Source organism: Aplidium turbinatum, chromosome 4 (assembly GCF_918807975.1).
Source record: "Aplidium turbinatum chromosome 4, kaAplTurb1.1, whole genome shotgun sequence".
Lineage (NCBI taxonomy): Eukaryota > Metazoa > Chordata > Ascidiacea > Aplousobranchia > Polyclinidae > Aplidium > Aplidium turbinatum.
Window position 1 is genome coordinate 28,302,137 of NC_137475.1, and position 72,089 is coordinate 28,374,225.

At 37.0% G+C, this 72,089-nt stretch overlaps 3 protein-coding genes across 5 annotated transcripts; 2 read left to right on the forward strand and 1 right to left on the reverse strand.

The window, feature by feature from the left end:
* Positions 1-1,951: 1,951 nt before the first annotated feature.
* On the forward strand, positions 1,952-11,243 carry LOC145768162 (zinc finger TRAF-type-containing protein 1-like). Its single transcript, XM_082579635.1, has 7 exons — positions 1,952-2,139; positions 2,663-2,773; positions 3,626-3,804; positions 4,156-4,294; positions 5,234-5,389; positions 5,981-6,070; positions 8,687-11,243. The coding sequence occupies exons 1-7, from the start codon at positions 1,987-1,989 to the stop codon at positions 8,888-8,890; spliced, it is 1,032 nt and encodes a 343-aa protein (XP_082435761.1). The 5' UTR covers positions 1,952-1,986; the 3' UTR covers positions 8,891-11,243.
* An 8,308-nt stretch (positions 11,244-19,551) lies between these two features.
* LOC145769337 (uncharacterized) lies at positions 19,552-27,035 on the forward strand. 2 transcript variants are annotated; one of them, XM_082580947.1, is made up of 3 exons: positions 19,552-19,748; positions 22,180-22,356; positions 26,308-27,035. In XM_082580947.1, the coding sequence occupies exons 1-3, from the start codon at positions 19,580-19,582 to the stop codon at positions 26,334-26,336; spliced, it is 375 nt and encodes a 124-aa protein (XP_082437073.1). In that variant the 5' UTR covers positions 19,552-19,579; the 3' UTR covers positions 26,337-27,035. The 2 variants fall into 2 exon arrangements, with proteins under 2 accessions (XP_082437073.1, XP_082437072.1); XM_082580946.1 differs by lacking the exon at positions 26,308-27,035 and adding an exon at positions 22,718-23,458.
* Positions 27,036-45,203: 18,168 nt separating this feature from the next.
* On the reverse strand, positions 45,204-70,988 carry LOC145768674 (dynein regulatory complex subunit 11-like). Of its 2 annotated transcripts, none has more exons than XM_082580236.1 (22): positions 70,850-70,988; positions 68,427-68,517; positions 67,950-68,036; positions 67,629-67,778; positions 66,547-66,666; positions 66,028-66,219; positions 65,602-65,673; positions 64,924-64,986; positions 64,284-64,429; positions 63,826-63,910; positions 61,195-61,341; positions 60,209-60,284; positions 59,749-59,897; positions 59,000-59,056; positions 58,757-58,891; positions 58,290-58,419; positions 57,778-57,977; positions 57,033-57,181; positions 56,050-56,162; positions 55,700-55,848; positions 55,220-55,309; positions 45,204-45,857 (listed from the first exon to the last, which is right to left on the reverse strand). In XM_082580236.1, the coding sequence occupies exons 1-22, from the start codon at positions 70,858-70,860 to the stop codon at positions 45,744-45,746; spliced, it is 2,526 nt and encodes an 841-aa protein (XP_082436362.1). In that variant the 5' UTR covers positions 70,861-70,988; the 3' UTR covers positions 45,204-45,743. The 2 variants fall into 2 exon arrangements, with proteins under 2 accessions (XP_082436362.1, XP_082436361.1); XM_082580235.1 differs by lacking the exon at positions 45,204-45,857 and adding an exon at positions 53,338-54,184.
* Between the last annotated feature and the right edge of the window lie 1,101 nt (positions 70,989-72,089).

Genomic DNA, 72,089 nt, shown 5'->3' on the forward strand with positions numbered 1-72,089 from the left:
TTGCAAGATAATGGTTCACTGTTGCATATTTTGTAGAGGTATTTGTTCGAGATAAGACTGTTTGGCCAAGTATGACTAGTTATGACACGTAAATGTCTTCGATGACAGACATCCAATCTTTCAAGACTTGCTTTGGTAACAGACCAGCTATTGCAGTTGTAGATCATAATTGGGATGCAGCACGCGCTGTACAATCTTAGTCGCAACTGCAATGGGATTCTCGATCTCTTGCCCCATAGTTTCCAGTATGATCTGAAAGCGACATTGCCTAACTTGCAGCGAGATTTGACATCGGCAGTGCTGCACAATGATGATCCCAAAAGTTTATGTGTACGCCATTTTCGTTTCCTCGAATCGGTAGGCTATCAGCATCAGTTTCATTTGTGTCTGCAAGAAATATGTGGGTGAATTCAGTTTTAGTCTCATACATGAAAAGATTGTAGTTTTTCAGGTTCTTTGTAGCAATAGGTTGTAGCATGTCAAGTGGCTGTCTTTCCTCATCCAGAAACTCAACATCGTCTGCATACTCCATTTTCAAAGGCATGTAGGTGTCAGATAAAATCTGCTGGTCCCTCTTTACTCTAAATTTTAGCTCTTTAAAATCAGTTTGTAGAAATTGTCTTGATGGTGTGACCCATGGTTGCTAATGCGATAAATCTTTAAAAATACAGTTTTTGGTGTGTATAGAAACAATGATATTATTCAGAAGCACTCTGTATATCATAAACACAAGATATGTGGTCTGTGGAACATTTCTTATATCCATATGCAGCTAGAGTTTGTTTCAATTCAAAGAACCGATATTTGAATCTGATTTTTGGATTTCTTCAGCTGAGCGATTGATGAAGTTTTGAAATCCCCATTTTTGTTGCAGCATTGAAAATGTCACAAGCTGTAATTTGACATCATGCTCTGCTTCGTCATTTACCATGGAAAAAGCTGGTAACCACCTTTTTTGTAGCTTGAAATCCAGCATTGATTGGCCAATCCATAACAGAAGTTCTAAACATCTGGAGTCTATTTTCATAAGATGAAAAAACGATTACCTCTTCAACAATAAATTCAGCGTTTTCAGAAAGTTTAAAAATAGTGGTCTACTGTATGTTGAAGGGCCACATTATTTTTTTAAAGGGTCATTCCATGCCAAACGTCCTGAAAATCATAAAGATCCCAGTTTGACCCTATTCGATTTTGCTCAAACTTGGTCAAAATGTTATTTGGCATGATTTAGCCATGTACATTGCAAATTTTAGCTCAGTATCTATTACAGTTTTGGAAATATGATGCTTTAAAGTTTTAGGTATCCCCTAGCTAGCTTTTGTCAACAGAGTTTTTTAATCATTCGACCTTTACTTAAAGTAGAACTCTGTTGCTAAACAATTTTAACATTGTAAGTTGATTTTTAAGATTTAATAAATGACTGTAAAAGACAATAGTGGCAGCATTGGCACTTAGTCTGTCTTTTGTATTCGTATGAACTTTTTAGCAAGGGCAAGTCATTCAGTAGAGCATTGAAGGAAGCAGGTTAATCCCTGATGTCTAATATTTACATTTTTGCAAATGCTGCTCTGTATTAAACTGACCAATTAGTCAACAGATTACTAAAACAAGAAATACTATGAGCTTTTTTGCACACCTTCGAACACCTACTTTACTTAGTACATATTACTAAACTAAGTGAAGATGGCCATGTGTTCCATAGAGATGAAATAAATTACCTACCTTGGATTTGTTAAGATTAGAAGAAATATACCAATACCACCCCAAAACTATTAATTTTTATTGGACTTGCTTGCAGCACTGCCAAAGTTGAAGTATATGATCTCAGGCAGATTGAGTCGTCAATACCAGTGACCAACTTTAAGAAAGGCTTATCACTTGTTGTTTGAATTAGATCTTTGTTTAATTAATTTTTAATAATGACATATTTTGTATTATTGCATTAAGTACATGCTATGTAAGCTTATGTAGGTGTTTTGTGAAACCATGAACAACGAAGATTTATTGCAAACAAGCAGTTTGTTTCATGAAGAAGAATGTGAAGACAATGCTCCACCTAACAAAAAGATCAAAGTCATTTCATCGCAAAATAAAACAGAAAAGCTAGAAGACAGATTGAATCATATTTTAAGTTGCAGTGTAAGATAAATTTTTATGTAACCTATTAATTTAGATGTTAGTGTAGAAAATCGACTATTTAGTAATAGATTCAACAAAAATAAATTTAATTTTCCGTTTTATATTATGCCAGTGTAATAATTATTATAGGTAGCTGTTATATGTGTAAAATATGATTTCTTTTTGTTATTGATGTACTGTTGAGTTTAACCAATTATTTACTTAGTTATATGCTACAATTCCAAGTATTTATACTTTTAAATGAAATCACATTCCACTTCACAAAGAAATCATTCAATTAATGTGTTACAACTATTTGATCTTGTTTGTCAATACTATTCTACTATTGTTTTATTATAACAAAAATGTATCAGGTGTTAGCCGATGGAGGTTTTAATTTCAAAATTGATGGTAAACCATTGCTGTGGTGTCTTGCACACTATAGATTTTCTTATGCTCAAGTTCCGAAAGCTCTAGAAGAGCTTCCTTATCCCATTACTAACATACCACCAGCTTAAGCTTCCAATTAATTTTGAAACTCCAGGTTTGTCTTGATCTTCCCACTTCAGCATGCATGCAGTGTTGCCATGGTCATCTGATGTGTATCGGCTGCTACCATCATCTTCTTGCTGATGCAAGGCTTAAAGATGAGCAGGTACTCTTACATTTATAAATACATACAGACCTTTATAAACAATATTTAGGCTATACTATTAATAATAAGCAAAAGTCTTTTTAGCAAAGCTAAAAAGACAAGCAGAGCGATTTACATCAACTACAGTTGCCATGTTGCCAAACCTTAACACTAACAGGCTGTTTCACCCTTATTGGGATCATCAGAAGGTTTTTATTCAAATAGAATCTATTTGAAAAAAGTTGTTTTGTGCTGAAAAATTCATGCTAGCATGAAAGGTATTATGTAACAGACATTTTGAATTCAATTATTTTCTGATTTTAAAGGTTTAAATTCTACAATTTCAGTTCCTACATATTTCCAAACAAAAGTGATACACTTGATTGAAATTACGGTTTACTTGATCATGTTAGAGATTAGTATTTTCGGAGAAACATTGTTATCAGTTTCTTTTGTTATCACTTACTTAAGTAAAAACTGGATTTTTGATTTTGATAAACATTTTCATTAACCACAATATTTATTGAATAATTTTTTTTATCAGACATGAAATTATATACTGCAGAATAAAACTATGCTCTATAAAGAAGGAAAGATCTGTCCTAAATGTATTGCTTTTTAATTAAGCATACTTTCAAATACTGTAAGACAGATTTTTACTTGATCATAAAATATACAAGATTTTTCAGCTTTTTTGATTTTTAAGTGTTCTTGTTTTGGTTCTTATCACACGATTGACGTTAGTCTTTAATACCAACATTAGTACAACTTACTACAACTCCTTACGACTTATTCAACAACAGCCTAAATGTGGTTAATATATGGTTTTATGTGTTTATTGAAACGAGACCAGTGTTGCTGTTACATTTGCAGGCGACTTGTCCCTCATGCCGCGTTGATATCAGCCGAGGATCATGCATTCGAAACCTTGCTGTGGAGAAAACCATATCTGAACTACCAGTGCAATGTTCTGCATGTTCAGAAACATTTCCACGAAACAGGATCTCCATGCATGAGTTGAACGACTGCGCTGAAAGAGTGGTGTTTTGCCGGTAGCCTGCATAATACCAAATACCAACTTATTCAACAGAGTTTATTGTATGTTTGATATCTTCAATAAGTTTTTGTACGAAAAAAAAACAAGTCAATTATTGTTTCCACAGAGGTTGTTTAACACAAATAATTTTTATGCCGAAAATGTAAACTAAGCAAACGTATTGGAAATGTTCAAATTTCAATGGATGCAACGGTTGGTCATCAAATGTTTTTATTCATTGAAAAATCTGGGTTTTGAATTCGGGTTGTACTCCGACATTGTACAACGGTCATAGTAACGTTTCACTAAACAAACAATATTGTACTTGGATTTTCTTACAAAAAGATTGTCCTTTCGCAATGTTCAGACTCAAGCAGTTAGGATGCCCGTGGTCAGGACCGGCTCATGAAATGGATGTCCATATAAAGAGTTGCCCTCACTCTTGCAAAAGCCCAACAGAACTCTTGCAATGCCTGGATTACATTAACATGCAACAAAAGGAACAGGTTTGTAAACTAGTGTCACCTCTCGAATACTTTCATTTCTAACCTATCTTCATCATCAGATTGAGTAAGAGAAATTGTAAAGAATTTGATCTTGACTGTCAGACAATGACATGTTTGTGAAACTTTGCATCAGCAAGGCTGCTGTTTCAATTGAATCACTCTGCTGATAAATGGGCAATACTTGGGGGTTGCTATTAAGGAACCGTAAAACTACTATCGTATTACTAATAATGATGGCTTCAGGCCTATGTAGATCTCTTATTAGATGATGCGTTTTGTGTTCATTCAAGCAACTATACCGTAAACTTATGTTTTAAATTCTTTTGCCTCGTTTCTTTGATCGCTTCTTTTATGTTTAATTTGTTACCTTTTTTTTTGTTGAGGGTGGCTGCTCGACTAGAAGACCTTCCAGGTCACTTCGCAGCCACCCGTTGGAGTATTTACACATTCTACGGTATCGTTTGTTTTATCTGACTTTGCTGAATATGTGTATTTATACTCGCAACAAAATAAATGTCAATCAATCAAACCGGAAGCGCTTTCAATCGTTATAACCGAGATCGTCGGTTGCATAGCCGAGTGGTGAGAGCGCTGGCTCGGCGTTCGAAAGGGCGCCTGTTCGACACCTGTCAAGAGCATGTGGCTGTGTCTTTGGCAAGACACTTAAAGGAATGCCCGAAGGTGAACACAAAGACTGGCTTCCTTGCCTTCCAGTCCACTTAATCTAAATCTTTAGCAACTGGCCGTAAAGTCTGGATACGACTAACCGAGATAAGATGTGTTATGCTTTCAGTTTATTTTATGAGGGAGAAAATTACCATACATGCTCTTGTCCGATATTTATCTCAAAAGTAGACAGAGTTAGTACTTAAAAGGTCATGTATTATTCATTTCATGAGTCTCAAATTAAAATAAAACTTTTTTGTTATTCTTACGCAGGTATCAGTTCTGCACAATGTTGTCTCGCTTTTGAGTTGCGAGCACATTTGCTATGTGGAGGTACAATTGAGACCTTACCGCACCGATGACTTTGTCACAAAGCTATTTTACGAGTCGAATCGATTTCATTTGCTTGGCCATACATGGGCCATAAAGGTTGAGTTTACAATTTTGTTCATAAATTTTAGATTTTTGTTGTTGTAAAGTATGTTCTTGGGACAAATAGAAAGCTGTTTTAGTCTCTAAGCTACACTACCGTATCACCCGACAGTTTATCGAAAATAGCTTTTTTCGACAATTTTCTTCTGAGTAAGTTTTATATAGCGGACTGTTGGAGGATTGACAACAAACGTCATGTAATACACTAAATCTCCTTTCAATTAGTTCTTTTGTTGGATAAAATCTCGTTCTATGAATTTTTACAGTGCCACACAGACTATTTGGGGTCATTGTGTGTTCAAGATTGTTCCAATTGTTCAAGATTGGTCAAATTTGTTCCACTTTGCTAAGTGCGTTGTGAGCAGTTGCAATGTGGAAAACACCTTTCAATCGAAGAGCGCAATTGTCACATCACCCTGACGTTTTATAGCATGGAAATCAAACGTTATAATGTTTTTTTTAGCTATCGATACTTTGATTAATTTAACTTTTTATACTCATTTTGTGTTTAGGAATTTCTTATTTAATCAAATATGTTAACATTTGTAAGTTTTCTGCGTTTCAATGCCAATTATCTGCACGAACTAGGCGTTTGTCTCAGCAGTAGAGCAACACCCTTCCAACCCTACCATGACTGCCGAGAGGAGACTGACTTACCAGATGTACCTCAAGTCTAAGGTAAAACTAAGATGTTCTGGTTCAACTGAACGCGTAGTTCGGTCCAATCACCACTCTATTGTAAAATATGTGCACTGATTATCTGGTTATGTTGTGTACTTCATCTAATCAAATAGCTCACTGAATTGCACTTTAGTGGTCGGAAAACTAAGTTTTTAAAACTTTTTGTTTATGGGCTAGTGGGTCGCTGGCTTTCGTCCAAACAGCTTTATGAAGCAGATATGTGTCGCGTGATAGTCTTACATTGTAGCCCACGTCCAACCGGGCCGTATTTGAGCAGTGACAAATTCACTTTTTAGTATACTTTATCCGTTTAATTGGGCCACCCACCTTCATGAGACCAAGTTGGCCTGGTCCCGATGATGCCGACTTGGCAAGATTTTCTGTTTTTTTTTAGGTGTTGTTTCAAAGCGAGTTGCTTTGGAAATTGGTCATTAGACCTACAATTTTGGTTTTACAAAGCAGTACTCACGCCCGGGAGCACACTCAGCCTTTTACGTGGATATCTTAGTATGATAATTTTTTAATCTTCGATAACCCGAAACTGCTGCTGGAAAATAACTTTGGTAATCACCTTTGATATAATCACTGCTCTTATATTCACAACAATCAATGAAGTAGTAATCCCGACCATTTTTGTGCTTTACAATATTTTTCAAACAGTTTTAATGTTCAAAGAAAATGAAGGGGTGTACCAGCAAACATCTATAGGATTGACCCATGATACTAGAGAAGGATCCACAGAAGATACAAACTGATATGAATGAATCAACAAGTGAATAAAAAAATAACAGTTAACCTCTCAAGTACATGTAGCTCCACACAAAGTGAAATTTCCATGCCTTTTGACTCTTTTTTATTTCTTTAAAAGTAATGTCTAAAAAGACATTATTGACCCAAAAAGAATGTCTAAAAATGCATTATGAAAAGTAACTAAGGACAAAGGCCAGTGTTTCGATCTTCCGATCTCTTCAGCGTAGTAAAGTGAAAGTGGAAAGTTGTCTTCAAGTGTTGGTTGAGATGATGATTTGAAACTTGAGTGATTGAGACTGGATTTAATTTTTAATTTCGGACTTCAGCGAAACGTAATTTTACCGCCTATTAGAAGGTGTGATTTTTTTGAAAGAATTTGTGCTAAGAAATGACAGGAATTTGTTAAAAATAAAAACTAGAAAAAAAGACAAGAATTTGCAACTGAGCTAGGACATAACAATCATCTGAGATGGATCTAAAATGCAAGAAATTAGATACTAGCGGCACATGTAAGTATTAAAATTCAAAGAAAATGAAGGGGTGTACCTGTAGGGGTGTACCAGTCTCACAACAATCACTCAAGTTTCAAATCATCATCTCAACCAACACTTGAAGATAACTTTCCACTTTCCTTTTACTACGCTGAAGAGATCGGAAGATCGAAACACTGGTCTTTGTCCGTAGTTACTTTTCATAGTGTCTTTTTAGACATTCTTTTTGGGTCAATAATGTCTTTTTAGACATTCTTCTTCTTCAACAGAATGATCATGTTTGATCAGCTGTGATCTCCCTTATGAACTGCCTCCATTTTGTTCTGTCTTTTGTTTTTATTAGTGTTTCCGACATGCTTTTTATTCCTGTAATTTGCTTGATATTGTCAAAATATTTCATTTTTTGTTGTCCTTTTGTTCGTTTGCCTTGCACCATCCCAGTCAACATTGAATTTTCCAACGAGTTGCTTCTTGCTATGTGTCCGAAATATCTCAATTTTCTGAGGTTAATGTTGTTAATCAAACTCCATTTATCGTTTATTTGTTGGGAAATAAATTCATTTGTTTTTCTTTCCATCCAGCTGATGCGTAATAGTCTTCTGTGACACCACGTTTCAAAACTTTTTAACTTTTTAATGTCACGTTTTTTGCATGTCCAAATTTCACATCCATATGTGGCAATTAGGAAAACGAGAGTTCGCAGCAATCTTAATTTTGTGTTTTTACTAATTGATCTCTGTTTCCACACCGTTGTAAGTGATGTCACAGCTGTTTTTGCCATAGCAATTCGCCTTCTAATTTCCGTGCTATCATCATAAATGTCAGTTATGACACTGCCAAGATAACAGAAATTACTTACACTTTCAACAACATTACCACCAATGTATAAGTTTGGACAAATTTCACCCTTTTACTTATGGCCATCACTTTTGTTTCTGTGGGATGCAATTGCAAACTATATTCTTCACTTCTTGACTTGATCCTATTCAAAAGTTCTTGCAGTTCCGTTACACTTCCACCGACCAACACTATGTTTTAGACATTACTTTTAAAGAAATAAAAAAGAGTCAAAAGGCATGGAAATTTCACTCTGTGTGGGGCTACATGTACTTGAGAGGTTAACTGTTATTTTTTTATTCACTAGTTTTAATGTTGTTTAGATATGTCCACTCAGTTACTGCTGTTTTTCGTTTTACTATTGACAATCCAGTTTGTTACAAATAAATTGAAGTTTTAAGTTAGATCATCAGGTGATCACCTCTATCAAGACCTGGAGGCAGGAGCCTAACTGCAGAAAAATATTTAAATAAAGACATCCATTTTAATGTGTTATTGATAATCTTTTTCATAAAGCTGCTGCAAACTTTCCTAGATATCTGAGCCTCTCGAAGTCGATTTCATGTTGCTCCGCGCTCCTTATGATGACGTCTACATCACCGCTAAACCGTCTTATACCAAGTTTACCAGTGACATAACAGAGTCTAAAGTTTATTCTCTTGAGGCCGGTGACGTCAATCGCATGTTGGGGGCAAAGGTCATCAATTTTCGCCTGTTCATGTTCCAGCACAAAAGATAGAAACGAAAAAGAAAAAGTTGCTTTCTTGCTAGACTTATCTTTAACAACTTATAAATACGTACAAACCTAGTTAACAAATCCGTTCTTTTACTTTGTTGTAGTGCCAGAGAAAACTTAACTCAGCCTTAGATGTAACCGCTTATACACTCTTCTATCTTGCCGGTAGGCTTGACGTGTAGATCGTGAATGTGATAGCCTAATTCTGAAAATTTGAAAGCGCTATCAACGACTAAAAGCAACGAACGACAATGCGGCAGTAGACACTCATCCGTAATGCAAAAGCTGAAAATTAGTAACGTGGTTACTAATACAGTATTTTGATTCAAAGTAGAAAAATGATTTAACTGGCCAAGAAATTCTGGACTAATCGAAAAACACACAAATTCTCAACGGCAAAATGACCATGTTCAGAGGCACCTATTTGAGATAGCCTTTGGTTGAAATTTATTTTTTGACTCCTACTGCACTAAATTGTGATAGAGTCATGTCCTCCTTGTCCACACAGATTAAACTACATGGCTACACAATCGAATCTAATGTTTGTTTCAGCAAGTTCAATTAATAGGTTCTTATTCAAATAGAAACGATTGGATAAATTAATACGGTGAGCATTGTATGAACGGTTGTCCGGATGGTGCTCTTCGTGATGATACAAATTGCAGAAATATTCGATTTCGTTACCATTAACCAAACTTTCCCACGTACTCATCATCATCCAAATTCGGTTTTGTTCCCACGAGTGGGGGTTGGCAGGTTCTTTCCTTGCAGCGATTGCCTGCACTCTATTCTCCATCTCATTCTATCCATCGCATCTTCTTCCTTCAGTCCGACTTCGTCTGCCTCGTTTTTTCTGTATTTTCGTATCTGCTAGGCTCACTGGAGTCATGATCATTATATTCAGCCTTGTGTAGTGGCAATATTGAAGTCAAAAGAACGGCATTGTTAACTTGGGTATAATATACTCTGTGTAATTTTGTGTCTTCTTTAAGTGATTGTTTTTCATGGTGTTTTGTGTTGTCTTTTGTAAATTTTGCTAGTTTCTTTTGAATGTACAATTTTTTATTGTTGCAGTGTTAAACGCTTTGCATGTTTGAATAGATTGGCTACCAGTCGAATGAATTTGTTGATTTTCAAAATCTCTGACAGCAAATCAACTGTTTTTACATTGATTCAACGTCTGCAGACGTTGAATCAATGTAAAAACGATTGAATTGCTGTCTGGGATGTAGATCTGAAATCATTGAAGTGCATTTCATACCTTCAATTTATTTACGTTGGTATTAAACACCATTTGACACACTGAGACGTTATTACGAGACGTACAGAGCTTTCAATATTTTAAAACCATGCGCTGCAAATATTTTATTATAAGTAGTATCAATGGATTTATATAATGAAATCTTACATCTGCTGTAAAATTTTTTTTGTTGTTTTTAGCTGCTGTTACCTTTTGCTTGATATTCCCTTTATCAAAGATGTCTTTTTGCATAGCATGCAGTGACTCCCAATGGCTGCACAGTCGTTGCAAGCTAAGATCTACTGTAAATGATGTATTTTTAAAAGTGCTATATACAGAAATCCTTTTAAACGTTTTTCTTACAACATTGTATTGCTTTTGCGCCTTTCTTAATTTGGCTCGTAAGTTATTTAAAAATGATTATATTTATTAAGGGCAAAACTTTTCTACTGTGTGAATTTAGTTTGCTAAAACTATTTTTTGTTTATTTTAGATGTTTGTGTTGTGGCATTTTTATGTTCATTTACTGTTTAACCTAACAAAATAGAACATTATTTCTTGCCAAATTGGAAACGGTTTGTCATTTGGCAAATCGTATTGGACCATATTTTAACGTAAGCTGATGCGTGTTTATATCGTTAAAGCACTATGTTATACAATGGCTTCATGTACCGTACAGTATTTGCCTCGTTTCCGTTATGTAGCTCAACAACACTTTGCATCCAGATAAAGAGAGTATTAAGTTTAGCAAGAAGTCTACAAGTCAGATTTTTTATTTTAAAGTTTATATAAATTAGGGGTCGGGAACGCATGGCTCTTTTGATAACGGCATCTGGCTCGCAGAGGAATCTAACCTTCGAAATTTCAAAGTGCGAAAGTTTTATCTTAATTTTTCATCACAATTTAGAGTTCAAAAATACGCTCAGAATGCACCAAATTAAATGTAGTTTTTCAAATTTTTCTTGGGGAGACCCTCCAACACCCCAGCCGTTTTTCTCGTGGTCAGCGAAGACGCGGCCCCAATTTTACAACACCAGTCGCTACTACATGTTATTTGTATTAAGTGTTAAAGCATTGTTTGTTTCTTACGGAAATACATTTTCAAATATGTCCTTTCATTGCTCTCTTGACGTACCAAAAACGTTTCCGACTTCTGGTATAAATGCAGAATCTCACATTGAAATTGACGATCTGGTTTTGGCGTAACACAGTTCTCCTCCTTATAGTTCGAAAGAAATACAACTTTCGGATGGAAAGCATCGTTTGATGTTCAAATAAATAACCAATGCTCATATGAACGCAACATTGTGAGCATTACTGCACTTAAAATGTGACACGTTTGCTCAAGCTCAACATAATAAAAAATAAATAAAATTATTCTGAAATTGATCATTACATTTCAACTGTCCATTCAGTAAAAGTTGCCGCTTTTACATCGTTTTAACGTTGAAAGACGTTAAACCTGTATTAAAAATTGCAAGTTCTGCTAGCTGAGTAGCCTGGCATAAGTTACTTGTAGCATGGCGAGTGGCGACCTTTCGACGAAGCTTGTGATGGAGTTTTCAAACCTTCTCGCTATTTGGCGAAAAGAGGTGTGGTGGATACACTTTGACTTTTTTAAATGACATCATTTGATATTTTATGTAGCATGTAGCCTAGGCTTATAAATTTTATAATTTAAATGAACTTATTTAAGCTGTGACGTTTAGCTGGCCTGCGTTTTTTGGTCTCAAGCTTATTATTTTGCTGTGGCATAGCTGACAAAGAAATCCACTCATGGCAAAACAAACAAAAATGAATCTGCATTGGTTAAGACACCTTTGGTAGGACTTGACTATGCCTTGGTAGAACACTTAGGCTACGCAAAAACATAAAATTTTTCAAATTATCAATTTTTCTCTAGCGATTTTCTGAAGGTTCATTCATGTTAGAACAATGCTGCCTAGTTTTTCAGTAAAAATTAAGGCATTTTTAGTGGTTTTATAACGAGTTAAAAAAAGGGCGTCCCTATAATAACGCTCATAGCAATTTTTATTGTTAATTGGTTACGGTATTGTAAAATGCAAATTTTTAACTTTTTTCAAATTTCAAACAAAGATTTTTCAGGCATTTTTTAACCAAACTCTGTCGAATTTTTAATACTACTAGATTATGCTATGACAAAGAGATCCTTATCACGATTTTTTTATAACACTACCCCAGCAATTTTTTGTTGATCACCGCGACAAAAATTTAGTAAAAAATGCGAAACATTTTTTCTTCTCGCAGTAACAGTACCGAAATATCTTTACTTGGAACTTTACTTTAGATGCTTAGAAACGATGTGTGAAAATTTTATTGATATTGAGTAAGATATCAGTGTTTAAAAAATGTTTGCTTTTCACCTACATTAATTTAGTAACCATCTTGATAATTTACTTTTAGGTTGAGAAATGCACGATTTTATTTTTGCATGTGTGTCTAATTACCTTCTAAAAATATCACACCAAAGGCAGGGGCGCCGGAACGATTTTTGACTGGGGGGGCAAGATTACGAAAAAAGGGCACTTTTGTTTACTAAAAGGCCAATTTTCTTCAAGTTTTAAGATAAGATATAGCGATAATGCTAATCTATCAGCTCACTATGTATTGAGTAATGATAGCCTACAAGTGTCCGGTATACAAAGAAGGCATCATGCCATGTTATAATGATGTAACCTACTGTCAAGCCTTAAAGCAGCCTGCGGCCAAGGCCGCTAAGTAGTGCTTGAATGACTGCCGGTGCTACCTCCTCAATCGGCCAAGTTTGGCCGCCGGTCTCTTCTAGCCAATTATTTAATTTCGCAATAGAATGATCGTGGATTAACTGTCGAAAATATGTAGTATCAAAGAGTGACGCAAAATTAGGTCAGCGCGTCATAATCGCCACTGTTGCATTGTGCGGGAATATTGTTTATTGATGGAATACATCCATCTGCGATCACCAGCGCTGTAAGTCTTGTTTGTAATTCTCGACGTTTATTATAGCAAAGTCTTAATCCGAAGTGCTAATTTACATCGGCTGGCAATATTGTCGTTTTTATGTCGATTCGATGTTGTCGGACATTGAATCGTTGTTAAAAAGGAGAACTAGGTTAGTTGACATCCCAGGGAAAAGCATTTTTTGATCAGATTTTGCAAAAATTATGCTTCTTTTAGTACCGGTAATGTCCTTCACATCATTGAAATACTTATTTTATTACCTTGCCGTCATCGTCAACACATGTCGAACGTTGTTTTTCGTTGCTAAAAAGAATTCTAGGGGAGTGGCGAACTTCTTTAAAATCAGCCACATTGGAGACACTCGTGCGAGTGTCGTTAGATGGTCCTGCTGTAGGCTACTGGCTACTGGATTACAATCTCGATAAAGCAGTTATTGCGTGGTGCAACGATTCTATTGTAGGACGTCGCCCAGGCCCAGACTTCAACAACGCGAAGTGATCATTTTAGCATCATTGTTGCAAGTTTAATTTTATTTACTTGTGCTATCGTTATTTTTATTTTGTATTTTAGCCTTCAAGCACGCAGATTTGGCCGCCGAGAAGGAGCTCCCGGTAGGCCACGATGGCTGCCGAAAAAAAAAACGAGTTTTAAGGCCTGTTACCTGTGTTGCAAAATTCTGTGACGTAAATATTATTTTAAGGCAAAATGAAAGATTATAATTAGGGTAAAAGCGAATAGCAGAAATTGTTATATTGCAAAATGTGCAGTAGCTTACATGACTTTAAAAGGGCACCATTGCCCCTCCATCTGCAGAAAAATTGAGGGCAGGGGGAGCATCCGCCCCCCCCCGCGCTTCCGGCGCCCCTGGCCAAAGGGTGACCACTGGATCCACACGAACTAACTTTTCCCTTTGTCGTAAGCCTTGATTAAAACCACTGGTCGGTTCTTATTTCTATGAAGTAGACTATCAATGTAGCCTACTAGCTATTGCTTCTACGGAATCATTTTATCTGAGTGATTTTGTCTTATGTTTTAACTGCTCAAATACAACTGGTTCTCTTGAGTGCAACTTCTATTTGAAATGAAAATAAAGCCTTGCCACTAACCCTTCCATGTGGCTCAGCAGGCCCGAGTTAAACTATCAGTTGCAGTTAAACTATAGTCTCATCTAGGCCTATAATTCTTTTTGGTGGCTACCCAGCGGTTTGTGGACCTATTTTCAGTGTTGCTAAAATGTGGAAAAAACATGTGTTTTTCGGGTGAAACATGTGATCATATTCATAAGTGGACTACCCCCCGGGAATTTATCTGCAATTGAATGAAATAATTTCAGTGGCCGGGTATATTCGATAGTAGCCTAGTCCAAATCTTCTGCAGGTAGGCATAGGCCTACCTGCAAGGATTAAGATTCTGAACAGGCTTTCTCGTTTCGAGGATATAAAGATTTCTACAATTAATGATTTCTTTAAATCATGTGATATTTCTGAAGCACACGTCACTGCGCTAAACAAATATTTGTCGACGTTGTTGAAATACAAGTGAACGTTTATAAAGGTGATATTAGTACCCCGTCCATAGTAGTCAAAGTTTAAAATGAGACCCAGTCAAATTCTAACTAATCGATATTACAATAAAAGAAAAATTTATGTTATTGTTTTCTTTTTGTGTATCATCAACAATGCTACAAATCAGCTAGGTTGAATTTTACAACTAGTTTTTCAGCCTACGTTAGCCCATGTAAAATTTACTGTAAGACTAACAATGTTTACTTTAGAGGACTGCATGGTATTGAGGCTACATAGCCTACTAATATTGATAGTTTTAGAGCTTACCAACCATGGCTTATAATAATCTGTAGGCTGTTGCCCACTAAGCTACAGCAGTAGGCTATATATCATATGTGAAAAGTAACAAATTAATGTTGTAGGCTAGCCAATAGAAGGAAAACCATTGATGGTAAACATTTTTTGTAATGGTTACACTGTGTCAGGGCTAAGCCACTCTAATAGCAATAGGCTACTAGTGCGTTCTGTTTTTTAGTCTCTGACACAGTGAGCAAGTTTTCATGTCTCGATGACTTCTTGCGTAGCTTAGCCTACTTGGGGAAGCAAATTGCTCCCAGAAAGGTCATTCATGTTAGATTAATGGAAAGGCCAAACAAAGCGTCCTACCACCGTGATCATAGTGCTCCTCACTAAAGCTGTTTCTAGGACTGACCAGTGTCGAGCAGATCATAATTTCTATCGCTGAAAAGATCAAATTACAGCTGAAGGAAAAGTGATTAACCAAAGTGCTACAAAATGTTTCCTAACCTGATAATAACCACGACTTTTACAAAAAATCCAAGGCTCTAATTAGGCGAATTTCTTGTAGGCTCTCATTGAGAAACAGTGGTGGACAGAGAACACTCGACAAGCAAAAGATGGATGCCACCAAGCAAATACTATTTTCAGGGTCGTTGAGAGTATAATTTGGGCCCGGTGCCACTATTCTCGGGCCCAAATCAATCAAGACCCTTCAGAGCAAAATAGCCTACCCTACATCCAAAGCATACGTGGTTGTTTCGTCAAGTTCCCGGTCCTTTGGAAAGGTTTCAGGCCCTCAAACCCAGGGGCGCCGGAAGCGGGGGGGGGCAGGGGGGGCGAATGCCCCCCTGCCCTCAATTTTTCTGCAGATGGGGGGGCAATGGTGCCCTTTTAAAGTCATGTAAGCTACTGCACATTCTGCAATATAACAATTTCTGCTATTCGCCTTAAAACTCGTTGTTTTTTCGGCAGCCATCGTGGCCTACCGGGAGCTCCTTCTCGGCGGCCAAATCTGCGTGTTTGGAGGCCAAAATACAAAATAACGATAGCACAAGTAAATATAATTAAATTTGCAACAATGCTAAAATCGTCACTTAGCGTTGTTGAAGTCTGGGCCTGGGCGACGTCCTACAATAGAATCGTTGCACCACGCAATAACTGCTTTATCGAGATTGTAATCCAGTAGACTACTGCGGGACCATCTAACGACACTCGCACGAGTGTCTCCAATGTGGCTGATTTTAAAGAAGTTCGCCACTCCTCTAGAATTCTTTTTAGCAACGAAAAGCAACGTTCGACATGTGTTGACGATGACGGCAAGGGAATAAAATAAGTATTTCAATGATGTGAAGGACATTACTAAAAGAAGCATAATTTTTGCAAAATAGGATAATAAAATGTTTTCCCCTCGGATGTCAACTAACCTAGTTCTCCTTTTTAACAACGATTCAATGTCCGACAACATCGAATCGACATAAAAACGACAATATTGCCAGCCGATGTAAATTAGCACTTTCGATTAAGACTTTGTTCAAATATACATCGGGAATTACAAACAAGACTTACAGCGCTGGTGATCGGCTGATTGCAGATGGATATATTCCAGCAATAACAAATATTCCCGCACAATGCAACAGTGGCGATTATGACGCGCTGACCTAATTTTGTGTCACTTTTTGACACTACATATTTTCGACAGTTAATCCACGATCATTCTATTGCGAAATTAAATAATTGGCTAGAAGAGACTGGCGGCCAAACTTGGCCGATTGAGGAGGTAGCATCGGCAGTCATTGAAGCACTACTTAGTGGCCATGGCCGCAGGCTGCTTTAAGGCTTGACAGTACAGTAGGTTACACCATTATATCATAGGCTTGCCATTTTTTTAGAAATGCAAATCTGGGACGCATATAAAACTGCAAATAATCTTAATGTAGGCCTAATACAAAATACAATTTGGGTAGAGAGGTAACTCTTTTAAACCATAAACAGACATAATCTTGCGTAATCTGCCTGAGTCCTTGTCTGAACAATCAATTAATTTTACCTCTGAAATACTTGACCCGTTGTGCTGTGTAATTTTCAGTTATCATTTTGTTTGAGCGAGGCAGTTTCTCAAATGTTTAGATTTGACCATATTTTTGCTGTGATACTATATGATTCTTTAGCATTTCTTTTAATAATGTATTTTTTCTTATAGGCTTGAAAAGGGCTATATGACTAGCCGAAAACGTTCGCTTGTTGTTTTTTGTTTTTATAATGATAAATGTAGTGTTGTTGCTTAGTTATGTCTGTTTATAATACAAAATAATTTAATGCAACTAATTATTTAATATGGGAAAATTATCAATATATTTAAGCCTATTTCTTCAACGAAAGCAAGGGAACTTAACAATATTTATGAGCACATGAATCAGGCCTAATAATATTTTTCTGTGCTAAGTACCTTTTTCGAAAGTAGGCTACAGACAGTGTTAGATTTTATCTTTTCATAAAATTCACTACATGTCAAATCAACATTAATTATGCGAGTGAGGAGAGCTTTGACATCCTGTTCTAGCATTTGGCCTCTGTCATCAGACCACATATTGTTCATAATTGAAAAAAAATGTTCAACTGGTGCTGATGTCCCAGGCAAACAAAACATAAACTCGACAAGGTTTTGAAAGTTTGGAATGGTTATGTTTTTGTTAAAAGTTTACTTTTGTTCAAGAGATGTCGTTGCATTTTGCCATGATTCTTTCCTCTCACTCTTAGACATCTATTTCTTTACCAAAACGTGCTCATCGAAATAGAAGTCGATGTTGATCATTTGCTTCTGAAACATTTTGTTGATATTTTCCGCAGACCCACTTGAGAAAGAATTGTTTAAGATGACTAGCTCAAGAATTCTTTTTTGCAAATCTCAAATTGAAAACCCCGGGACAAATTGGTTAACCGGGCGAGACAACGGGACAAGGCCTTAAAATCGGAACTGTCCCGGCTAAACCGGGACGTATGGCAAGCCTATTATAACATAGCATGATGCCCTTCTTTGCATACCGGACACTTGTAGGCTATCATTACTCAACACATACTGAGCTGATAGATTAGCATTATCGCTATATCTTATCTTAAAACTTAAAAAAAAATTAGCCTTTTAGTAAACAACAGTGCCCTTTTTTTGTAATCTTGCCCCCCAGTCAAAAATCGTTCCGGCGCCCCTGCTCAAACCATCTCTGCCCCAGGTCTAAAAGTAGGCCTACTCTCTAAACCCCCCTGTCAACGCTACTAACGATTTGGAATGACCATTTTTATCCCCAGCCTACCACAAACGTTCATTTGTGATGGCAGTTGTTAATTCAACCAACAAAACCTGTGCAGTCTTTGCCACTGATGAAAATTTATTCTACCGGTAGTTAGGCCTACCGTATTTTCATCATCCCAAAAGAGGACATGTTTAGTAAGCAAGTAAAATGCAGTGGATTTTTCCGTTTAAACAAATTTTTCATCTTCTTAGATGTCGTCGTATCCAAGCTTACACCTGGTGGTTGAAGATTTAGATTAGGTGGACGGAAGGCAAAGAAGCCAATCTTTATTTGTCAGATTCAGTCGATGAACATTTTGCTGTTCATTTGATTTTCCCCACGGAAAACATGCGATTAGCATTTTGAGCCATAGTCTGTTGCAGACGAAGAATTGCTCGATTTTTACCAATTCATTAAAAAAACCCATAGTTCTACAAGGTTTGAACTATTCTGTCCATTTTCTAATGTGCCATCATTTAACAAAGCTAATGCAAGCTAGCTATCAGGTTTAAAACACCGTTGCACTAGCTTTGGTGTAGATGGAACAGCTTAGCATCATCAATGCCAACATTTTTCTCTGACAGATACTTCCACACACCGCTGAAAAGCGTTTTTCTATTCTTTGGTGTAAGATAGAATAAGCATCCAATCAAAGGACGTGAACTCGGAAAATAAAATTGTGGTCTATTCATCCAAATAGGCAATACAAAAGTCGAACAACAAAAATAGGCTATATCTGACATGATCATCCAGTTGCACTGCCTTCGTTTGCCACAGAAATAAATGTAACCACCATATCCACAGCAAGCAATGTATTGTCAACTTCAAAGTCAATAAAACACTTTTCTTAAACAAGGAGAGCCTACTTCTGCCACAGCTCACAGAAAGCATACTTTTCATACTTCCTTTTTTCTATTTGAATAGGCTTAACTGAAGATGATCTAGCTACTAGCTAATTGAAATCGATTTTTAGCTGTTTATGATTGAACTGACTCGTGTGAAAATAGATTCGTTTGTATTTTCCTTTTTGGTATCGTTGCTTATCCTTATTTAGCTTTCGTCAAACGTCATATTAAAATAAAGTCCAGTTGAAAATAATAGCAATGCAAAAAAGAGGACATTTGAGCGTTTTCAAGTGTCCTCGGAGGACAATTCATTTTTTAGGAAAAAAAAGGAGAAATCCTCCTAAAAGAGAACATATGGTACTCCTACCGATAGTTAACTTCCAAATGACAAAGACTGAAGTCAATAACATTTTCTCCACTTATGCTTAACTCATTGCAAAATGTACGGTAGCCTTTGAGACAAGACGCTTTTTAAAAGCTTTTAAGCATCTCCGTTCAGCAAAAATGACACGTTTTTGATAATTGAAAAATATTTTTTTCTTTACAGAGCATAAATGAAAACGTTGTTGAGCCTCTTTTTCCTGGTGCTTTTAAGTGTAACAGCACTGGTTCTATCAGTGACGTCACTAGCCACTCCCAAATGGGGAGAAGACAAAGAAATTGGGTTTTCAACAGGATTGTGGAGTTATTGCAATAACTCAACTTGCTACGGATATAGCAAAAGTAACTATAGACTAATATATTTACCGTTGCAAGCATTCTTAAGCCTTTTGTAAGCTTATTATTGCATTTGTAGTGCACGAAACTAGCATATTTGAGTAGCTTACAGTAACATCCCAGTTAAGTTCGCATCTCAATTTAGTTCGTAAAAAAATATGACAAAATTTAGGTTCAACGTTTTCAGTAATTTATTGATAGGCTATATGCAATTAATCATTTCATCAAATTGAAAGTTAAACAAGCAACATTGCAGCGCTAAAATTCACAATTTAACCCTATCTGTAGCGACACGGGGTTTTATGAGGACGCCCTACTCTAGTAGTGAAATATTTCACAAAAGGAAATATGCTAGAAATGTGAAATTTCTTGACTTTTAGTTTTTATTCTTTGGTAGTTATATGTATGTTAATGTTATTGCAACATAAATGTTAGTGCAATTACTTTGAAATGTAAAAACGCCCAAAAATGTCTTTATGAGCAAAAGTAATTTTTGTTTAGTTTAACATTGCTCTATGACTATGTTATAATTCAAAAATTTCAAATTTGAAGCTATTTTTGGGAAATTAAAATTAAAACCAACTTTCTGACGTTTTTTCATCTCAAACATTTATTTCATTAAATTTGTAAAAATTTAAATTTAATCTTGGGTAAAAATTTAATCTCTATACGCACAATACACATGGCTATTATCTTGTAAAATACTTTGGCTCTGTGTTTTTTATAGCTCCCGTTATTAGCGATTAATTAGCACGGGGCTAAGATAGCCCGTGACGTGCTTTTCGCGTGCGAAAACAGCTCGTATTAAGATAGGGTTAAACATAATTATCATGGATGGCCAGTTGGTGCGTCTTATACTCTCTTTTGCGATGAACTTACAATACCACCTGCCTTAATTTTCGCTGAAAGTATTCGAAGGAATTTTTCAGTTCGTGATAATAATCTTCTGCTTGAGTTTGTAGCCTACATCTGGACATAACAATTGATTCTCAAGTTCAAAGACTTTGCTTTAGGCTATATGCTCAAACCCATTAAAAACGACATCATTCGCCGTTGGTTCCGGGCGATGCGTGCAAGCTTCGGCAACCATATGATCACTCTCATCTTCTGAATTATCGTTTGTTGCTTGCATTGTTTCCAACACCTCATTGACATCATCTAAACCTTCAAGCAAGAATTCTTTGTTATTTTCTTCATCATGCACAAACTCTTGTATAGGCTAGTGCTTTTGTCAATTGGAATATTTAATGCTTTAAAGCTGTGCAAATAAATCAGCCATCAAAGCAACTTTTTCATCAGCTCCACCACTCAGCGTTAGCAATTCGGCCTTGTTGAAAGCATTCTTTATTGTCGCACCCTATATTGCATTCCAGAAAGCTTGATATATTGAGCTGCATCTAGCATATGAGCAGGGTCATCATAACCAACACCTCATAGCCTTTTTTCTTGTTCTTTTTACGTTGTCTGCAGTTAGCCTATATATCTCAAAGATGTATAGGCTAACTGCAGACAGGACGTCACTTTTTCGACCTAAAGGTCTCCTCCGTGCAGCAAATCTTACACTAGCCAGGGACGCCGTATTACTGTATAAGTAATGCAGAGTGGGATTTTTCCACTTGTGGTAGGCCTACGTAAAAAACACATTTGGGTGCTTTCACCCATCTTGCCAGAGTGATCAAATTGCCGGGCCGATGAGCTATGCGCATTGCGCAATGCAACAGCAAGATGTCTGCTAGCAAAGTGCTCAACAAAAGTTCCAAGAGCATTACATAACTGCAGACAGGACGTCACTGGTTTGACCTTATATATTTCTTTAGTGCTGCGATAATTCCCATATCACAACTCACCAGGCTGTTTCCAACTTGTGCAGTTGGGTGGAACTATGTTTCCAACTATGGCAATAAAAAAAGGGATCGACAGGCAAAAACCCTTTTTCATCAACTAGAACATGACACTTGGGTACAGGAACATGGGCTGTCAAATTTGGAGAGGACAGGGATGTTTGGAGAAACCATGTTGATGGTGTCTAGGAGCCTACGCCCGAATCAATGATTATGAATGCCCTAAAATCAATGTCTACGCAGCTTTGCTGATTTAGCCTAAATCATTTAGGCCTTGTATTAACTTACGTACCATAGCCTAAATCATAATACGATTATTAGGTAAGCCTACACTGTAGTGTATTTATAAGGCATAACCACTAAGTTTGCACCTTGGCCTCACCTAAGCACAAACCAGCCTACTAAGATTCAAGTTGCAAACCACTTTGACTTCGTAGTAAAGTCCCGATGCAAACCTAACCGGGATATTACAGTAGGCTACTAGTACTGTATGTAAGCTGAAAAAGACCTTTTCAGTTCATTTAATAGGCCTATATATTTGACCTGGTATTTTTTTTGAGCAGCCCAAGTTAAACTAAAATCAACATCTTTTGCAGATCAAAAAGTTGGAGCTCTTTTCGCAACTGGTTTCTTTGCTTTCCTCACCGTTTTCATAAACTTTCTTGCAGTTGTATTTTCTGTGACGCTTGTATATTATGCGATAAAGAAAGGAGATGAGGATATGAGTTTGAAGACTACTGCGACATTTACGGCAATAAATTATGGCTTGGCAGGTGATTGTGATAGACTAAAAGTTTTGCCACACCAATGACTTAAGCCGTATTTTTGTGAGTAGTAGGCAAAGTTAGAAACGAAATTGTTTATTTAACTTTGATTGCTTTGTTATACAGTAGATATGCTTTGTATTGATTTCATGCTTATAAAATTTCTTGTCCAAGAGTAACTTTTGTAACCTCTCAATGTATTTCAGGCAAACATCGATCCATGGGGTGGTAAAAGTATATAAGTTTGGCGCCATGGGCACAAACGAAAAGACATTAGGCCTACGGAATTTTCAAAATTTTGTCACTCTCAATCGATTGATTGAAATTGATAAATAACCTCGAACAATTGTAGCCTATTTCTTGTTTTCAGGCATATCCAGTCTCATAACGATGTGTTGTTTCACTGGAGGATATCCTACACTAGAATATGGTTATTCATATTTCCTGGGTTGGGCAGTGTGCGCAGTTTGTGCCATAACATCGATTTCAATTTTATCTGTTCGCGTACTTTTGTGGAAATGCAAAGACAGAGAGAATTGCCGGCTGTGCAAGAATTGTTTACGCTCAAACGGAGAAGAGTCAACGAAAGACGTGGAGCCAGTGGTTGAACCTTCAAATCACTTCCGTTAGAATTTGGCTACTGTATAATTTACAATGCACGTTGTAATATGAAGATACTTTCATTACTTTGCTTTTTTGTTTTTTATTTAATCCACATGGTCTTCTATTTCAGGTTTTAATTATGCTGTCGCTGATATTTTATTTTTGTGTTTGCGTTATTGTTTTATCGTAGGCTATGGCATGAAATGCTACTGAATTAAATTAAAGAATGCAACAAATAACTGGCAGCCTAGATTACATGATGCATCTTGTAGTCTATGTCATTGAGAAAGTCTGCAACAAAATATTGTATCCTACGTATTTTATTGGTCCAGTAAGAAAAATAAATGACTTCCACAAGATTGCAAAATAGTTTATCAATATTTCAATATATCTTTAATATATCAATATATCAATATATCAATATATCAATATTTATCAATCAATAACTTTAGGAAGGCTAGATGGAAGCAATTCTCTGAAATCACGAGTAAACTAGTTCATACCCTACCCCCACCCAATAATGCAGATGTCAATACCTCCTACACAGCCTTCACAGATCTGCTTCGTCATGCAGCTAAACAGGCAATTCCCCGTGGCCAACGCAAGGAATACATACCATGCTGGGACGAAATGTGTCAAAGTATGTACGAAGACCTGAATGACTCCGAAACACCTGAAGACTTCCAAGAAAGGTCTGAAAGCCTGATGCAGCACCTCAACACCAAACGTCAGGAGCGATGGATTGAGACAGTCGAAGGTATAGACTTTACCCACTCCAGCCGTAAGGCATGGAACACGGTCAATCGCCTGACTGGAAGAAGTTCCAGAACTTGTTCGAAATGTCCTGTAACACCTAATGCCATTGCATCGCAGGTTGTGGAAAATGGACGACACCAACAAATAGACCGCAAATTTCAACGCAGACTCTCAAGCCTCACATCAGAAATGTGGAAGGATGACACGCGCAACAATGAACTAACTGAAGACTTTTCGACTGAAGAAATGAATGAAGCCATAAAGTTACTGAAAGCAGGGAAGGCCCCAGGACCAGACCTGATTCACCCCGAATTCATACAAAACTTAGGAAAGGAAATGATTAATTGGCTACGAAATTTTTATTCTCATTGCATGCGAACCCTAAAGATCCCTAAACTCTGGCGGAAAGCATTGATTGTTGCAATCCCAAAACCAAACAAACCGGTAACTGACCCAAAGAGCTATCGCCCCATCTCCCTATTGTGCGTGCCATTCAAACTACTGGAGCGCGTCTTACACCGACGAATGGAACCCGTTATTGACCCCAAACTCCCACAAGAACAGGCGGGGTTTAGGAGAGGAAGATCAACAGTCGACCAAGTAACCTTGCTGACACAAAACATCGAAGATGGGTTTGAGGCCAACTTGAAGTCGGGAACGGTCTTCCTCGACCTTACTGCGGCATATGATACTGTTTGGCACAGAGGTCTCACTTACAAACTGCTGCAGATAATCCCAGATAGACACATGGTTAAGTTTATTGTAGAACTCATCTCCAACCGCAGCTTCATCCTTAAAACCAGCGACGGAAAGAAAAGTCGACAGAGACGTTTAAGAAATGGAGTTCCGCAGGGATCTGTTCTTTCCCCAATGTTGTTCAACATCTACATTTATGACCTACCAAATACTTCCTCTAATAAATACGCATACGCAGATGACCTGGCTATTCTTTATTCTCACCGCAAATGGGAAACAGTGCAGAACACCTTGACTAAGGATATGGACATTTTATCTTCCTATCTGCACCAATGGCACCTCAAGCTGAGTGAAGTGAAGACCGTGACTTCTGTCTTCCACCTATGTAATAGAGAGTCAAACAGGAAAATTAACATCAAAAATAACGGCCGAACACTTCCTATCGAAGCCACACCCACATACCTTGGAGTTCGACTTGATCGGTCCCTGACATACCGCAAACACCTAGAACACTTACGCGGAAAAGTGACAGCTCGCACTGCTCTCATGAAACGTCTTGCTGGTACAAGGTGGGGTGCTAGCCCTTCAGTGCCGAGAACAAGTGGTTTAGCCTTAGTCTACGCCCCTGCTGAATACTGTGCTGCTACTTGGTGCAGAAGTGCCCATACTGACCTTGTCGATGTACCAATCAACAACTGCCTGCGAACTGTCACAGGTTGCCTCCGCCCAACTCCAACTGACTGTTTGCCTGTCCTTGCAAGCATTGAGCCAGCTGCACTACGGCGCCAACGTGCTGTTCTTTCCCTGAGCCGTAAAGCCCTAAACCCTGGCCATCCGCTACACACAACAACGCTGAGATATCCACCAAAGCAGCGGCTAAAATCAAGAAAGCCATTTGTACGCGCTGCACAAGACCTTCTGGCAGCCTCTGGTGGAAGCCCTAGCAAACAGTGGTGCCACGCGGCGTGGTGTGAACAATGGTCAAGCAGCACGTCCCCACTTCGCCAAGTATTCAGATCCCCGTCCGAAAACCAGCTGGGACATGGCCTCTCTAGACTTGCCTCATCAAGGCGTAACCGTTTGCTCACTGGTGTTGGACGCTATGGTGCAGACATGTTGCGCTGGGGCTTGGCAGAGAGTGCTGCTTGTGAGTGTGGCGAAATGCAGACGGCAGCCCACATTATCAAGGATTGCCGGCTATACAGACCACCCCATGGTATGGAAGGCCTAATTTCCATCGATGACGACACCAGGCAGTGGCTAACCAACGGATGCCCTGACATATAGCGACAACACGAGAGAAGAAGAATATTTCAATCAAAGTATTTACTCAAAATATTTCACTCATTCAAAATATTCACTCAAAATATTTCACCAATTCAAAGTATTCACTCAAAATATTTCACTCATTCAAAATATTCACTCAAAATATTTCACCAATTCAAAGTATTCACTCAAAATATTTCACTAATTCAAAGTATTCACTCAAAATATTTCACACATTTAAAGTATTCACTCAAAATATTTTACTCGTTCAAAGTATTCACTCAAAATATTTCACTCATTCAAAGTATTCACTCAAAATATTTTATTGATTCAAAGCATTCACTCAAAATATTTCACGCATTCAATGTATTCACTCAAAATATTTCACACATTCAAAGTATTCACTCAAAATATTTCACACATTCAATGTATTCACTCAAACTATTTCACTCATTCAAAGCATTCACTCAAAATTTTTACTCAACATTTAAGCAAAACGGACACGCAATAGAAAGACAACGTAGAAAGGCTTTCTTGCATTCTTGTGAAGATTTTAGTAGAAATTCGAAATTATTTACAAAAGATTAGGCTTACCTAACAATAATATCGATTGCTTGTGCTGTACTTTTATGTTTGTAGATATTAACAGCAAACGCAATACTCCATAATCAACACGACACGTCGCAAAAGGGGATGAGAGCTTCATCAACACCATCAGGACATCATCATCTACCAGCTCATCCATTCCATCACCCACCTGGACAAGAAACAATAACTTAAACTGGATATCAAACCTCAATCGTTTTAGGCTACTGTGTGATGTGCAGTCTAACCATAAAAAGAGCTCAACACCTGCTCTCCTGGGCCACATTGAAACGGGCTTTTGCCTGAGGATGGGTTTCTTTTATGTCTGGTTTTCTTTCTCCATCCTATTATTATTATTATTATTATGACTGCTCATCCACATCAATATTGGAACTGGCAAATTCAATCCACAACACTTTTCATTAGGCTGTCATTCATTACTACATGTGTGCTTCTCTCTGTTTTTGTTTTATTTTTTGCTATTTGTTTTTTTTTTTGAGTTTTGTGGCCGTGCTAACTACTGATATATAGCCTACTACATAATTTTTCATTCAGGCACGTTTTAAACCTTTCAAGGTTTTGCCACCTTTTCCCGTTCGTTAACGTGCTGGTAGGTTTATATCGATTTTTGTAGTTAGTATCTTTTTCGTCCCGGACGCGTTAATGACGAAAAATAAAATGATTGATTGATGATTGAAAATATTTCACTAATTCAAAGTATTCACTCAAACTATTTCACTCTGGTCTATTAAATTATAGATGGAAATCAAACCTAGCTAGAAATGGATTGCGATTTGTGAAATCGTTTTCAATCGAAATACAGTACAAACAAATGTTTTGTTAACAAAATGAAAGGAAATACGCAACAAATGCTTACGTCCAAAAAAAAAAAAAGGTGAATAGCCTGCCGTAGTTGAAACGGGAGCAATGTCATAATTCCACAGTAACCTCGTCCTTAGCTACAGTATCAGGGCTAACCAGAAATCATCACTAGGTGGAAAGATTGCTTATTACATAAGCTATAAATAAACAATGCAATAATGATTTGATCCTTCGGAATGGCCCGTTTCGGCGAGTCCGATTCGGCTAATCCGATTCGGCTAGTCCGATTTGGCGAGTTCCCTATTCGGCGAGAGCCTTTTTCGGCGAGTGCCCTTTTCGGCGAGTTTTTGAAATTTTATTTTTGAAAGGGAATTATCGGGTACCGTAGTCTAACTGTTTTCACATCGTTTTAATGTCGCTGAACGTGCAGAAAGGAATTAAAATAAAATGTTTGAACTATTAAATTAAAATTCGTCATGTCAGTTCAGTTCAGTTGTTTTTATTTCTGACCATCATATCAAAAACAATACACGTCAACATAGCAAAGGTAGAAGCGACAAAACGCGAACGCTAAAACGTGCTTGAATTCGTCATGTCCGTTCAGTTGTTTTTAAGTTAGAAGCGACAAAACGCGAACGTTAAAACGTGCTTGTGACCGAAGTAAGTTGTTGAGTTGAAAGAAATTTGGCATGGTCGCAACACCTTCAGAAAAATTTAAGATGTGAAGGGAAAATAGAAAAAAAGAAAATGTTACAAAAAGTGGCCTACAGCTTGGATTGAAAGGAAATTATCGGGTACCGTAGCCTAGTTATCCCTACCAGCAAAAATTTGTTCCAAGAACCCAGTTAGCCTAACAGTTCATGTTGGCTCTTTTCTTTCCACAAAGATAAGAGTTAAACTGACTGGTAAAGCGGCGGTCGATTACCCAACGGGCCATATAGTGTTTCGATCCACACTCTCCCTTCACAAAAAAAAAAAAAAAAAAAAACCTCCACAGGTACCTCGACTCCCCAGCCTGGCCCTCGCGACCTAAGCTGGTGGACTTAACCCTCCGGGTGCATCGTCACCCCATAAATCACGCCGCTCCCCGCCGCCGCGGGGTGTGGCAGGCCGGTTTCTTAAAGTCTTCGACCTGGCTATGTTTGTTTGTACTCTTGCGAATAAAACAGTTCAACACATACGGTGCGATACTGATGAGCCCAGCCTCATGGGCGAAACACGTGTCTATCGCTGTCTATTCGATGCTACAATCGGCTGCCCAGAAACTTATAGTTCATTTTTACATTGTAGTAACAGAATGAAAAGGCCAACCAAATGTGTGGCCTATTGTTTTAACGTCGCTAAACGTTGAAATCGTGTAGAAAAGAGAACTTTGATGACTAGGATACGTTGCAAGCCTTAAAGCAGCCCGCGGCCATCGCCGCTAAGTAGTGCTTGAATGACCGCCGGTGCTACCTCTTCCGTCAGCCAAGTTTGGCCTCCGGTTTCTTCTAACCAATTATTTAATTTCGCAATAGAATGATCGTGGATTAAATGTCGAAAATATGTAGTATCAAAGAGTGACGCAAAATTAGGTCAGCGCATCATAGTCACTACTGTTGTATTGAATATATCCAGCTGCGATCACCAGCGCTGTAAGTCTTGTTTGCAATTCCCGATGTTTATTTTAACGAAGTGTTAATCCGAAGTGCTAATTTACATCGGCTGGCAATATTTTCGTTTTTATATCGATTCAATGTTGTCGGATATTGAATCGTTGTTAAAAAGGAGAACTAGGTTAGTTGACATCCGTGGGTAAAACACGTGTCTTCATAGTTGAGAACGCTGTGGGTTAGTGACTTCACACCCTCAATGGTAACATCATAACGGAATAAATTGAAAGGCGGTATGCAGTTGAAACAATTTACTGAGCTGCGAGCAGTTAAAACAATTTAGGGTCGTTAGATGATCCCGCAATACCGGATTACAATCCCGATAAAGCATTTAATGCGTGGTACAACGATTCTATTGCAGGATGTCGCCCAGACTTCAACAACGCTAAGTGATCATTTTAACATTGTTGTAAGTTTAATGCTATTTACTTGTGCTATCGTTATTGTATTTTGGCCTCCAAGCACGCAGATTTGGCGCCGAGAAGAAGCTCTCGGTAGGCCATGATGGCTGCCGAAAAAAAAAACACGAGTTTTAAGGCCTGCGTTGAAACTGAGAAACATTCACAGAACCCCTTCGATACGTTGCATTTTTAAGATTATGCATTTTTAAGATAATGTATTCAGACGTTGAATCAATGTACAAATGAACTGTTAGGCTAAATGGGTTCTTGGAACAAATCGAAGAGCTTCTGTGAATGTTTCCCAGTTTCAACGTATCCTAGTCAGCAAAGTTCTCTTTTCTACACGATTTCAACGTTTAGCGACGTTAAAACGATGTAAAAACGGCAATTTCTGCTGGTTGGGATAACCAGGCTACGGTACCCGATAATTTCCTTTCAATCCAAGCTGTAGGCCACACATTTGTTGATCCAAACTAATCATTTTAACTATTCAAAAGTAACTTATAGACATTAAACATGATTTTTTTTTTGTAACATTGTCTTTTTTTTATTTTCCCTTCATTTCTTAAATTTTTCTGAAGGTGTTGCGACCATGCCAAATTTCTTTCAACTCAATAACTTACTTCGGTCATAAGCACGTTTTAACGTTCGCGCTTTGTCGCTTCTACCTTTGCTATGTTGACGTGTATTGTTTTTCATATGATGGTTAGAAATAAAAACAACTGAACTGAACTGACATAACGAATTTTAATTTAATAGTTCAAACATTTTATTTTTATTCTTTTCTGCACGATATCAACGTTTAACGATGTAAAAACGGCAATTATAATTAGGTAGGCTACGGTACCCGATAATTCCCTTTAAAAATAAAATTTCAAAAACTCGCCGAAAAGGGCACTCGCCGAAAAAGGCTCTCGCCGAATAGGGAACTCGCCGAATCGGATTAGCCGAATCGGACTCGCCGAATCGGACTCGCCGAATAGTAGCAGGCCCTTGATCCTTATATCCAGGGCCGTTGAGAAGATGTTTTGGGCCCGGAAGCAACAAGATCCTTGGAGTCAAATTAATACATTCATAAGAAAAACGCACTGTATCCAAAAAACACGTCATGGTTTCTTCATGTTTCCGGGACCCCTGAAAATGTTCCGGGCCTTTAAAATTATCCCGGGCCGTGGTCCAAAGGTACATCCTGGACCTCCACTTATTCAATCCATATGGTATATTATGATCAATGGATGTACGATCCATTGATGCTTGTAGTGAGTAACCGTAACATGTATATCGCTGTGAATGCAGCAAACACGATTATGTTCGTATTTACTTCGCGCTTTTACGCATGCGCGTAAAAGTTTACAATTTGTAATGTACACATATTGTAAACGACAATTTTATCGTATTTTGTGGTAAAGAATGAAGCAGAAAGACTATTTTCGGCTATCTTGCAACATGTTGGGGAGTTTGCCAAACACAAGAAACGACGTGAGTAGCCTACATTATAAGTAGAGTTGCCATATTTTTATCACAAAACCGAGGACGAATTTTTAATGAAATTGATCACCAGCTAGCCTACTTGTTGATTTGCATCGTCTGTATTTTTATGAAGAAAATTATAACAACAGTAAACATGCAAAAAATAGCTGCAAAGCGAGTTTAATAAAGAAGGACAGAAAAAATAACTACAAGAATGCACTAAATTGATTTTAACGTTTTCAAGTTTTTGGCAACAGATTTCATGGTATTATTTTCACAACTGATAAATACTTTTTCAAGCTTTCTGAGTGCTGTATATTTTATTTTAATTGATTAAAATGCAAAAAACGAGACATTTGGGCATTTCGCAATGCCATCAATAAAAAAAAAATATTTCGTATTGTGAAGTTACAATTCTATGGTAGCTATTAACTTGCCAAAGCGTATTTATCTTTCATGCTTAAGTAGCTTTCTAAACATTTAAATAAGCTTTACAGAAAGGAAACAACTTATATATATATAATTCAAGTATCGTTCTTCTTCAATCGGCTACTTGATTTGTTGTTAAGAACAGTGGCTCCGAGAGGGGGGAGAAGTCGGGCCAGTTTCCCCCCTAGCAAAACATTGTAAAGGAAAAACGAGTAGTTTTTTGTTTTTGCACTTTTGAGGGGGCCCATTTTTAGTACTAAAGTAAAAATGTACTAACTAAATAATCAACAAATTCTTAAATGAAGTGCATAGTTCCAAGTATTTCTCAATCATTGTAAATGTCACTCTCGATGCTTCTCATCAAGAACAAATCATTTTCGTGTTAAGGTAGGCGATGTTGAACAGCTTCAAGACGTAAAATCTGAAGCTGAAATGATTTCTGTATCACTGAACGGTTTCGATTGTATTGATAGTGTCAACTTGAAAACTGGTGCTGTTTTAGCTAAGCGGGAACTATTTTTGCTTGACAACTGAACCTTAACTTCAAAATCTGCGTTGGCTAGGCGTAGGATGTTGTATGCAACATAAGTTATCTGAGAAAGTTAAAGGTATCAGTCCAAGCACGATTAAAGAAAGAAAATCCTGTATATTTTTTGTTTATGGATCATCATAATCATCATCAGTCATCATCTCCGCCTGCAGCAGATTGCGCATCAACATGAGTTATTTGCTTCCAAGAGTGGCGATTTTGAGCCAATTCGCCCAGTGTCGTCAAATTAAGTCCGGTCCATGATTGAATGTTGTCTTGCCATCGTTTTGGTTGTCTGCCAGGTTTTCTTTTTCCTTCTACTTTGCCTTCTGTGCAAACTTTGCTGATTCCGAATTGTGATCTTTTAGTGTGGCCGAACAGTTTTAAAACTTTTGATTTTATTAACTTATTGCTGCAATTGGATATAATTTTGTCATAGTTAAAAGATCTTCTGTTTTCGTGTGGTCAAGTAGCCTATAGCCTTTTGTTGGTCATGCTTCTCATGATGTGATTTTGGAAGGTAGTGAGTTTTTTCTTTATTTGAGTTTTTTGTTTATGGATGTTGTTGCTTAAATCTAGTTGGATTTCATTATGTTGCCTACAGACAGCGTTATTCAAATGTCTTATCATTTTGAAGTAATTGATTATATCTGTAAGCTAGTGGCATCTTTAAAGTTATAGCCCAGTCAGAGGAAAAATTCTGAAAAATCTAAAGAAGCTGTCCTATCATCTTGCAAAGAAAATTTACTTCGAGAGGGTAATCAAGGCGTGGTGCAGTCAAACCCAATGCTTTGCATTACCCTTTTGCAATTGAAGACCAACAAGAGCTTGATCGGAAGCTGAGTCAATGCTAAAGTAGCCTACAACTAGCAGTTTTAAATTTGTGACTGCTTTGCATTATGTGGATTACGGTCCTAAACAAGATTCACTGATGAATTTAATGAACTTGAAAGAAGATGTAATCTAAGAAAAAGCTGAGAAGAGTAGGCTACTACTCGCAAGCTAAATTTGCAGTGGCAATTATAAATTTAGAAGAAAACGGTTTTAGGACAAAAATTTAAAATTGACAGGAATTGACAGGAAATTTAAAAGGACAGAACGCTTTTATAACTCCACTTAACTAGCTGAATCATTCGAAGGAAATGTATTCTACCGTGCATTGCAAAGCATTCGATAGTTGTTGGAATTGACAAATGTATCAACAAACTCAAACTTATCGTCGATGAGTTTGAAGTTCCATGAAAATTTCATCGTATGTCTGTTGTGCAGTTGCGGGCATGTGGGACAAATTTAAACCATTTGTAAGCTACAACAATGACATTTTTTAAGACATTTTGGATGAGTTGGTACTTTTGACAGAAAACCACACAGCAAACTTCAGCTGCAAACCAGAACGAACCACCCCATAATCTCTACACAAGAAATCATTGATTGCAACTTTCGAAAGGTTTTTCCAAATAGTTTTGTTATGATTTTTTTTTGTGTTCCAGTAGCTACCTCCAACGGTTGCGCTTTGAGAAAGTGGTTTTAGCTATATTATTGAAATTAGTAATGAATTGTTTGCGCTCCAGTAGGCCTATGAGTGACTCAAAACCGATTGAAAATCCTAACTATATACATGTTGGGCATCAATTCAGATGTCGCAAAATTTTATTATTTGATGCTGGGATCCGTAACTTTGCATTGCAAAAAGTCCAAAAAGGGTTGAATTAAATCAGGGATGTCCAAAGTCCGGCCAGCGGGCCAACTCCGGCCAACGAGACGTTTTTGTATGGCCCGCGCCTGTTGTTGTACAATGTGTTATTTTTGGCCTGCAGACACACAAAAATCATATAAATTCAACCTGCAGCTTTAAGAAAAATTATTGTGGCTGTTGGCCCGCAAACACTTATTATCAAATCTGGCTCGCGTGGGAAAAAGTTTGGACACTCCTGAATTAAATGCTTGGTTGAACTATTTTCGTTGCCTGTAGGCCTATTGTGTGTTTACAAAGCTTTCTAGACAAAATAGTTAGCTCCAATGGCATTTTTGCTGCAAGTGTAATCCAGTGATTAAGTATTGATGATTTTTACATTGAACGAAGTTCTTTTCATGTTGAGAAAAGTAGGTTAATTTCAGCTTAACACGAACATGCAACGCAATATTTGCTAAAAAATATTATGGGGGCCCATTTTTCGTATTGTTTCCCGACCAGTGCTGACTTCTCTCGGAGGCCCTGGTTAAGAAACGGTTGTTTTGAAATAAACAAATGAAATCATCGTTTGAGACATAAAGAATAGGCTTTGGTAATTTCCTTTATTGTGTTGCCACAACGCGTTGACGTGTTGTTTGTAGTTGTGATTTACTCTGGTTGCCTGCATGGCAACAACAGTGGTAAAAATAAAGATTTCAAAGCAAAGCGCTACCTTTGTTGCTATACCTCAATATCTAGGGGTAAGTTTGGATTCAGAATGTGAGACAAAGTTGCCGCATGCCATTTGTTTGATGGGGACATTTAGTTAGATTAGAAACAAGAGCTATAGGCAGCACAAGAAAGGCAAGACCAATGATAACAGCAACAACATAAATTAGTAGGTAGCCTACAGTACAACGCAAAGCACAAAAAGAACGTAATACGGAATACAACTTAAGCATAAAATGTCCTCCTTCAGCATACAAATGCTTCTTGAGGCTGCGAACTACCATGAAATTACCAATATTTTAATTTGATGTAGTTGATTACTATGTTTTTTTCCTGGCAGAGACAGTGTTGCTGGAAAACGTTCAGTTTTAAAAATCACAACAATTACGGAAATTGTTTATTAGTTTCAGGTTTTTATCAATCATCCATTGATATCATATCAAAGCATATAGCATGACGCGTAATATTCTTAAGTTTGTTGCACTGACAAGTTTAAGCTCGTTAATTTTAACGATAATCTCTTTGGCAAGCCCGTCATGGGGAAAGAATATAGAAACAAGATTTTCTACTGGATTATTTCGATACTGCAACACATCACTGTGCTTTTCGTATACTCAAAGTGAGTTGCTAAAAATAGCACATATTGTTAACTTTAATCTCATTTTAGACAAGTGAACAGCTGAGGCTAATTAGGCTACACAACACCCAGTTCTTTAAACTCTTTCGTTGAAAATTGTTTTCTTGGAAAGACATTTTTGTAGTGTTTTTCGACAAGTTCTAATTTTTCTAGGAAGTCTGGGGTAAGGCTAACCATGTTCTTTCTTTAACCAACATTAAAAAAATTGCTGTAGGCTAATCTATTGACTAAGCTCAGCATCAATAAGTCCCTTCCTCTCGACAAGGGTTGGACGCAATGAAGCGCTAAGTTTCTCTGTTGTGAGATTTTTTATTGCAGTTTTGTAATCAAGTCCTGCTTACCAGTCTTTACTAATACCATTAGTCCATATTCTTGGTGATATACCTCTATTTCGTTTCCCATTCATATTTTCTTAATTTTATTTTACGCCCCGTTAGCTCAGTGGTTACGCGCCCGGATCAACATCATGCGGCGCTGGTTGGACTTTCGGGGTGTGCGCTTGAGCAACGCACTTTCAGGACTGCTCTCCATTCAGCTGCACCTAGTGAATGGAATAATTCCATTAGGGCATAAATTCATCACCCTTTGGAAAAATATACTGTTGTAGATATCCGATCCAGCACTACCTAGCCTACTTAATTTTAATGTGTTAGGCCACTATTTTTTAACTTAATATGCCTAGGCACATCTTTGTTCGATCTTGTGTAGCTTGCTTTCATTGCTCTATTCATTTTACAGGGGAAAGAGGAGGAGCACTTTTAGCAACAAGTTTTTTTTTAGGTTTTGCAATTTTTGGCAGTGGATTTGCATTTTTTTTTGCGGCTTTATTCTCCATGGATAAAACCAGCTGGGACTTAAAGTTTACATCAACGGCTTTAGGCGCAACTCACGCTGCAACATGTGAGACTTGTTAACTAGGCCTATATAGATTAGAACAGTGGTTCTTAAACTGGGGGGCACGCCCCCCTTGGGGGCGTGTGAGGCTCACAAGGGGGGGGGGGCAAGAAATTGAAAAAGTCTGTATGAATTATAACTAAACATATCTTCACAACGACGCTGGACAGTCGATTGTTGAAGATGAAACTTTGTGTTACAGTGGCACAGTGTTTGCAGAGCGTGTTGTCACATCTCGCATTCTTTGTGATGTTTTAGACCAGGGGTCACCAAACTTTTTTCTCTGAAGGCCGGATTGCTGCGAGATTAACAGCTGCGGGTCAGATGCAAATTGCAAAAAAATATACAACTATTTAGAATTTCCATTGACTTGAATTGAGCACAATAAATAACAAAGTCAGTGGTGGAATAGCAAAGTTGTGATGAAAATCGAAAGGTTGCTAGAAAATTTATCCCCTGCTGTGATACACTACAAAAATACTCTTCTTTTCATTTTTCTTTAAACACCCGACACTCAAAATCTACTTTTATTTTTTTAGTAGTCATTTTAAAGAGTAAAGTATACAACACAACCTAAAAGTTAATTATTTAGTACTGGTACTGTCCAAATCCTTCCTTCTGCTAATGATGTGTAGTCTGGCTGGTATGATTTGCCTAAAGCAGGGGTTCTTAACCGGGGATAAATTTACTGAATCATAAATTAAAGCAAACTTCATTTTTTCAGATTAAAAAGCTGGTACTGTTGCACTTGATTTTGATTCAAATTTATGCTTAATGTAAGTTTTCGTCTTTTTCTTTTATCTCCACGCAAGTAGACTACCAGTTTCATTTCAGCAGCGTATGTGTGCTACATTTTTACTGTACACAATCTAATTAGGACTTCGACCAGAATATTTGAAAGCAGTAGGCTATTGCAGGCTTTGAAGCATGTGGTTGAATGTGTGAATTTTATCAGGCACGTGCTCTTAATCATCGTCTTTTCAAAGTGGTTTGTGATCAGATGGGATCAGAACACTCTGTTCTCCTTTATCACACCGAAGTTCGGTGGCTCTCTAGGGTTTTTGCTTTGTCTCGAGTTTTCGAACTGCATGGCGAAATCGAGATTTTTCTTCGAGAACGCAAATCCCCGTTGAGTACGCACTTTGGCGACAACAATTTATTGGTGCATTGGCTTACTTGACAAACATTTTTTCAAGTTTGAACCAACTCAATATGCAAATGCAAAGAAAAAATGTTACCATTGTAGATGTACATGATAAAATTCAGGGCTTTCAGACAAAATTAGATCTGTGGAATAGAAGAGTTCAAAAAGGAACTTACACTAATTTTCCAACATTTGATGATTAGAAAGTCAATAGAAGTCGCAACGAGATTTCCGACCTCGAAGTCGAAATATGCCAGCAGCTTGCCGCCTTAAAAAGAACTTTGACGCTTACTTCGAAGGTGAAAGTTTTAACGGTAGCCTACTGCTCTTTGGATAACTCATCCCTTCGAAGCCAAGTTAGAAAGTATTGCTGACGATGATCTTTGCAAAGATGAATTGATTGATCTTCAATGTTCAACAACGCTTTGTTCCAAATTCTTATCTTGCAATGGTGACTTTTCCAAGTTTTGGTGTGGATTAGTCGAAGAGTTTCCTACGCTGACTAAGCGTGCATTTGAAGCTTTTATACCTTTTCCAACTACTTATCTATGTGAAGTAGGGTTCTCTTCTTTGTTGACTATTCAAACAAAACATCGATTTCACTTAGCCTAGTTCCCAAAGACGACATGCGAGTAGCTCTTTCAACGACTGTTCCAAGAATCTCCAAAATTGTTCGTGGAAAGCAAGCACAAAAGTCATTTGAGTAGACATTATTTTTCACAGGACCCAGTCAAAAACAATCGTGTCTTCGGCAAATAAACAGCTTGTTTTTGATATTTGCCAAGGTAAATCCAGACAAAAAAAAGGATTAAAATTCAATGAAAATGAAGGGGTGTACCAGCAAACATCTATAGGATTGGCCCATGATACTAGAGAAGGATCCACAGAGGATACAAACTGATATGAATGAATCAACAAGTGAATAAAAAAATAACAGTTAACCTCTCAAGTACATGTAGCTCCACACAAAGTGAAATTTCCATGCCTTTTAACTCTTTTTTATTTCTTTAAAAGTAATGTCTAAAAAGACATTATTGATCCAAAAATAATGTCTAAAAAGACATTATGAAAAGTAACTACGGACAAAGGCCAGTGTTTCGATCTTCCGATCTCTTCAGTGTAGTAAATTGAAAGTGGAAAGTTGTCTTGAAGGTGTTGGTTGAGATGATGATTTGAAACTTAAGAAAATAAATCAATAGTTTTTTTTCAAGTCTAAACCTTAAACCATTTGACCAGTTCACCAACCGGTTCCACAACATAAATTACCAAACGAATTTGTTAAATTAGTTCACCAAACGGTTCCACCGGTTCCACAACATAAATTATACTAAGAAAATTTTTGAAATACTATTGTGAGTGTTAACCTGGTCAAATGGTTTAAGGTTTAGACTTGAAAAAAAACTATTGATTTATTTTCTTAATGATTGCTTTCTGTGTTAGGTTGATCGCCCATTTGAGGAAGTGTCATAGTACCTGATCACCTTTACCAGTTAGTTTTTCTCACTTTTGATTTGAAACTTGAGTGATTGTTGTGAGACGATGAGACTGGATTTAATTTTTAATTTCGGACTTCAACGAAACGTAATTTTACCGCCATTTAGAAGGTGTGATTTTTTTGAAAGAATTTGTGCTAAGAAATGACAGGAATTTGTTAAAAATAAAAACTAGAAAAAAAGACAAGAATTTGCAACTGAGCTAGGACATAACAATCATCTGAGATGGATCTAAAATGCAAGAAATTAGATACTAGCGGCACATATAAGTATTAAAATTCGAAGAAAATGAAGGGGTGTACCAGCAAACATCTATAGGATTGGCCCATGATACTAGAGAAGGATCCACAGAGGATACAAACTGATATGAATGAATGAACAAGTGAATCAACAAGTGAATGAATCAACAAGTGAAAAAAAAGGATGTTTTGCATTTCTTCGCATGGTTGACTGGGCACGATGACATCACAAGGAGCCACCAAAGCGGTGGAGTAAAATTTTACTTTTTTCATTCGGCAAGGGGTAAACGAGACAAAAAAGGTCGAGAACCCCTGGCCTAAAGTCTTAAACAGAGATATCGCACTGATGAAACATTGGTGTTTTGAACAACAAAGTTTGTAATGTCAAAGAAACAATATGGAAAAATCATTAGCAGGTTGCGTGTAGCTCAACAGCAACGTCTATTTCCGCAGCACGTGGCGGGCCGGATAAAATCAGTTCGCGGGCCGGAACCGGCCCGCGGGTCGTAGTTTGGTGACCTCTGTTTTAGACGTTGCTAAATGTTTGCGCGACACCTTAACTCTCGTAACACAACGGCTTTCTGACACAGCAGCCTCGAGCTTTAGTTGTAATAAAAATGGCAACGACTGACCAACAAGTGACAGAGGCTAGAAGTACAACAGTGTTCCAGACAATTGTTCACCAAATCAAACGTCATATAAAACCGTTCAGGTCTACTGACTCTTAGCGTATTACGTAATGGAATATTTCTAAAAAATGAGCAGATTGCACCATCGTTTGCAAGACCTGTAAAACATTGCAGCTGCAGCATAACATTACATCATCGTTAAATCTTTAATTACAAAACAGGTGTAAGCCAAACTTGAACAGGTGCTTGAATAGCTTATCATTATTACGTCACATAAGTTGCTTACGTGCGTTTGAAATATTGCAATCTATTCTCGTCATTCTTAAAATTGTTGCTTGAAAGTTGGTCGCATATTTAACTGTTTTGCTTAGTGCTTGCCAGCTGGACGAAATTTCCGTCTTTATCCAAGTAATTTGCATTGTAGTGACAAGTTTAGTGGTGTATCGCGTTGCACTCCAATTTCGACAGCCAGTGGGTTATTTTTTACAGAAATAAAACTCTCGAATAGACGTTTTCAGAAGAGTGTTTCTTTTCGGTCATTACATTCAGACAAACGGATCCGGGAACTTTATGTTACAATTTTCCCACGAAGAGATTATGGTTTACCGCTGTGACCAAACAGTATCCCCAACTCTACAATAGTACCATGCAAAAACTATTTTTTTAATTTTAACATTGATTTAATTAGGTATATTTTTAATTAATCAGTTCTATTAACATAAAATGAGTGGGGAAAAAGAGAAAGTATAACAAAAACTGTCTGAAGTTTGGCTTTATAGGTGTCATAGTAAATGACCAAGTTGCTCACCACAATGCGTCATATGTTTTTAAAATCTGAGCAACTACGGTTTGAGACAAATTCGTTCGCAGCGCCATCTTGAAAAAAAAACACCTTGACCACCAAAGTAAACTTTTAGCTTTTTTCCAATGCAAGAAACACTGTTTTAAAAAAATGAAGATTGCAAGAAGCGAGTGCTTTCGCCAATCGTCATCGGCGGCATTTGGCATCGTCGAGTTGACCTACCTCGTGGACATTTTCGAAGCCCTAATTTAAACCTGCTCCTGCAGGGCAAGAATACTAACCGCATCAAAGATTATGATGCCATCCAGGCTTTCATAGCAAAACTGGGGCTGTGGCATCGTAAAGTTCAAAAGGGAAACGCAGCTTCATTTTCCAACCTTGATTCTGTCCTTGAGAAAAAACAAATTGAACTGAAGGGCAAGCTTAAGTTCGAATTGAAGTACCACCTTCAACTTTGGAAACAAGAACTTGAACGCTATTTTCCAGACTTGGGGGACACCGAACTTCCAGAATGGCAGATGACAAGAAATCCTTTTTGCTTAAATGAGAAAATTCTTCCCGACAATTTACAAGAGGAATTCTTGAAGCTAAAATGAAATTCTACTGCAAGGGACAACCTTGAAGCAATGCCACCAGCAGAGTTCTGGGAGAAATATGTGCACATTTACAAGAGTGTGGGTGCTGTGGCTATACGCACACTTCTTCCATTTTCATCCTCTTACTTGTGCGAAAATGTTTTTTTTACTCTAGTGAACTTAGACAAAATTTAGAAACAAACTTGAATATGAAGCCGATCTGAGATGTGCATTATCTGCTACTAATCCCCAAATTAAACATTTGGTATCCACAAAAAAGTTACATCCTTCGCATTAATGCAACTTACCTGGAAATGAATTGCTGTTCTGCTTAATGTTTTTTGGTTTTGAAACAAGGTGGGGCGCGAATTTTTTTAGAATTGTAAAAGGGAGGCGTGTCTCAAAAAGTTTAAGAACCACTGGTTTAGAACCTACAAACGCACGATAGGCTACTTTTCGATCGAGAAGAAGTTTGTCATATAGGCTATTTTGTGATGGGGTGTAGCCTATGTTAGGCTACTAGAATCTTGCCAATAAAGCATTCCATGGGCCACTTCTTTGTATTAATTTGATATTTTAAGAGTAGTCTATGTGGATAAACAACCAGCTTTGCAAAAAATAATAATAGTTGAGCAATGGTGGTTAAACGTTGGTATAGTTTATACTTGAGCAACCTTTTTCAAAGACAGTTTACCTTTCAACGCCTTTTAGTGAATAAAATAATAATAATAGCTTAATAGCAATAATAATTATTATCCTTATACTTTGTCTACATTAATGGCAACATTTATAGTTCAATAGCATAATGGATGCAATAGCAATAGCATAATAGCATAATGAATATAACCTACAAATCGTTGAAATCATCATCCTGGCTTAAACTTGTATAAAGAAATACACGATCGACTACATCGGCAAGAAAAGGGGAAGACCTTCGCTCAGCAGTGGACTATAGGCTGGAAATGATGAAGATGAAAATCCTTTTGTTATTTTATTTAAACTCCATAGCCTGTTGCACTGCTATGTAGTCAAAGATGGAGTCTGTGGAGTCAGTCTGATGTTTTTTATCCGAATTCACATCTCACTGTTTGAAAACATTTTAGGCACTTATAATAAAAAGTAAAGGCCCACTAGTGAATTTCGGAGGAGGGGGAGGAGCGAGATGGCGCTCTGTAGTTTAAGCCTGCTTTTTGGTTATATTGTATGTTTAGAGTGCGATAATGTTTGTCTAAAGTACCGTAATAAATTCGATTCGATATGTAAACTTTCAAAGAGAGGTTTGATTTATGCTTTAATCCGAAGACATTTGCTTTTTAATCGAACTGTTTCAGTTTGTGCTTATCCGTTTAGGCCTACCATCATGCTTTTCATATTTAGATGTCTAATAATTCAATGTAAAAGTACAGTGACATACGCAAAGACCGTGAGAGTTTGTATTTCACCACCAAATAGCCTCGGCTACCTTAAACATTGGCCAGACTATAAAGTAGCATTAAGCTACTCTTGATAAAAAAAATGTCAAATTATATCAAACGCTTCCCAATCCCATTAAAAAAATCCTGCGTAGGCTACACCAATGAATGTATCCTCATATGGGTGGTTAGCCTATTGGTTCATTAGGCTGAGGGAGATAACTACGTCGTCTACGTAAAACATAATATGCGACGTTAAGAGAATTATATATCATATTTTTTGTTTTCAATGCAAAATTTATTCAAATGAGTAAACTAGTTGCTGCAAACTAAAAAACGAAGTCAATGCAAGCTGAGTAGCCTATAGTAGGCTAATCTTACACAATATTACTTAGGCTACTGGTTATAATTAGCAAATTGGCGTTTTTGCAATTCGTTTTCGTTTTGATTCGAAAAAGATTCGAATGGCCTCTCCCTTTGAGAAGATTGTGCACTGGCTCTAGGCAACAGAAGCTTATTTGTTTAATCTGTATATTTTTCTGGATGCAGCCCAAATGCCTCAATTAAACAGCTTCCATAGTCTAAATACTGTTGCAGTGAGGAATTAGTAAATTGAGGTTGTGGCATGTCACTAGCATTTAGTAAGTTTTGAGATAAATTTATCAAAGAAGCATCGGATTTATATTTGAGAAAGTAAAAAAAGGCAATTTTTCTAAAAAACAGCTGGCAAATGTTTTATTTAACGCATCTTACTTTGAGAAGATAGTCTCACATCCCATACTTCAATGATCTAGCTAGAAAGAAAATTTTAGTGGAGCAAATGTGATTCAACATAAATTACAATGGTAGCCTACTGAAATTGAAGCATTGTAATAGTATTAAAACATGTTTGCTTGGGGAAGCAATACAAAATTTTGGGCGAAGATGACCCCCAAAGCCCCGTGGATATAGGCAGCCTACCTGGCGTACTTTTACAAATTCCTGGAAGTTTTCAATTATTATTGGAAGGCCTATGCTTTTGAAGCGGTGGGATGGCGCAGCTGATAATACTCTCGTCTTCCAATCATGCAATCCTGGTTCGACTCCCAGCTTAAAGCTGGTTGTTGAAAAACACCGCTCACCTCTACCCAGGGTGTAATAAATCGGGTGAACGTAGTTGCTGAAGGAAAGGCGGCCGAGAGAAAGGAACTGGCCACCCTACTCTCGTTAGTGCCGAAGGCTTAGTACAATGAGAACCTTATCTTCTCAAACCCGACACTTGAATCAAGTATGGGACTCCTTTACCTTTACCTATGCTTTTAAACTATCCTATTTCAGGTTTCTTACTGATGATAGCAATGTGTATATTCACCGGAGTTTACAACACGTCACTGCAGTACGAATATGCTTATTTCATCGGTTGGATCGCATGTTTCATCAACGGAATGAGCTCAATCACTGTCTTTTGGATTCGAAAATATCATTCCAAAAAATTTCCAACGTGTTTAACTATGAACTGTTGCAAGCTGAGACTAAAATCTTCATCAGATCAAGAAACCACTCCCGATGATAAAACGTCTGATATTCATATACCAAAAAGTGATTTTTCAGAACCATCGAGAGTGTAAAACCGGTCTGGCATTCTCAATCACTGATTTGCGAACCGACACCATTTTCATTAGTTTGTTTGCCTGTCTGCAGAATAATATGTCCCAGTTTAATTTTATTTACGTAAGCAATTGGTGAAAGTCCAAAGATGGATGCAAATGAAACTAAATTCTGCCAAAAAAACAATCCTATGAAACTTACTGTAGGCTACCTATGAAGGATCAGTGGAAAACAGGAAACACGGAATGTTTCGTGGATCATAATCTAATTCTAACGTATCCATAACCTATCTATTAAATGCAAATTTTAATTATGTTAACAGAATTTTAACAACAATATTAACGTTTTGTTTTTCCATTGCATGTACAATAATAATTTAATTGAAACTTCACCGATGTGCTAAATTTGTTTTTGTTTTATTATCTTTATCCTGCATTGCGCGAAAGCGGACTTGAGCGCTATGCATCGGTGTACGCCTTCCGACGTACACCTGACCCACGCTGCAGCCGACGGCAATGTTTGTTTCCGGTTGTCTACTCTACTTATGACTTAAATTTGGTACTACTACCCATTACTCGAAATCGATCACTGGGTAGAGGCAATTATCGTAAAGTTTCTTGCCCAGAGAAACAACAGCAAGTGCGGGTGGCTGGAGTCGAACATGCAGGCTCTTGACTGCGAGCCCAACGCGCTAACCACTCGGCCACTGCTGCCGACGTGTTTATAGTTTATGTGTTTATATTAACCGTTTGACTTGAAATAACAATTTACCATTATAGAAGCTTTTCTTAGAAGTAAAGCAGCAGCACTAAATGTTATGTAAAACGTTTGGATTAAAAATACGGCCTTGTAGTCTTCAGTTTATCATACCTATATATTACTTAGAAAAATATAGGTAGGCTACACCTATTAAAACCGAATAAAAATCATGTTAGATCGGTGGAAGCATAGTTGTAACTTGCAACATATTATTGGGTTATTCTTATTGGGTTGTTTTATCACAAGCTACCGTGTGTTTGGCATTGGTAAAAGGAACATTTTAACATGGTTTGGGCTTACCTCATTATCATTGATTAGTTATTATTCATATGAACATATACTTCTAATTTTTTTTACTCTACAATTATTGTGAGGTTTAGTCGAGTTTTTAAATCATCCTATTTCAGGCTTTTTACTTACGATAGTAATGTCTAGCCTATACGCTATATTTACCAGAGTTTACAACAATTCACTGCAGTGCAAGTATGCGTATTTTGTCGGTTGGATCGCATGTTTGACCGACGGAATAAACTCAATAACTGTCTTTTAAATTCAAAAGTATCTTTCGAAAGAATTTCCAACATGTTTAACCGGATGTTTAACTATGAACAATTGCAAACTGAGTCTAAATCTTTACCAAATCGAGAAAATCACTTCAATTGATAAAACTGGGGATGACTCTTCTAATTTCTATATCGAAAAGTTATTTTCTGAAATCATCGAGAGTATGAACGAAAATGCTCAGTTTAATAGACGAATAAAAAGCAATTTTTTTTCAAACTTTAAATAGGCAACTGGTACCGTACTCACCTATAAGCAACAATAAAGTATAGACTAGACTAAGTTATAATCTCACGCAAAATTAATGTTCTGTTTCCATATCTCTGCAAATTATATCATCTCAAAAGCTAGAAGTTAAAATATTAAGCAAGTTATAATCTACACCAGTGGTGTTTAACATGTGGCACGCGTGCCAAATGTGGCATGCGGCGTATTTGAAAATGGCACTCAAACTCTTGCGAAAATCCATGAGCCAAAAACTTAGATGTGTTACACAGTAAATTGTTGTTGTACCATTGTTTATTGATAATGCAAAACAATATCAGCATTTACGACAAATAACATTTACTTCTGATCTGTGTCACAATATTACATAGTCTAAGCGTGCATGGCGACTTCCACGGAGTTGAAAAAAATGAGCCGGTACGAATATTTCAAGACGGGAATAAGTTATAGGAAAAAAATTGGCACGCCAGCGTGTTTAAGTTGGACACCTCTGATCTACACGATATAGGCTAAGAATTAACCATATTCACTAATCACTTGTCATTATTCGGTAAAAGTTTAAATTTAAAAATAAGACAAACGTTAAAAAGCAACATAACAATATATGAAAATCTAAACTGAAAGACATAGCTCGTGATGCTTTTTATTTTATGATCGATAATAAGTTACAAGTACAAAGCACGAAACAAATATTGAAATAAATACGGTGAACAGCTTAGAATTCGATTTCGTATTTTTTGGCGGCAAGATAATCATACAAAAACATCCAAAGCCTGCAGTGTAACATTAAAATTAATCTAATCTAAATTTTTGGCAAAATACAGTTAAACTATTTTTTCTTTTTTTGACCCTTTTTCTTTTTTTTCTTACCCCCATCTTCCTCGTCAGGTGGTTTGCTCATCTCCAATCTCTTTTTTCCCAGTGGGGTCTTTAGAAACCAAACCTGAACATCAATAAATATTTTTGGTGGCAAAGAGCAAAAAACATGAAAGTAGGGCTACCATATGTCCTCATTTTTTTAAGAAAAATAAACGGTTTTTCTGAAGATACGGTACTCAAAACTGTTGTAATGTCTTCTTTTTTGGCATTTTGAGTTTTTTTACTTTTACTTTAAACAAAATTTTTATTTTTAATACAATTTGAGTAAAGAGGTGATTTTCTTTTTAATGTATATATATGTTCACGCAATATTTGGCTACGAGAGTGAGAAAACATTGGGATTTAACCGCTCTCAACAGAAAAGTGCCATTAAAGATCATATACTCAATTTCCAAACTTGTTCAAACAAGAAACCATCTCTGCAGTGTTTTAGAATTGCGCGTAAATGCTTCACCGAATTTGACACTAAACTCCACGAGTCTTTGCTCATAAAATCCTGCAATCCACGCCTCCAGTTGTTCGCCACAAGCGCCTTTTATCTGCAAAATGTCTTCACGCAACGTTGCGTTATTGATGTGTGTTTTTTCCTTGCGCAATTAAGTTTCATGTGATTTTGCCTCCACTGAGTGTGCCTTGCCGTTTCATTTTTACTAAGTCTGTTAAACAATTTACGAAAAAGAAAAAATGTGACAAAATTAGAAAAATTAAAAAAAAATCAAAAAATGAATCAATATGGAGGAAATAAGTCATTAAAAAGCGTAAAAAGTTGCAAAAGAGTTTGCCGTATTTACTGTACAGTATATTTTACGATCCTCACACTTTTATAATAAAATGTTGTTTTACCCAGATCTATTTTATATTGATTTAACACTTGTACACGATACTGATTACCAACTTCATAGTTTGGTTAATTTAATATGTGAAGCGAATGAAAAAGAATGTTCAAGGTGCAATGTGCACAATATAACCTAACATCACAATTTTATGATTTTGCTTGTAAATTGTTGTAGCCTACAAGGAAGCTTGAGACATTTGCAGTCTTTCCCCTGTAGTGTAGCCTAAGTGTTTTTTCCTTATTTTTTTTTTCATGCAATTTCATATAGATGTGTACAGTGCCAGTCTTAGGGTATTTCGGGCCCTGTGTGGAATATGCTTTGCGGACCCCAATGACAATGATCCAATTCAGTAGCGTAGCTAGGTATTTTAAAAGGGGAGGGGAGTTTTGACAGCCGGCGGGCGAAGACTGACGGCGTGTTCGCCGAAGGCGACAACCAGCGGTGAGCGGTCTGGGGAGCCTCCCACAGAAATTTTTGAAATATTACTTTGAATTTGGTGCATTCTGAGAGCATCAACAACAAAAATTTGTGTATGAATATCATAGTGATTTTCCTAATGACGAATATTTAGTGAAATCACCCGAAACACGAATTTCAAAATAAACAGGCTAATGTTTGCTTAAACTCAAAAACTGAAATGGCACAGGTAAGAAGATTGCTAGCACTATTTCTGCACTAAACATTAGACCAAAATCCTTTTCAGATCTCAACAATAAGCAAATGTTTGACCTAGACCCAAAAACCTTTCCCAAATCAAATTGAAAACTTTCTGACAGTCTGCACTAACTTTGCTGTAAATTCTCTTCTGGTGAGCCTAGAATGACCAGTGAAATATCAATGGAATCGGGAAGTAATACTCTAGCGCCATGTGACAAATAAAAGTTCAAAAAAGCAATCGCTAGATGAACATAGTAAGGTTTGTGGTTGGGAAATTTTAAGATTGCCCTTTGGCATATCGGGTTTGATCTGGTCATGGAACAGGTAAGGAAGTGTAATGAAGAGTAGCCTTTGCCTAGGATGCAGATATAATTCAGATATATGCATTGGAGAATGTAGAAACTTATTTAAACATGTATGTTATACAGGCTAGTTTGGGGGTGTTCAGAGCCAGAGGCAAGTTTACAAATGTCTGAATATTGCAAGCTGGTGTGAATTCGTTAGCACGAAAGAGGCAAGTGGTTACTGGTTAGCTTTTTCTAATTTGGCATGGAAGACCTGACTTCCCATCTATGGTTGCTTAAGCCTGATAGAGTTAGTTAGTTTGATAGAGTTTTAGTCACACAGAGCGAATCAAGATATTTGAAGATTTTTTCAATGTTGTTTTCGTGTTTCTTCTGCTGTATTGTTGATTTTAATTTGATTAATAAATTTCGTATGTCTATATACTATTGTGTTCCCAAGTCTTTAAAATGTTTCGATTGATATTTCTGCATTAAATAAATAAGAATTAGCAATTAGGAAAATTGCGGATCCGGTGGTTATTTATATTGTCCTATGGGCCAACATCGTTTTTGGGATCCATTACACCAATTTTTTTTTTTCAGATGAAACTATCTGAAAATAATCAGTAGGTATGCAGGAGCTAACCATGTCAAATGTAATTAAATTTATTCCAAAATAAACATGCAATTGAAAGATTTGTATGTATCTACGAATTTCCCCAACTGTGCAATTACGATTACGCATTAGGGATTTTTCCGTAAACCGTGAAATCCTTGCTCTCAATCACGATTTTCGTCAGTATGTTAATAGTTGTTGCAGTTTACAGCTGAAATTAATATTTTGTAAAGTAGACGCAAGTAGTTAGAAGCAGCAGCGTTGTACGTTGACGGCGTCAACTTTTTGTTGACGCTGAGCCAGCGCCGTCAGTTTATTTTTTAGTTGACGGAAGTGATAGCGCCGTCAATTATTTTGCCGATTTTAAGCGTCCTGCGCTATGAGTCATTTTTTGTTGTCATGGAAAATATCTTTTCACAATGAAAGTTTCACAATGTATTCTGGCCAGCGCGACTCATCCGAATTACCCGCTTTCGCGTTGGTTGAAATGGCTACCTGGAATATAATCGAAAGAAGTTCGACAAAGGGTGATCACTCATATCGTGAGCAGTATCGAGAATGAGGGATCAGAGAGAGAAAGCGAAAAATCAATGAATGGCATCGCGGACGTTGAAGATACTTTATTTCAAGAGCTCTACGCCCCTGAAAAGAGTGATGTTGATGCAGTGGACCTCGTTAAAAGATTTATATACGCTAAGCCATCACAGCACGCTTGGAACAGTCATACCTTTCCGAGTAAACGTTTTCAAGACTTTTTTTGAAATACAACACACCAATACCATTCAGCGCTGCTGTGGAATGTCACTTGGAAAGGATATTAAGCGTCAAAAAACGCAGCAGATTGTCAGAATAACGTTTTGAAATGCTTATGTTTCTACAAAGAAATAATTAATAAGCTAAAGCAGCTAATTACAATATAGTCTCAAAACACAAAACCTGCTCTTTATTTATAGCTATTGTTAGTCTAAACTTGGTTGAAATACTTCCGTTTGGTGAGACTGAGACCTTGGCTAAAATAGCGATAGAAATTAGCGCTGACGCCGTCAATTTCTTTAAGAGCTGACGCAGTACTTTACGCCGCAAAGTTTTTAGGCAATTCGCGCTGACGCTGATGCCGTCAATATATTTCATTGACGCGTATAACACTGTGGCTAGAAGTGATTACCACCAAAATTCAAAAATATAGCCTATATATTCAGAATTAAAGAGTGGGTGATAAGAAATATTTCGTGTTTATGAAAAAAAAATTGTGGTTAAGGAAATCACTAATAGCCTACAGTAGGCCTAATACTGTAAAATGGTGCTGTCCAGTGGCATAGCAAAAGGATAAGATCATGTTTTCTTCGGCATTTTTCGAATTACTGCATTTTCTGAGTAAATTTGCGGGCCCTGTGCGATCGCACGGTTTGCACACCCCAAAGACCTGCATATCTGAAGCAAATAAGCAAGTAAATAAATAAATATTATCTTAGCTAAAAACCTTTCACTAGCTTGGGTTTTGTAACCAATGACGCGGCCAAGTGTCATTTTGAGAGCTACAAGCTACATTTAATTATAAAATCATAATAATAAATCCATATTTAATACTTATTATATTAAATAATAACGTAATAAATCCTTTCAGAATAATTTACAGGTGGGCACAAAGGCCGATGTTAGCTCATTAGTTTTTAGGTAGACGGGATACATTTTTGTAAGAGTCGCCTCTGCAGTACGGTAGCGACGATATTTTTTTCCCAAAGTAGCGTAGCGGAGAGACGCTACTTTTGCCTCGATCGTACTTCTGCTATTTGTTTCCTATGACGACCTTCAAACGGCGGTGCCAACAAAATGTGGTAGGCCTACTAAAAGGTGATGTTATTCTACTTCAAGCCATTTTGAATTCACAAGGTATCTACTTGAATAGAGCTTTCCAGGTGTCAGTTACGACAAACGTAGCGGTAGCGCGCACTACTCTTTGCCCCAGTAACGATAGCGCGTTACTTTTCTTCGACAGTGAGCGAGTAGCTGTAGCGCCGCTCTTTACGTATGTTGTAGCGGTAGCGCATTACTTTAAACGCATAGCGGTTGCCTACTTCTAAAAAGATTATACCAACACTTTTCATTAGCCTACAGTTTGATCAAATTACCAACTCAGCATCCCAGTAACTTTGTATTTTTCAATCCTAAACAATGCGATTGTCTTTCTCATTACGGTTCAAATGTGGGGCTGATCGAGTTGCAGCCAGGAATTGGAGCCGGGCGAAATATATATGGTCTTTTTTGCTGCTTCTGGCTATTCAAATAAAATTATTTAACACTGAGTGTAGCCTACTTATGCGTTCCTCCATTTTTATGCATTATAGCCTATATTATTGTGATGTAAGGTAAGCTTGTTGTTGCGTAGGCTACCGTAGCCTACGTGTATCTGTAATCTGCAGGTCGCTGCAACAGATGAGGTTTATTGACCAATCAGAAGGCAAGATTTAACCCACATGAGAAAATTTTTAAAAGGAAAATTTAAGAGATCAGGTTTCTCACAACTCGCTATATTAGCCTATTTGTCCAAATTACACTTGAGAAGAATCAGACAGCGAGTTTTTAAAATAAATTGCAACAAAAGTTTAGTAAATATCCCATGGTTTTCGTAGGCCCAGTGGCGTAACTACCCATTGGATCTTGTGGATAAATCCAGGGGCGGCACGTTGCTAGAGGGCGGAAAAATATGATAACGTTTTAAAGTTTAAACGAACAAAGACAATCGCATTAATTTATTCTCGGAGAGACTTAAACGACCTAAGTTAACACTGATCTAAGTGAAGCCAAAAAATTAAACAAGTTATGTCTATAAACTAATTTGCAACTTTTTGAGGTTGTGCTTCACCATGTGGTATTTGTGACGGTTTAATGATACTCATGCTGTTAAAGTAATGATAGAATTTCGGTTGTAACTTGTAAGCCATAGCATTGTTCAGTCAATTTAGCTTTGGTAGTTAAGTTCAGACTAGTTTTAAGTTTATTTCACTTTCGGGAGGAGACAGGAATGGACCGTGAGTTCATCGAGTCAACGGCCACCTTTACCATCTGTTTGTGGTAGACGGGATTCCTCCATCTTCATGTGTGAAGATCGGTTAGGTTTGTGAAAGGTTTAAAGTTTCAGGTCTGAAATAGATCACTTAGCTTAACTCAGCAAATTTGCAATTATGGTTATTGTTTTTAACTAATGTGCTGCAGATTCCAGAACAAGATTTAGGCTGCAATTTTTTTAAATTAATTTTTGCCTATGAAGAGACTAAAAGAAAGCGAAAAATTTTTTAGAAAGAAAAAGAAAGCTAGAGAAGAGGAACTAAAAAGAATGAAGGAGCCATTTTGAAGTTCGTAAAAATTGCCTCTGCTAAAAAAAACAGAAGAGATTAGCACATTAAATCTCTACCTTAAGTTGAGACGGAAGAAGAAGTGTAGGCTACCTCGAGCAAAACAATAACAAACTGATCATTGAAAGAAGTCAGCCTGTGAATGAAACACTGTCAGATAAAGATAAAACAGATGCTATCTATTATTCTCATAACGATGTGGTTACTTGGCCAGAAACATTAACTCATAACATGAGAGTTGAGATGATCAAATTAGGGCCCGAAAGGTTTCAAAATAAAGAAGGGCCATTCAAATTTCAAGCCAGCGATTACAGTAATTAAAGAAGACAAAGAATCCTTCAGCTGCCTGAGTAAGAAGTGGTTTTATTTTAAACTTTCAATAAAATTAAACAAAACTTCTTTAATTCTTCTATTGTGTGGAATTTTAATCAGCTTTTACAACGGTGTCAAGGGGAGGTAGGGGCGGCGTTTCGTGCAAAAATCCAAAGGCGGCATATTGCGTTGTTACGCCACTGCGTAGGCCAACACATTTTCGAATGCTAACTTTTCAGGTAGGCTATTAGCCAGATTTATCAAGGTTTGCTGTTGCCGTGCTAATGGAAATTTCGATACCAATGGCAAATGTTGCGAATTGTGAGAAACCTGATTTGTTAATCTTTTTCCGCAAAATTTCTTTTAGCCGTGTTAAATCCTGCCTTCTAATTGGTCAAAACACCTCATCTGCTGCAGGTTACAAAATCACGCAGGCTTACCGTAGCCTACTATTGTTCAGAAGAGTCTGATTGGCAAATAAAGTTACTAAGTTATGTTCTCCATCTCTTCGATTTATAACTGGCCGAATCCCACTTAAGTGTTGCTAGATTTTTTAAACTTCTTGTTCTTTTTTATTTTTTTAAAGTTTAGTTTTATCGAAAGTTAAGCACAATCGAATTTGAAAAGGCGACTTTTACAAAAATAAACACACATTTTTATTTTATGGTAAAGTTTTAGAGTGCAATAGCTTACAGAGAACAAGAAACAATATTGTAAAAAAATTTTGCAAACACAGATTTTATTGTTCATCGTTTTGTATCAAGCCGAAGTCGATCTTTTTAAACCACTCCGAACATGTCAAAATCCTTCCGACTCCACAGCACTGCTTGCAGCTCAACAACTATGAATTTTCCATGCATTGATAGCATGATTGCTAGGTAATGTTGCTTTCTTCAAGCTACGTCACAACAAACAAACGTCATTCATAGAGACTGCGATGCAATGCCTGAGGTGAAAAGATTGAAAGAGTAGGCTTAAGCTACGTTGCATTCCAGAGCAGCCCTTATGGACGAGCCGCCCCTAAGTTTAACGGATTTAGCCTAAGTACGTTCAGCCAAGGTTTGCAAGGATCTATGTAATGCTGTTTTACATGAGCTTTTATATAGACTAGTAGGTTGGGATGTAGCCTGTGTGACTTAGGCTGTGGACTTCGTGTCTGATGCAAATAATTTAAATTATTATCATCGTATCCATGCTTAAGCCCGGTAGGAAAAATTTAGATTAATTGGACCGGAAGGCAAGGAAGTCACTCTTCATGTTCACCTTTTAGCAAGCCATTAGATATTTTGCTAAAGATGCAGCCGAGTGCCCAAGGAAAACGGTGTCAACAAGCCACCTTATTGAGCGCTGTGCAAGAGCTTCCCGGCCACTCAGCTATGCCGCCAACTGTCATTAGCTCAGGAGCTACATCACTAAATTTCACTTGGTTCACCTGCTGATGCTACCTTTCAAACCTTCCTCAAAATATGTTGTGTCACGTTACAAAAACACGTTTATATATGTATTGACAAACTCAAATATATGTGAAACCATCATTAAAAATTTTATAAATCGCTGTAGGCTATATTGAGAAATCATGATGCACACAGTGAACAATTGATAAGAAAACATCATTAGCGCAACAATGAAGCCTACGGACAACTTAAGTGTTTTTTTATCTTGTAACATTGTTTTAGTGGGCAGAACAAAAATGAAAATTGGGTGAACATGCGTTGACCTGTCAACTTTACACTGATACAACAACTAGGCTGCTTCATGTGCTAATGCGATCAAAACGGGAGCATCGCTCAAACAAAGTTTCAACTGTAAAGTGTGTTGAAGTAATATTTGATGCCAAAAAGTTTAAAGACATCTAGGCTACAAGAAATAACACGTTTTGAAAAATCCTCTTTGTAAAAAAATATGTTTAAAATTAAAAGTCTCATAATAAAAAAACAAAAACCAACAAAAAATGCAAAATTAAGATAGACAAATTGACAAGACAGGTTTGAATTAAAATTAATCACCAAGCTGGAAAAGATCGCAAGCAAATTCAGTAAAAATTGAAGCCTAGGTAAAAATATCCTGCAAAAGCATAAAAAATTTGCTTGTTGTGTTGGCATAAAACATGCAAAACTATTGTTTTCATAGTTAAAGTTGATAACGTAGGAGAAAATGTAAAAGTCTGTTGGCGAAAGGGTAAAATGATATGATTACTTCTTTTTCTTCTTTTTTCCCTTCTTTCCCTTTTTTCCTTTTTTCCCTTTCCCCTTACCCCCTCCCCCATCCTCTTCATCGCCCCCTTTTGCAAGTTTCGCTCTTTTCTTGCCCAAAGGAGTTTTTCCAAACCAACCCTTTTGAAAAAGTAAACGCATCACAGACGACATGCAAAAAAATTGGTAATGAAGTAAAGTGACATGCTACAAAGCAATTTTTGGTGAAACCAAGCAAGAAAAATTTTCCCCAGGGTTAAATTCACCAACTGGTCTCATACAGCCTCACGTACATGACGTAATTATTTCTGACCGTCACACCCAAAGAAAGATGTACCAAAACATAGAAGAGATTTACAAAACTCGAGAGATAAAATGTGCTCAAGATCGCAGTTAGACGTTAGGCTAACTAAAATACTAATCGATGTTGAGCCAACGGTGCCAGCGAGCAGGTTTGAGCTGTGACGTTAAAAGAGTCCAGTTTGTTTTGGTTTACAATCTTTATCCTCGGATTGAGAGAGCCTGTTAAAAGTACAGGCAGTTTCGCACACTTGAAGAGGCTTTAAACAACTGACGCAAACCCGATTACCGAGATTGGCAGAGTTGTGCTGCTCAGCCAGAGCTGCTTGCTCTTGCCATTTCTTTGTACATAAAGAAAGTCGGGAGCTTAACCGACTAAGGGTAGATGTTATAGTTATTGAAAGTCGTGTGTTTGACTTAATCCAAATGAAAACTGGGCCGTAATGGTTAATGTCGTTGAAAAAAAGAAATAATACTAAAAGTATTCAAATTTAAAAGTACAAACAAAAACAACCTAGCCAAAGCGGGAAATCGAACGTGTGCTAAAAGTGCACATTGATTCAACATCATCGGATGCTTTTGATAATTGTTGCATTAATAGCTAAAGTATTAAAAAACCTTGGGATTTATCTGCTGAATCAAATTCTGCATTAGAGCAGATGACAATATCTGCCTTTGCTGCAAAAATTGAAGCATTTTTTACGTTCAATTATTTAAAAAATATTAAAATTGGTTGATAAATAAATAATGTGAACATCGATAGAAAGGTGGAAAAGTAAAGACAAAAAATGCGTAAATTTATCATCACCAAACGCTGAATTCTGAAAAAAAGTGATTAGAATAATGTAAGTACGTTGGTAAATGGACACCAATTACCTTAAAAGCTTCTTCCTCCTCTTTATAGATCGGGTCTATCCTCGCTAGGGGGGACACAAACTCCACAGCAGCGAGAGGTTTCTTCGGGAGCTGGAGATCGAATGAAAACAAATGGTCAATTTACATTATTGCAACATCAATTCGGCATGAAAGAATATTTATTAAAGACAAAATATGATAACTACACTGCACATAGTGGTATAGCAAAACACTTTGCTTCTACCGTAGAGACGCTGACATATTTTTTCACTGAAATAGTTAAGTAAATTTATCGAGGAAAATTACACTCACACAATTGAATTTGTTTCATTCAAAAAAGGAGGCTATGGTCATGATTGTGCGCTTCATGTAATAATAGATCTGCTGCATAGCCTAAAATTTTCTCGCTTTATTCCCGGCGCTTCTCATTGTTTATTCGTCACAATTCAATGCAACAACAGCAACAACAGCGACAACGTAAGTTGCATAAAAACACCTTACCTGGGCTATGCGTCTTTCATTCAATATGTATTTCACCGCTTCGACAATATGCCCCTGCGTATAGCCGTCTGTTATCTTGGTAAGACTACTAATGTCGATGTGCTGGGTGATGATACCTCCATGCTCAGCGATCAAGTGGCGCCAGAGAACTAAAAAAATGTTTGCACAATTTGACGATTTCAATGCAATATGGATCGTAAACAACTAGTGTTCGATTCCAAAAAACGTTGGATGCTTTATTTGTTTTGAGTAGAATATGTATTCTAGTTTTAATACCACGTCTAGTCATAAAATTCAAAACAGTAGGCTACGCAAATAATCGCTACAAAACGTGTGAAATCAGAACTTACTGAATCTAGAAGCGTAATCAGGTCGAGGTATAAGAACTATCTTTTCGTAAGATTTCACAAATGGTTTTAATTCAGCTTCGAACGGTGCCCTGGATGTTCCAACAAGTAACACTCTGAAGAAGCAAAAGAGGGGATCAATAGGCGACATTGCAATTGCTTGATTAATTGGTCGATAACAAGCCTACACATCCGTCCACTCAAAAAGCTTCTTTAATACACCGCTTCTGGATGCTTCATATTCCAGAAAAGGCCAAGATGTCAAGTTGAGTAACGTTGCCAGTAAATTATCTTACTCACTAGGTAAAACTGGTCAACTTCAAAGAGAGTTAGCTAAATGATTTAATTATAATCTACGATTTATTTTGTCACTTGTTTGCTCACAAAATGGGGTGTAAACTTTCTGAGTATTGAGGTAAGAAATTCAAAGTAGGCCCAAAAGTTTTGGTTTGTAACTTTGATAGAGAAGGTACATTGTTAAACCATAAGAAAGCGACATCAATCGACGAGATATTTACCATGCCATAAGAGAATCAGCGGATTCTCTTTCTAGCAGTTGAAAGACTGAATAGCATTGCACTCAAATAAGAAATGCTAGAGGATAAATTACGTGACAATACAAATAAATTCATAAAATGCGATGTTTTAATTAAAAAACGTTATAATAGAATCAGATGTAACAGATCCTCCATAATCGTCTTAGTGGAAACTGTTCAGTCACAAAAATTGTATCGCAAAATTTACCAATTCAACACATTTAAAGACGTTTTTTTGGTTTTGTAAAAACAAATCTGATAATATAATTGGTGGTTATTTTTTATTGCCATTCCAATACAAAATAGAATTGTAGAGTAGAACCAGTTTAGGCGGTTGCCATTCTTATAAGATTTGGTTTGTTAAAAGACAACCTTAGTTAACTGAACTCGTCGGAACAATGCATAGTGGGCTGCTTGATGGAACCACAAACCTTGCGAAAAAAGACTGACCTGTCCTCTGGTTTGAAACCTTTTAGAACTTTTGGAAGATCTTTCTTCAGTCGCTTAGGATCAGTTTTATCGCCTTTCGGAGCTTTTTTAATAAACGTTTTTTCACAATCACCGATGAAAATAACAGAAGGCTGTAATTGCTTTGCCACCTAAAGGAAAAACATTAAAATAACCGAAATTTAGCAGTTGAACTCAATCTCCTAACGTCAGAAATTAGATCAGTTTTACGTGGATTTATCGTCACCAGGGACTATGGAAAAAACGCAAATTGATTTTGATAAAAGCAACATTTTAGAAAAAAATGCTTTTCATTTCATATATCTATGAAAACAAATCTCTTCATAAAACACATACTCAAAAATATTGATAATAATAAAACAACTACAGGATAGTATATCGTATTCCAATAATTCAAAAAAATTCATGTAAAACTACAAGATAGCATTATTTCATTCTAAAATAAAGTCAAATTTTTCGAGCGATTCACCTCGGTAGGGTAGGTCAAAGTGGTCTGTTCGAGTCTTCAATAAAAAGCAGTCAAATTTCGTAATTTTTGTCAATAACGGTCGGGAATTACTTGCGATGCAGTTTTCATTTATTTGTGTTAAAATAAAATGATCTCAACCTCATGGGTGTTACACCGCTATGTGCGATTGTGGATGAACCCGGTAAAACCTCCATCAAGCCTTTCTAACTGCTTTATTTTAATATTATAGTACGGGACTTTAGTGTTACCGGTTAGTACCTTAGTGACCATATGAATAAGCATGCTCAAGCCAGACTTTCCAGGGTATTTCCCGGCTATGTTAGCCGCTGTCAAATCGAAAAGGTTGGCTCCTGTCTCCGTGCAGATGGCATGAAGAAGCATCTTCTTCCCCACTCCTCTTGGTCCGGCCAAAAGAAGAGATTTTACCTGGGGCATGTTCTCATGGACTACTTGAGATCCTGGAGGAAAAAAGCAGCAAACATTACAGATAAACCTTGAGTGATAACAGTAGTTTGTTTTATTAGAGCATCACATCTACCAGATATAGAAAGTTAGCATTCAGCGTGTTATAACCCAAGCAATTTCAGCGCAGCTAACTAGACGTTGATCCGAGTACAGTACAGCGTGTCGCAAATCGTCAATATGCATCGTAGTCTATAATTATACTAAAATGATGATGAGCAGCATTACTCACCAAATAAATTTAATCGGTATAATATCAAAACAGTGATGATTGCAATAAAAAGTTTAACGTATAGAAGACGACTTACCAAGAGGAAGAATCCCATATAGTGCAACTAGCTGTCTGACGTCAGACAAAGATGGCATTGGTTCAATATCTGCTTGTCTGAGAGTGGTACCGAGGTAGCTGTAGTCACCTTCGAACTGTCTGAGCCAAATCTATGTGCGAATACAGATTACTAAGCAAGTTTGACACCACTTTTGAAATAATTTTCATCAAACATTAGATATAAATTTTTCTCCAAATGAAGCGATTGTTATCAGTATAAAATGTTTTGATTGTTATCTTCATATAGAGACCAAGAAGGATTTCTTTTTCTATCATATAATTCCCAATGTTTTTCTGGGTTAGAAGCCAGTCTTCGATATCATCGAGTGAAGCCAGAGTGCAGAAGCAGACAAATAATCTAGTTTTTGTCTCATTCGAAGGCTCTGCTTCTTGATAAAGTCTCCTCCATGGTGCGATTGTAATCTATTGATGATTTTTGCAGATCACCTGTGGACACTGCACCAGGACTCCCTGCTGCACCATCTCCTCGTAGAGAGACTCAATCGTGCGGTCTGCTGTCAGATCTTTGTCCTTCTTGCCCTTCTTTCCTTTCTTACCGCTCTTTTTACCTTTCTTCTTTTTCTAGATAATCAAAAAATCCACTTGAAATTATGATGCAAAAAAAAATACAGAAAAATAAGACAAACTTTTCAAAGATTAAGTGTTACAAATGGTTGAAACAACAAAAACCTTCTTTCCGCTTTTCTTTCCTTTCTTCCCTTTTTTTCCTTTGTCTCGATCTAAAGCCTGGAAGGAAACCATTGAATGAGATTTAAAGAGTAGAGTGAATAAATTACGAAAATTGTGCTGAATCGTGATGTACAGAATTATAAAACAGATTTACAAAGAGAGTGTTGATGTTTGTTCGTCAGATAGGGTGACCAGATTATCCGTGTGTGTTGCTGTTGCACAATGCAAGACTGTTGCGTGCTGACTGTTGTGCTGACAAGACTGTTGCGTTGCCGTGCGTGCTGCGTGCTGATGGATTTGGTGCGATGCTCTTTGTGGAATGTTTGCGTTTACAGTCGAGCTAACAAGGTGAAGTAAACAAAAATATCTTGTTTTAATGTTTGCATTGGTGATTGGAGACAGGAAACTTTTACAGGCATGTAGGATTGTAGGTCTACCCTACTGACAAATTGAAATCACAATTGTAGTCCACATGTGTTCCAGTGAGATTAGAATGCGCTATGTTTCTCATATTGTATATTGTTGATGAATGTATGCCAACTGTGGGAAAGTTGTCGCCAAAGCAACACCTCTTGTTTCCATATTGAGGATAATAATGCATTTGAAACTATCATACTGCGGACTACGCCAACACGTCAAATTATGTAAAGAAATAAAAGTGCAACTGTTGTTTGTTTCTTTTGGCTAAAAAAGTGATAAACTCCAAGCATGAAAGTAACTCATCCAGCAGCGTTTGGCATTTTACTTACCATTTTCAGATTACTCAATTCTTCACGCATGAGTTCATCCACTTGGAGACGCACTTCAGACTCAACCTCGACACGTTTAACTTCCTTTATCAGAGCACTGTCGTGCTTCTGTTGGAAGTTTTGGGACTCGTCGCGGTTCCTCCAAACTCCTGAGCGCAAATTTTCACGAATGGTCACAAATCTCGGTTCTAATGTCGCTATTGTGATCGCATTTGTCACTAGAACTATCAACTTTCAAATTTGAAATTGATTAAATAAGTTTGCAGCTAAAGAGTATAAAAGTTTTCTTTGTGTAGTGGGCTACACTGAACAGTATGGCCTTTAACTGCATCTAATGAGACTCTATGAAAACGACAATGCGTAAAAACAGTGCTTTGTGAAAAGAAAAAAGCGGATTTAAGACTACTTTGCTAATCTAGATTAAGAATGTAGTTTCAACAAAAAGTAACATTTCATTTACCGTCATATTTATCGTGAGCTTCCACCACAGAAGGAATGAACTTGGATACTGCCATCTTCCATCCAGGTTCCTCTTCCTAAGCAGAAAAACACAGAAGATTGACCCCAACTGATATGATATGCCACGATATGAATCAAGGAGACCATAGACCAACTTGCAAGGAAAAATGGAGTAAGATCGTATGTGTATGTTCAAAGGAAGAGAGAAGTAAGTCTGCTGCGAATGGCATTGACTAAACGTAGATGAGACGGGGAAATGGGGATGACAAGAAAGAACATGGAAAGAACAGGAAGAATGGAGGCAGACAAAGTCGAACTGAAAAAAAAATGCGATGGACAGAACGAAATGGAAAATAAGACTAGGAGTAAAGACAATCGCAGTACGAAAAAAATCGGCCACCTCCACTAGTGGGAAAAAAAGAGTTTGGATGATTATGGTGTGTCGCCACAATGAGGTTGGTTGCTAAGGTTGTCTATTTTCCATCCATCTAAAGCCCATATTATGCAATAACACCATTTCACTGTCATTACAGTTGAAGAGTGTTTCGTATGAATCGTGTTGTCTTCGTGTTGGTCATCAAAGTCGGTTGATGAAATATTAAACTTCCACCAAACTGCACTGTATGATACTGAATCATCAACACTGAAATTTTGTAAACTATAAAATCTAAGTTTTTCACCCTTCATTTAAACATAATAATTCAGACATATAGCCAAGTCGGTTATATATTAGCCTGCACTTGTTTTCGTTACAAGACATTGAAATTTAATATCAGTTCGACTGAAAAAGCCCCAGGATAGTGTTATATCACAATATGTCATGATTTCGACTGAACTCTGACTCGTGTAAATACTGTACATCTAGGCTATGAGTAAAGCAAATCTCTTAATAGAAATTCTGTCACCAACTTTGCAAAATATAAAGGTATAAGATGAAAGCGGTTGGTGAAAGGGTGACTGGAAACCAGGGAACACGGAAAAACCCACCTCTTCATCATCTCCCTTTTTCCCTTTCTTTCCCTTTTTTCCTTTTTTATCTTTCTTCTTTTTTCCCGATTTCTTTCCAGACTTTTTACCTTTCTTTCCTTTTTTCTTTGCTTTTTCTTCTTCTTTTGCTTTCATTTCCGCTTCAACCTATGGGAAATGGCATAAGTTTAGTAAAACAGCTGTGGTCTTACGGCATTCTATTAGTTTTATGTCGTCCTGCACTAAACCATCGTTGTATTGTCGGTGACTATCAACTACTGTTAGCGACTAGACAGCGTTTCTCAAAGTAGGCGAAATCGCCCCCCTGGGGGCGATTTCGAGCGCCAGGGGGGGGGGGCGAAAAATTGAAAGGGGGCGATCGGGGGGCGAAACCACTCGAAGGGGGAGAATTTATCAAACCACCAATAACAGTCCAATACGCTAATAACAGTCCAACGCGAAAACCATTTACTGCAAATAGATGAATCCAACTTGACCGACAATGTATCGCTGCTGCTGCTTGGATTTATGTGCGTTTTGTTCATAATATGAAAACAAGAAATGAATTTTACGCTCAGTCTTCCTACAGACATTCGGGCATCAAGCATCTTTAATGCAGTGTAAAACTTCTACGAAGAAAAGGGGATTCCACTGAAGAATATTCTACAATGCGCAACTGATGGTGCTCCGGCAATGGTTGGAAAGCATCGAGGGTTCATTGCACTGATGAAAAGAATAATTCCTGGGGTTATTGCAATACATTGTGTAATTCACCGTCAGCATTTTTTGGTTGCCCGTAATTTCAGTCCTGAACTGCATGAAACATTGAATATTGTGATAAAATGCGTCAACAAGATAAAAGCGCATGCTCTCAACGACAGATTTTTTCGTTCACTTTGTTGCCAAAATCATGAACACATTGAACGTCTTTTATTGCATACCGTGGTAAAATGGCTTTCAAAAGGTGTTTGTTTGAGCCGCTTGTATGCCCTTTTTGTTTTAGTTAACGAATTCCTATCAAGCACTGGCGCGACATTAGTTGAAGATGTGATACCCTTAAAGAATGACATCGCATATTTGGCGGACATTTTCAATGCCATAAATGAAGTAAACAAAAAGCTTCAGGCAGAAATGATAACTCTCATCAAGTGATAAAGCGTTATTATCTCATTCATTTCAAAGCTATCTTTATTCCATGGCCACCTAAAGATACGGCCTGATTTGTCACATTTCGCAGAAATTTCCAGGTTTTTCTAACTTTGGGCGAACGTTTAAATAAATGTTTTGAAAAATCAGATTTTTACGCTTTCTTTATTCTTTTCCCCAGATGATACAATAGGTTTTAACATCCTTACATGTTGAAAAACAAAGAAAATTTGATTTCGAAGATTTTAGTCAGACTGTTAATTTTCAATAACAGTCTGATTTTGCGTTTTTCAACTTACTTTTTCTCATTTGCTACTGCTTCCCCAAGGCAACAAAAAAGTTTTATGTCATTAGGCAACCGTAAAAAGTAAAAACATCTCAGAAAATGTCAGTCAAGCACTAGCAGTAGCTGTAATCAAAATCTGCAAAATGTGACAAATCAGGCCGCATCTCCAGGTGGCCATGCTTTATTCAAACAAAATTTGGGTCAAAATTTCTTAACTCAGTTTCCCAATTTGAGCGAGAATGTTATTACAGAAGAACAACGGAAAAAATACTGCTCACATTTAGACATGCTTCATAAAGACATGAAACTTCGCTTTGCAGGTCTCGTGGACCTCCATGTTCCAAACTGGGTGGTACAACTATTTTCTACCGAACCCACAGACATAGGCTACTGTAGAAGTGGAACTTCAAGAGCAGTTCATTGATATGCAAACAGATGATAAGTCAAGGTGAAATTCAGAAATGATGGATACGATTTGTTTTGGTGCCAGGTTGCTGGCAAATATGAGCTTCTCTGGAAAGAAGCTAGAATGTGGATTTTGTCGTTTCCTACTTCATATATGGTTGAAAAGAGGTTTTCGGCTGTGACATTGATGCTTTCAAAGCAAAGAAATCGCTTGTTAGTTCATTAACGGGATGATCTTCGACTCTATCTTACGAAGATGTCGCCAAACATTTCAAAACTTTGTAAAAGTCGCCACGCTCATCCATCCCATTGAATATTAAGTTATCCTGTTTTTGTCAAATTCGTTGATTAAATTCCCAGAACTAAATTTGTCTATCACTCTATTATCAATGTTTACTTTACTTGACAGAATTAGAGGGGGGAAATTTTATTTCAATAACGAAAAGGGGGCGATGGACAAAAAAAGTTTGAGAAACACTGGACTAGAAGAAACATTAAAATCTGGAAGTAAAGAAAAAAGCAAAAATCAGACGACAATATTCCCACTAAAACAATATTCATGAAAATAATGAAAATAAGAAGATAAAACATTTGAGTTAATAAAATCTTAAGGTACTCAACTTGACAACGGGGCAGGTTTAACATTGTCTGGATATAATACGCAAAGCTATCGTCACTTGTGCGAATGTTTAATTACCCATGTAGGCTACACTTGTACAGCTGACTAAATAATATATAGTCTAATGCTGAGTTTCTTCTTATCACAAAACGTGATATTTTAAAATAGAATAACAGGTTTTTCAAGCTGAAATTACCTCTTCGGGAGTTTTTTCCTTAAACAAAAGAGAAGATCCTCCATCTTCTTCATCTGGATAATCAGGAAACTTGCCGGTTGCATCTCTAAGATCATGAAATTACAAGGTTTACACCAGCACTGGATATGAACCACAAGTGTGGGCTACCTAATAAAATTAGCTGCGTCTTGAGATAAATCACTAGTCAGCCAGCGATGAATTGTCTACCAGGAGAGTTGTAGTTATGTTCAGGAGATACCAACTTGTAAAGTTTACAAGTTTACACATGTGCTAGCCGTTTCACAAATATCTATTTTGACAATGTGGTTTTCTTGTTAAAAACAAACTTGCGTACATTTTTTTATATTAGTTGGAGACCTGGTATATCTCATGATAGAACTGATACTGCAAGCTTTGATTATAAAACGTTCACAGATAAAAGTGAAAATTAAAAAAAACTTCGATCTTCAATGCTTCACCTGCATTCAATGAACCATTGACGAATCTGATCTTGCATCGTCTCTTTCATATCGGGACCTTCCACTTGGCGAATCTTCTCCTTGATGGTCACCAATGCTTGTTGGTATTCCACTTCATTCTCTTCTTGCGTGATATGTCGGTCCGCCTGTGGCGAGCAAGAGGTTGTTGATGATTATTATTGCTACCACTTACCTTGCGATAGACAATAGACTTGCAAATGACAATAAGTTCAAAGTTCATGCCTTGATCATTATTGCTGTCAACATTGTATAGTTTTGCTGTGAAAGTATTCCACTTGCATCAGTTGGTATCAACATTGCCTTTGCAAACAATCACTTACAGTAGAGGTTAGCAGCGAAACAATGGGGTAGAGTTAAAGAAGGGAAAACTGTCGTGGAAGATACACAATGCAAGAATGAAAGGATCTATTCTAGAAGCTTATTTTCTGTTTAACAAAAAGTGCTGTTGCAAAAATATCCACAGTGCTGACTTTTGAATAATGTGAAGTTCACTGTAGCCTATAGCTTTTATTCAAGATTATGCAATTACACAAGATATAAAATTCTATAAGTTGAGGATAGAAACATTTTCATAAATTCGTGCCTGTGTAAATAAAAGTTACGAAAATGACAACAGTACCTGAGTTTTTTCTGCAAGCGTTTGCGGCTTTTGGCTTCGGGATTTTACATCTTTACCTGGAACCTAAACATGACAATATGAAAGAATTAGTTTTTGCTGTCAGTCTCTTGGAAACCTTCTGCCTCATAAACCCACTCCCTACGTTAGCGTAAGAATCAACTGTTAAGATGCACTGATAGATGACTGACACTAGCATACCACACACAGAGAAAAATTGTCAGAAAACAGGCATGCACACACGATTACTCTATTAGCTGATTGGAATACATTCTAAATTCATGATTGGAATACATGATTGGAATACATTCTAAATAAAACTTAAACAAGCATTGAATGCTCTATATGAGAATAAAGCGTACTACAGTCAGAGAAGTTGAAAAGAACACAAATATATACTTTGCAAATACCTTCCAATTCAAGATGCAAGTGTGAATAAAAATTGGTGATAAAAGTAGTCTGCAACTTCTCCTCCTTATTCACTACTAAGAGTTAGTTCAAGAACTTTCTAGAGTTGACTTATTCACAGCAATCTCAACACAGACACTGATAATAATGAAACTAACAGTTGTGCATAGTTTAAAACCTTCTAGCGTGTACAGTACTACATGATAACCGTAGCTACAATGAAAACACGGATGAGACTCTTCGAAAAATGTAAGTAGCTAGTTACAGCCTCACCATTCCGATGAAGACCATTTCTTCTTCTCTTTCTCGTCGAGTGATTCTCCGTTGAACAAAACCTTTCCAAACCTGAACATAAAAAACAATTATTGATTTACTGTCTCTTATTATTGTACAGTATATGAAAACTACGTCTCTTGGTATTGCTTCGAAAAGTGAATAAATGTTTGTCGGTTTGGTATTACCTTTCGAAAACAAAACTTTGTATGACGTTTGGAAATAAAAGCAAAAAACTGAAACAATTCCCCTATTTTTTCTTGACATCTCTTCTATCAGATACAAATTTATATTCAAAGAAATAACAAACGAGATAAATAGAGATGTTAAAAAACTAATTAAAACTAAACCATTTAAATGCCATGCAAGTGACCAATACGAAAACTATGATTTGTTATTCTCATCAGTTCGAAACCTATAAAACACCTTTTGAATTCTGGTGGCTGCAACATCCGGATCAAGGGTTGGAGCTCCTCTTTGAGCGGCGAGTTTCTCTCGTTCTTCTTCCAGTCGGATTTCTCGCATGAATTTGGCTCGAAGTCTTCCTTGCCTTGCTCTTTCATGGATTTGTACGAGTCGGATTGCTTCCTCCAACGACATTTTCTTGACAACTTTATCCTACAAATAAGATTCATTGCATTTAATTTATCTTCTGTTGCCAACAGATAGGAATGAAAATCATATAACTAGACTAGAAGTCAACTCATCCCCTGTCAAAGAAAACCTTGACTTGCAATATATTCCACAATACATCATTGCACAGAATTGAACCATCACCTTTACCAACATCTGGAAAACGTGGTGCTTTCAAAACCAAAAAATAAAAGTTTTCCACTGCTAACTCAAATTGTTAGGAACAGCTATAGGCTACGTTTTCGTTTTACAGTGTAATTTTTTATTGTAGGATTTTGACTTTGTAAAATCATGTTTCCACTCCAGACTTACCATGTCCTTGGAGCTTGGTCCCATTTTAGATAAAATCTTTCCTAAAAGTTGTTCCCTGTCTTTCAAGACCTTTTTGCGTTCATGCAAGAAGTATTTAGGGATTGGAACTTCTATGTCATTCTGAAACAAGTTACTTTGTTAGGTAGTCATTGCTGTTGAATGTTCAACCAGATATGAAAACTTCAATCCTATAGAACATTTGTAATCTTCAATAAGATAATATGGTAGTCTGGTGTAAACTAAGTTAAACTAACACAAGTTGTTTCGGGTGATAATCCGCATTTATTCCGTGTTTCATCAATCAGACACGACTGACTTCTTCATGGGGCTTTAGGTTTTAAATCAGGCTACGGCTACCTGTCTGGCATTCCAGAACACAGAACCATGTTGCTGTGAAACAACTAAACATGCACAATTTTAGTTGTTAGAAAAATATGACATGCCCCCTAAAGAAGCTAACAAAAGTACCTTATTCCATTTTTAGCATTGAATAATAATCATGTTAGAAAAATATTCAGTTCCAAAACCGGAAATTTGTCTGAAAATGTCATGCATGCACAGAGGTTCGATACCAAAGTAAAAAACTACTGTTCAAGTATTCAACTATTGTAGATGGCTAAAATATGGGAAAACAATTGGTTCGTGAGCTCCCTCGTACATGAGTGGTACATGACCTCGCATCAGACCAATTAAGTTTTCTGGCATCACTTCAACATGATGATATGGCATACCATACTCCATTCAATATAATGACAATGAGAAGGTTTAATTCGACTGTGCAAACGAAGAAAGCGTTAAGCAACAATAGTTCCGTTCTCAAGCCATGTGCAGTTCAGTAACTCATTTCAAGTATAGCTTTCTATCCATGAAAACCTGGCAAGTGGAACTGACTCTTTACAAGCCACAACAATGTTATTGGAACTTGAAATATTGATCTTGATAACTAGGTCTGCGTCAGTGATTCATAGATTCCGTCTGTTTACATGTAGGAATCTTTCAATCTTAACTTTACTTTTTGAATATTCTTTTGCATTCCAAAAGAATGCACTTCAACAATTAAGTAATATCAAAAAGATCCTTACAGGAGTGAGCTTAAGATCCGATAAGACATCATCAAAATAATGAAATTCAGAGAACTCCAAGTTGACCATTTCATCTTTAACTTCAAGCAGCCTTCCCATGGTGCCATCAAGAACTTGTCTAAGAATTCGGCGTTTTTGTGGGTGTACAATCTGCAAGGAAATGTAACATGTTGAAGGCAGTAGAACTGTTTTGTCTCAATCAGTTACCATATTAGTGTGTCATGTGTATCCAATCTTTTACCATTGAAGTGATAGCTTTTTTAGCAGCATTGATGCCTGTCTTTAATCTAGCGAGCAAATGCTACATTTTTATGAATTTACCTGGTCGTAGCTTGACTCTAGCTTCCGAAAGATTTGAATGTACTTTATGTAGAGTGTTGACAAATTTTGAAATACGGTCAAGCGATCCTGCAATTGAAAGATAAGTGTTAGAATTAACTGCATATTATTTTAATTCAAGAAGTTTACCTTTGGTGGAACAATTTCAAATTCTTTTTTGCACAAATTTATTTTATAGGGTACTAGTAGATTGAACTTTTTAAGAATGACGATTTGGTATTTGCATTAAAATTGTGTAAAGATCTGAAATTGTCAACTTCTTGTTCCCCTTGCAGACAAAAAACAACACAATTTTAAGCTATTTGTAACTTTGTTTGGTTACTCAAGTAAACACTTCCCAAATTTCAAAGACGTACTTCCCAAATTTCAAAGAAGTCCTAGTGTCACATGTTGTAGACTACATTACAACATTTATAAAACATTTTAAAATGCTTTGCATACATGAAGAAATCGACAAACCTTTTCCGGCTTAACAGGATCAGTGGGTAGCTCTTGAACCAACAAATCAGTGATTGTATTTTCGGCCTCCCGCCATAGACGATTGTATGTGCTGCATGTAGAAGAAAAACATAAAAACGGTATTGATAATTGAGATGAGGTGGAGACTGGACATATATGAATATCATTTATTTTAGATGTGAATAAGATAGGTCTATGTGAATACTATTTGCAAATCAAACAAATATATATATTGATTAATATCGGTCCTGGGACTGTAATAAAACAAAATTAAAACAAGTTTTTTTTTTTAAATCCAACTCTTATTCGGTTTTGCTACCTTTCATATTGAGTAAAAGAGTTGTGTATACTGTTTAAAATAAGTTCTTTGCTTCATTCTGCCATGTTAAATTTTTAATAGAAGTATGCACACAGTAATAATACCAAATTAGCTAAACAAGTCTGACTTTAAATTAAATGACTATAGCTATAAATTTCTTCATGAACTGTAAACTCCAATCAGTGAGGTTAGCACTTTTTATACTGCATAGCTTATGTGTAAGCCTAAATTAGTTATGCTTGAAGTATAACAACATTCGTTTTCTTCTTATTAATGCAAGATATTGTTACCACCAAGGATATTTAAAGAAGGGCTCACAGCGATTGCCTTATTCTTATGATACTACCAGGGCGGTGATTTGTAGCGCATGAAACATGAGATTCTTTTCAAAATTGCATAAAGTTTTGTAGTGTAGCTGGTACTGTCAACTACCAAAGACAGCTAGTAAACGTTACATAGACCATATTTAAAGAATACTTGTTTGAAAAGACAATTAAAAAGTTACCAGTAAGATGTTTTTCTTTTGCTTAACAAAGCCTTTGCAGTAGGCTAGATGTAAAGCAACTATATGGGTAGTTGAATTAACAAGTAACCAGAGGTGGGCACCCGCTACTTTCAAAGTAGCGCGCTACCCGCTACTTGGGCCAAAGTAGTGCGTGCTACCGCTACCAATTTACAAAAGTAGCGCGCTACCCGCTACTTGGGCCAAAGTAGCACGCGCTACCGCTACTTCTTTCGCTACTTTTGTCTAAAATGACACTAGGAAACACTCAAGTCCCTAGTGACGCAAAAATGACCTTGAAAACGAATGTTATCATTTGTTAACGCTGTCATTTTAACGTCGTTATAGAAAACATATATATTCTAAGGGAACTCTATTGTTACGCAATTACGCATCTTTCAAAAACACGAGCATTTTAAAATGAGAGTCTTTATATCCTGCCTGCTTTCGCTTAAGCACATTTTTTCTAACAGAGAAAAGTCTCTCCACCGCAGCACTGGAAGGAATGGGGGTGTTGTATTTAATGAACAGATGTTTTAACTCGGTATTCGAAAAGCTCAAGGACTTGCTCTTGTCCGAAAAAGAGCGTCCACAATTGCTGCTTCCTTCTGCACTGACGTTTCACGGGATGGCGCAAACACTCCAAAAAGTACATCCTCGGAGTCATAACTGGTGTTGGTGTCACTCTTCTCGGTATCAACCTGGCTTGATGTCTCACGCAACATTCGAATTACATCTGTCTTGACTTTTTCTCGCAGTGCGTCAGCATCATCCGTGGAAACGTAGTGTAGAAATTGTAGCCACCACGTATTGAAGGAGGGATGAAGACATGATGCCATAACGCATTTCATGTCGTTGAAGCACTTGTTGAATCGTTTCTTCACCCCTTCAAGGACTTTCACTTTCAACTCCTCACAGGTCACAAGATCACTGATCTCGGTCAACTTCTTCCCGCAAATTGTGATGGTTGGAAGCAAGACTCCGTAACATGCCTTGGACTCGCCCTAGAGAATGTCTAAAGCCTGGAAGATAGGCTTCATCACATGGAGATATTCGCCGAAGAAGTTGATGTGCTAAAACAGACCGAAACTTTGCAACCAAGCCGATTATATAGCTGCTTGACCACGCTAGTATTGCAAAAAAACAAGCATTTTTTTCAATTTAAATTAAAAAGTAGTGGGTAGCGGGAGTGCGACTGAAAAAAGTAGCGCCTCTCCCGCTACTTTGGAAAAAAATAGCGCCGCTACTCTAACTAAAAAGTAGCGCTGCTACCGCTACTTTTACCAAAAAAGTAGCGCCGCTACAAAAGTAGCGCGCTACTGCCCACCTCTGCAAGTAACCATGAGCATGCAGAGAGTATCCAGGCCTGATGCCAATAGCGCAATGCAGGTTATCATAACAAGATTTATCGAACTGCTATCGGTATCAATTGTAATTTTAAGGTAAGCAGAGATTATTTACAATAAACAGAAGCCCTTCTACTGTCAGACGTATTAAAAGCCTTCGTATCCCCTTCTTTAGATATTCCTGGTTACCACTCACAAACAGATAACACAATAATACGAAACCAAGTACATATCTTATTATTCTGTAAAAACTTACCTATGTGACATGGTGACTGCAGTTCACATTAGCTTTGCTTACTTTCTACGAATTAAAAGAACAGAGAAATAATAATTGCTACAGTGTCATAGAAACGCACAGTTAATAATCCCTGTACATCATAAACTAGTTACCTGTTGACTCTGTAAATATGTTTGAGTTATTAAAAAATGCAGTCAAACATTTCACAATATTCAGTTGCATTTTGACCATTTCAAAAACATAATGTCAAAAAGGTTTGGCAGTTTATTTTACAAAGAATAATGCTACCTTTTCAAAATATAATTATAACAAATTATTCTCACATTGTGACTTAATGAGGCTTTTCATTGTACTAGTACCGGTACAGTTATTCATAGAACTACAGAAAACTGTAAGTATGGTCTGCTAGTTTAGGCTACCTACCTAATTTGTTGCATTCATGGAATAAAGTAGTCGTTTCTCAATTGTACACCGAAAGTACTGTCACTGCACTATGCTTAGTGGTTTATCATGACACAGATTAATACTACAATAATCAACTGCACCAACATACAAAGAATTTGATGCGCTAACCAATAGTATTGAACTTTACACAGAATTTTTTTTATATGATATAAATTTTGTTACTTTTGTGTTTTTTGTGGGACCCAGTTGTTTCCTTTCTGAAAGCCTAAAACAGGTACAATAATTAGAATGAATCCTTGTGTCCATAATATTGTAGATTTCAGAAAGAATGTCTTATAAACAAAGAAGCTTTTTCCAAAGCTTGACTACACTTTCTAGTTTGTTTGCAATTACTTCTTTGAACTTTTATTTGCTAAACAACATTTTCAATGAACACCAAAGATGAGCACATACTGAAAAACAAGTAGTGATGTGTGCATGAAAAGGTAGTCAGTTGAATATCTTTTAACTCGTGACCTCAAGCAAAGCATATTATGCTAAATGCTGATGCAGTAAATTCAACAGGTAAAGTAGATTCTGAAGGATATGCTATAATTGATTTAATTGTAAGAATCTCTATCCTCCTCAGAGTGAACCAATTTTGAGCAAGCTTCTTCTCTTTAGTCTACCCCACACATTCACAATCTCACTTTGTTGTTGCAATGAAAATTAAAAAATTGTAAGGTAAATTTTACTTTGCACTGTAACTGTATATTATACTAAGTCAAATTTACTAAGTCACAATCACCGTAGCCTAAAGTTACATCAGAACCATTTCACCTACTTATTAGCATTGCAAGATTAGCATTGCAAC

Excerpts from the sequence above, each read along its gene's own strand:
- LOC145768162 (XM_082579635.1), top strand. The coding sequence starts at position 1,987 with ATGAACAACGAAGATTTATTGCAAACAAGCAGTTTGTTTCATGAAGAA. Across the intron at positions 3,805-4,155 it reads GAAAGAGTGGTGTTTTGCCG|ACTCAAGCAGTTAGGATGCC; the intron begins GTAGCCTGCATA and ends CGCAATGTTCAG. Across the intron at positions 5,390-5,980 it reads GCCATACATGGGCCATAAAG|GCGTTTGTCTCAGCAGTAGA; the intron begins GTTGAGTTTACA and ends TGCACGAACTAG.
- LOC145769337 (XM_082580946.1), top strand. The coding sequence starts at position 19,580 with ATGAAAACGTTGTTGAGCCTCTTTTTCCTGGTGCTTTTAAGTGTAACA. Across the intron at positions 19,749-22,179 it reads TTGCTACGGATATAGCAAAA|ATCAAAAAGTTGGAGCTCTT; the intron begins GTAACTATAGAC and ends CATCTTTTGCAG. Across the intron at positions 22,357-22,717 it reads AATAAATTATGGCTTGGCAG|GCATATCCAGTCTCATAACG; the intron begins GTGATTGTGATA and ends TCTTGTTTTCAG.
- LOC145768674 (XM_082580235.1), bottom strand. Across the intron at positions 59,057-59,748 it reads AATTGAGTAATCTGAAAATG|GCTTTAGATCGAGACAAAGG; the intron begins GTAAGTAAAATG and ends GTTTCCTTCCAG. Across the intron at positions 58,892-58,999 it reads GAAAGAAAAGCGGAAAGAAG|AAAAAGAAGAAAGGTAAAAA; the intron begins GTTTTTGTTGTT and ends TTGATTATCTAG.